This window comes from Myotis myotis, unplaced genomic scaffold, assembly GCF_014108235.1.
Source record: "Myotis myotis isolate mMyoMyo1 unplaced genomic scaffold, mMyoMyo1.p scaffold_m19_p_5, whole genome shotgun sequence".
Lineage (NCBI taxonomy): Eukaryota > Metazoa > Chordata > Mammalia > Chiroptera > Vespertilionidae > Myotis > Myotis myotis.
This window is the reverse complement of record NW_023416357.1, coordinates 91,732,602-91,803,181: the sequence shown is the minus strand read 5'-3', so window position 1 is coordinate 91,803,181 and position 70,580 is coordinate 91,732,602. Positions and strand designations below refer to the sequence as shown.

Sequence of the window (70,580 nt, the reverse complement as noted above, 5' to 3'; positions counted from 1 at the left end):
CTGTTTGCCTACATACCTGCCTGGCGGGCTGTGGACGTTTTTAACGTCTCCGTATACCCTACCAGCATCACTGGTGCCAGGCGGCCAAGACACATGCAGCAGAATGCTCTGTGTAGCAAAAAAGCTGCAGACAACCCAAGGCCTAACTCCCAGAAACTGATTAAATCAATTTCGATAAAGCCACTCACTAGAAAACCATGCAGCTACCAAAGAGCATAAAGGTAACATGCTCATGCACAATATCATATTACAGTATATACTGCTACTAGTATATGTATAATTTACTATACAATATTGTATTATTCACATTAACGAATAGAATGGAATTATATTTCATAATATATGCTATGATTTATTGTGATTATATTGTATTATGCACTACAAGCCATTGTATGTTAACGCATCAGACATTAATTCATGAAAAATCAGAGTGCACAGAGCTGTGAAATCATCCCATTTGGCTGAAAGTAAAGGGGCACGTTTGAAAGCATAAACAGAAACATGCTTGGGACTCAGCCTCGCGCGAACCCAAGTTGCTGGGCTGCAGGTCCGGGTGAGCGGGAGAAAGCGCGCTTCCAACGAGCCGCCAGGTGATGCTGCGGGTCCCAGGCCACACTGGCAACCTGGGGGTAGGGGAGTTTGGGCTTTCAATTTCAGAAGCTTTCATTCCATTAGCAACACGGCAGCGCGCCTGCTCGGTGCAGGGCGGACGGACCAGGGGGCGTAGTAAGAGCTGCCACCATACCTCCGCCTCCGGGGTGCTCGCCCTGGCGGGGAAACTGAGGCTCCGAGGCCGGTCGTCCGAGGTCGCGGAGAGACTGCCGGAGCTGAGTTTCGAACCCCAGGCTCTGCGACGCCGGCGAGCGTCCCGCCTGCTCCGAGTTCCAGACACGCCTCCGGACCAGGCCGTGGGGTCTCCGGAGACGCAGCCCCGGGCGTGCGGGGGACGAGGGACGTCTGGCGGGGGGAACCTCCGGGCTGGGTGGGCGGCCACGAGCCCGCGGGGAGCGGCGGGCGTGGAGTCCCGCTTTATCCCGCCGGCAGCAGCGAGGGGGCGGGGCCCAGACGAGGGGCGGGGCCACGGCGGGCGTGCTCGCGTTCGTCCTGGCGTTCGGGCTCGCGCTCGTGCCCGCGCTCGTGCCCGCGGGGCGAGCTCACAGGAGTGAAGACAGGATAGACGCTCCCCGAGCCGCCATTCCAACGCAGGCGCGGTGGCCAAGTGGTAAGGCGTCGGTCTCGTAAACCGAAGATCACGGGTTCGAACCCCGTCCGTGCCTTGTGTTAAGTCCTCTTTGCGGAAGACTTTTTAGAAGTGGAACTACTTTTCACAGCGCTCGTCGGCAGTCTACACCCGCTGGTGCCGCGTTCAGATCTGTGCCTCTGGGTCCCGACCGGGCCAACCCTTTTCACTCAGTTTGCGTTCAGACTCTCCTCCCGCCCCTACAATCTGGGAGGCCCGCCCAGCCGACGCACAGCACTCTCTCCCCGCCCGGCACTGCGGCCCCTCCATCCCCGGGCCCCGGGAGGCTCGTTCCCTGGGGAAGGTGGGGGGCTCCGGTGGGCGGAGGACACAAACTCCACTGCCCCAGGGGTCACCTGGAAACCATGACCTGCGGGAAGGCTCAACACCCTTCGGGCAAGACACCTACAGTTGATGGCACTTGGCTAAAGAGCCACTAAGCTCTTTTCTGCGCTCTGAAGTCCAATTTTATCCTCTAAAGAGAGAACTGCCGTTGCTTGGCACCGAGCCCACACCCGGAGTCAGCTGGCGTCTGGCTTGCTATTTTACAAAGAAATCCATCGTAGGCTCTGCATCAGAGAGAGGAAATGCTGCCCAGGCTTGCAGCAGCTCTGACATGAAAACTGAACCCTCTCTCTGGGCCTCCGTTTGCCCCTCTGTATAATGGGGTCTCTTTCCAGCGTTGGTGTTGAAGCAGCGGCCAGAGATAGGTTTAAGTAAAAGGAGATGCGGCCATACGGCACCTGTTTGCACCAGGAAAGGATGCACACGAGCCTGCTCGAGTGAGTTTATGGAGATTATGCCACGACCTCCATCAGCCTCCAGAAATTGTATAATCTGAAAAACAGCCTGACCTAAATTGGAGGAACCTGTGTTAGCCCCAGATACCTAATTGAAGAAAGTATTAATGGAGCGCCTGGTGTATGCCTGGTGGAGCTGGATCTGGGTACCTCCCTGATAGACAAAGGGGTGTAGATGTGATGGGGGGCGGGAGCCTGGCAGGAGAGCGGGTAAGAGTCCCCACTTTTCAGCAGTGGTTCCCGCACTTCCTCTCTCACGGAGTTCATCAGCACCCCTGGGGAACTTGTTAAAACACTGATCGCTGTGCCCACCTCCACTGCGTCTGCATTCAGTAATTCTGAGCTGGGACCTGATCTTTTGTATGTCTAACTGCCCCCCAAATAGCGCTGCTGTTGTTAGTGTCCCGAGAGCCATGACCAAAGCCACATAATCAACCCCAGGAGCATGTGTTTGCACACATACAAATATATAAATCAATACATAAGAACAGTGACCAGGCCTGACCGGTTTGGCTCAGTGGATGGAGCGTGGGCCTGAGGACTGGAGGGTCCCAGGTTCGATTCTGGTCAGGAGCATGTACCTTGGTTGCGGGCACATCCCCAGTGGGGGGCGTGCAGGAGGCAGCTGACTGATGTTTCTCTCTCATTGATGTTTTCTGACTCTCTGTCCCTCTCCCTTCTTCTCTGTAAAAATCAATATAATATATTTTTTTAAAAAGTGGAGCCCAAGACTCTGCATTCATTTCTAACCTGTCTGGGCGATGCCGGTGCGCCTGGCCCCCGCCCTCCCTGGGCAGCCAGGGAGAGAAGGATCCAGCCCTGAGTAACAGCTGTTGCCTCTAAGGAGGGAAGGGGCTGTTGAAAGGATTCCTTACTCTGTAAATGTTCACATTGCTTGGAGTTTCTACAAATGTCTCTATTACACGTGTAATTTTTTTTCCAGAATAACCTCCAAAGCCCACAAATACCAAGATAACCTATTAGAAAGCAGGCAAATTAGAAGCATCCAGAATTAAGACATAAATGACTGAGTGTTCTCTTCTCTCCACAGGGCATCCACTTGTCTCTCTTTTTTTAAGAGTGCCACTAAAGAACAATTGTATCCCTCCTCATTAAAAAAATAAAAAGAACCACACTGCCCCCCACAGGTAGGCCAGGATCTGGAGAGCCAGTCCACTCAAATCTTCCTGTGCTCCCCAGAATGAAGCAGCACTCCCTGTGACATTACCCTCAGAAAAGGCCCATTGTCACCCACACCCCCGTCCACCCACTCCACTCTCTGCCCCAGATGAAGAATGGACTTTACAAAAAAGCAGTTTACACCATGTCCTATAGGTACCATTTATGCAAAAATAAAAATAAAAAATTGCCCCCCAGCATCCAAGAGTATATATTCATGTGTGGAGACCTGCTTGCTGTTTATTTGTTTTCTTTTTGAGCCTGGAAGATTACACACGAATCTCAAAACTGTCACCTCTGTTTGAAAGCTGGGGCTCCGCAGAGCTGTAAAACCAATTTGGCACAGGCTGCAGAATCAGAAACTAGTGAGCAAAATCCTGAATTTGGGTCCTGTATACACTTAAATGGGTAAAGCTTATCACGTGTCTGAATAAGCAAGATGTTATATGTTCACTTAAGCCACGTGTGTTCGTGGATATATAAAGCTGTGTTTGGATTTCTATGACTTTTGTAAGAATTTCATGTCTGAAAGTACCTTGAAGTCGGCGGTCTTTGTCCTGTGAGGAATCAGTCTCTGGTCTCCCTTGGATATGTAAAGAGAAGATAAGAAGGTCCCTGCTGCTGTGTTTGGGAGGAGAGGCAGGTGAAACTGAGCCTAGACCAGCGGTTCTCAACCTGTGGGTCGCGACCCCTTTGGGAGTCGAACGGCCCTTTCACAGGGCTCGCCCAAGACCATCGGAAAACACATGTATAATTACATATTGTTTTGTGATTAATCACTATGCTTTAATTATGTTCAATTTGTAACAATGAAATTGGGGGTCACCACAACATGAGGAACTGTATTAAAGGGTCGCGGCATTAGGAAGGTTGAGAACCACTGGTCTAGAGGGATCCTCTCAGACCCCCGTGGGCAAACTTGTCCATTGGAGAGAAAATGGATTTGCATAAGGAGCCCAGGGATTTCTGGGAAAGAAGAAATTGAACTCTTCCAACCCATCTCCCTGTTATTCAAAATTAGGATAGATCATGATGGTCAGTGGCAGGAAAAGGTTTAATTGGGCTTTTGAAACCAAAGAGGGGCGTCCAGAATCCTAGTGTTAGCAAGGAAGGGGGCTGTTTGTCTACAGAGACTGCACGGGAGCAAGTTTTAACAGTGCCTCCTTGTGGCAGCATGAAGCAAGAACATCTGCCACACATCTGCCAGGAACTGGTGGGACCAATCCACCCACTGCTGACCCTCTCTGTGCCTCAGTTTCTCCCGTCCTAACATTGGAATGACACACATTCACTCATAGAGTTCTTCTGACCATAACATTGTAAACACCCACTGGCCAGGGTGTAAATGCCAATCCATCCATCTCATGGCATCACGGGCAGCCATTAAAAAGAATACCCATTAAAAAGAATACCCATTAAAAAGAACGTCACCCCTATAGGCCAAGGTTGTGGGTTTGATCCCGGGTGAGGGCACAGACAAGAGTCAACGAATGAATGCATAAGTAAGTGGAACAACAAATCAATGGTTCTCTCTCCCTTCCTCTTAAGATCATTGATTTATTGATCTGAAAGGGTGATAATGAGATACAACTAAGAAAAGTTGATGTCCTGTGGGGTTTTTTTTGACATTTTATTTTTTATTTATTTTTTTTAATTAAATCTTTATTGTTCAGATTATTACATTTGTTCCTCTTTTTTCCCCAAAAAAACTCCCCTCCTCCCAGTTCCCGCCCCACCCTCCGCCCTCACTCCCCACCCACTGTCCTCATCCATAGGTGCACGATTTTTGTCCAGTCTCTTCCCGCATCTCCCACACCCCTTTCCCCCCCAAGAATAGTCAGTCCATTCCCTTTCTATGTCCCTGATTCTATTATAATCACCAGTTCATTGTGTTCATCAGATTATTTATTCACTTGATTCTTAGATTCACTTGTTGATAGATGCATATTTGTTGTTCATAATTTGTATCTTTACCTTTTTCTTCCTCTTCCTCTTCTTAAAGGATACCTTTCAGCATTTCATATAATACTGGTTTGGTGGTGATGAACTCCTTTAGCTTTTCCTTGTCTGTGAAGCTCTTTATCTGACCTTCAATTCTGAATGATAGCTTTGCTGGATAAAGTAATCTTGGTTGTAGGTTCTTGGTATTCATCACTTTGAATATTTCTTGCCACTCCCTTCTGGCCTGCAAAGTTTCTGTTGAGAAATCAGCTGACAGTCGTATGGGTATTCCCTTGTAGGTAACTGAGTTTCTTTCTCTTGCTGTTTTTAAGATTCTCTCTTTATCTTTTGCTCTTGGCATTTTAATTATGATGTGTCTTGGTGTGGTCCTCTTTGGATTCCTTTTGTTTGGGGTTCTCCGCGCTTCTTGGACCTGTAAGTCCATTTCTTTCACCAGGTGGGGGAAGTTTTCTGTCATTATTTCTTCAAATAGGTTTTCAATATCTTGCTCTCTCTCATCTTCTGGCATCCCTATAATTCTGATGTTGGTACGCTTGAAGCTGTCCCAGAGGCTCCTTACACTATCCTCGCATTTTTGGATTCTTTTTTCATTTTGCTTTTCCGGTTGGGTGTTTTTTGCTTCCTCGCATTTCAAATCATTGACTTGATTCTTGCGCTCCTCTGGTCTGCTGTCGGGAGTCTGTATAATATTCGTTATTTCAGTCCGTGTATGCTTAATTTCTAGTTGGTTCCCCAATATAACATCGAGGGTCTCATTAGTTTTCTTGTAGATCTCATTAAGTTTATCGGCGGCTTCTAAACAGTTCTTGAGAGACTTAAAAGTGTGGTTCTGAACTCTATATCTTCCTTTGACAATTTTGTCCTGTTTCTTTGTCTCCGCATTTTGTTATGCTTCCTTGGTGCACCCCCTAGTGGTCTTTGTGCGCAGCTTATAGTTAAACCTTGATTGTTGTAGCTAATACCAGGGAGGGTTTGACCTCCAGGCCGAGTGGCTATGAGAATCAGCTGTGTCAGCAGTGAGAGAACTTCTGTCCTCTAGGGAGGTGCTAATCTAGCCTTTGCCTGAGGCTATCCGGCCAATGCCTCTGTGCAGGACTTGGGCGGGGCGGGTCGCACAGGATCAACAGGGTGGGCCGGAGAGAGCAGTTATGGCGGCTCTCAGTCCTGTCCCCAGGGGCTCTGCCTCTCTGAGTCCCAGCACCCGCTGCACACCTCGGAGAGAAAGCTGCACTTGCTCTGACCGAAGCCAGACAGTCCCGCTTCTCCCGTTTGAGTCTGGGTCCCTAAAGACTCGCCCGGATCTGGAGCTCAGAGTCTGCGACTCCCTCCCGATTGAAAACGCCAACCGCGCCCTCCGCCGCCAGCCCGCTCCACGCACTCCGCACCTCAGAACTTGACTTCAGCACTGCGCCTCCTCTGAGTGTCCGTATGCGTTTCTCTTTCCTCCTAGTTGTAGGACTTCCACTCAGCCAGCGTTCCTGTGGTTCTGGGTGATGTCCCTTCCGTCTTTTAGTTTCACTTTTGAAGTAGTTGTTCAAAGCAGCAAACTCCGGCGTTAACCTATGCCGCCATCTTGGTTCTCCCCTGTGTTTTTTTTGTGTGTGTTTTTTTACCGCTTTATTGAAGTATACTTGATACAACAAAGAAAAACTGCACATATTCATTGTATATAATTTAGTGAGTTTGGCTACATGCTTACACCTGTGATACCATGACCAGTCAAGGTAACAGACATATCCATCACCTCCAAGTTTCCTGCATCCCTTTGCATATTTTTGCATCTATAATAATAAAAGCATAATATGCTAATTAGACTGGACAGCCAAACGACCTTCGGATGTCATTCCGGACGTCTTTCAGCACTGGGCAGAGGCAGTTAGGGGCAATCAGGCAGGCAGGCAGAGTGGTTAGGGGCGATCAGGTAGGTAGGCAAGCGATTAGGGACAATCAGGCAGGCAGGTAGTCGGACATCCCTTTCACAATCTGGGACCGCTGGCTCCTAACTGCTGGCCTGCCTGCCTGATGCACCTAACTGTTCGCCTGCCTGCCTGATTACCCCTAAACCGGCAATCAGACATTCCCCAAGGGGTCCTGGATTGTGAGAGGGTGCAGGCCAGGCTGAGGGACACCCCCCCCCCTTACCCCCATGCACGAATTTTGTGCACCGGGCCACTAGTATGTGATAAGAACACTTGACAGCTACCCTCTTAACAAATTTGTACTGTTAAGTATGGGCTCTGTTTCTAGAACTTACTCATCTTATACCACAGTGACTTCAGTGGATGCTCTGCTTTTGTAAAAGAAAATAAGCATGCTTATCAACACACATGTGGATGTGTACATTGGTTTCTCAGATTGTAAAGAAGTGCACATCTCACGTGGAAGGTTCCATGTCATGCTATTGACAATGAATACCTTCAGGTGGGGTGAGAGGTGGAGAGAAATGGCACAGGAAGTTACTAATTTCTTTCCTAATATTGTGGCCTTGGAAAGAGAACCTGTGTTACTTTTGGGTTCACTATTTTTGCAGCAAAAGGATATAGTGAACAACAGAAAAGAGAGAAAATGTAAAGAGCGAGCAGATGTCAGGGCTGTGGAGAGCACGGGCGTTAACACAGAGCTGGCACTGCAGGGCCAGACGCCCGGTCTGCAGTGGAAAAGCCGGCTCTTGTCGTCCAAACTGACCCGCTCCAAGGAGAGGCCTCCAGGCCACCGCCCTGGCACGTCTCCCCTCCGGGCTGACCTCAGGCTCTCAGAAAACCTACCTAAAAGAATAAGAAACGGGACTCTTAATAAGGGAGTGAGTGGTTTGTCCTCGCGAGTGAACTGAGAACCACATTTCAGAACCAGAAGCGTATGTCAGGCGCGAGCAGCACTTAACAGAAAATATTGTGGCAGGCCTCTGGCAGCAGCAGACGCTGTTTATGTCACATCAACTTGAGTTTTGCTGAGCAAATCACCAGGCTGGCGCAGGACAAGCGTTTCCTGAGACGGCGGCGTTCCCTGGGCCCCCTCCCTGCCCTTCCAACTCAGGTGAGCGGAGCTGCTACATGACTGACTGTGGGCCCGGCAGGGGGCAAAAATCTCTTCGCAATTCTTGAAACACACCTAGAGAAGGAACCCGCATCTTCCTCTGAGAGGTGTTGGCGGAGAGACTCTGAGGTCGCCCCAGCTGTCCTGGCCTTGGGTAGTCACGCCCTTGGGTAACTCTTTCCTCTGAAGTGGGAGTGGGAGTGGGACTGTGACCTGCTTCCCAGCGAGGGAGTACAGCGAAGGTGCCGTGGTGTCACCTGTCTGTTACATAAGATGGCAACACCCACCTTGCTCACAGACACTCTCTCACTCGTTTGGTGAAACAAGTGGCCATGTTGGGAGGCCCGTGTTGACAAGAAACAGGGCATCTTCTGGCCGACAAGCAGGAAAGAACTGAAGCCCTCAGCCTGACGGGCCACAGGGAACTGGATTCTGTCCACAGCGGCGTGGGCCTGAGAGCAAGGCCTGCCTTGGTTGCTGCGGACTGAATGCTTGTGTCTTCCCAGACTTCATAGGTTGAAGCCGTAATCCCCAGGGAGGTGAGGCCTTTGGGAGGTGATTATGGTTAGATGAGGTCATGAGGGTGGGGACCTCTTGGTAGAATTAAGGCCGTTTGAACAGAGGACAGGACATGAGAGCTCTGTCTCTCTCCCCACAAGGTGAGGACACAGAGAGAAGGCAGCCGCCTGCAAGCCAGGAGGAGGGCTCCCCCCAGACACCCCATCTGCCAGCACCTTGATGTCGGCCTCCCAGCCTCCCCCGAACTGTGAGAAATAGATGTGTGTGTGAGCCACCCAGTCTGTGGCATTTTTATTACAGCGGCCCAAACCGACCAGGACACTGGCTGAGTGTTCAGAAGTGAACCCAGCCAACACCTTAGTGGCAGCCTGGCAGAGGCCCCAGTTAATCTGTGCCTGGACTCCTGGCCCCCAAAACTAGCAGATAATACATGCGTGTTGTCTATTTGTCATGTAAGCTGCTAAGTTGTGGTGATATGGTTATGCAGCGATCGATAACTAACACAGGAGGAGTCTGAGATGGAACAGCAACATCCGATCTTCCATCCAGTCCCGCCACGGGTCCGGGTGACGTCTGTCCGGGCCCAGCTAGAAACCTGGGTTTCATCCCGTGTTCATTTCCTACCGCTGCCTCACCGACTTACCACAACCTTAGCGGCTTAAAACAACGCTTGCAGCACAGTTTCTGTAGGTCAGGAGCCCAGGTTGGCTTGGCTGGATGTTCTGTCCTGGGTTTCCCAAGTTCAGAGTCAAGGTGTTGACCCGCTGGGCTATTATCAGGAGGCTCTGGGAAGGATCCCCGTCCACGCTTACCCGGGTTGTGGGCCAAGTTCAGTTCCATGCCCCTGTAGGACCGAGTTCTCTGCTTCCTTGGCTCCTGGGGGCCTCTCTCCAGTCCTGGCATATCACAGCGCGTCCCTACAGGGGTGGCTCATGTTCCCAGTCTCTCCGACTTCCCTTTCTTTTGCACCTTTCTCAGGCAAGCGAAGAAAGCTCTGTTTTTAAGGGTCTGTGGACTTAGATTGGGTCTACCTAGAGAATCCAGACGAAGCCCCCTATTGAAAGGTCTAACCCCTTACTTACATCTGCAAAGTCCCTTTTGCCACGAAACATAACATGTTCCTAGGTTCCAGGAAGTAGAGTGTGGGCGTGTTTGGGGAAGCATTATTTTGCCTACCCCAACCGTTGACTCACCCCTCCATCCTCACCTGCTCATGCAGTTGGTCTCTACCTAATCCTCTCTCCAAACAGTCCCTTCTCTGCTGCTTCAAGCCTTCACTGTGCCATTTCTTCTTTGATGTCTGGTGTCTGGACTATTGCGGTAGACTCCTAACGAGTGCTCCTTGCATTCAGTCTCCTCTCTTCCACCCCCCCACCCCCCTTCCTCTGTCACCTGACCTCTCGCAAACACAGCAGTGAACATGTCATTCTCATCCTTTGGTCCTTCACACGAGGCCCCCCAAGATAAATCCCACTTCCTCAGCATGGCATTCCAGACCCAACTGTGCTCCCTCCATGCTTCCTCCTGCTCTGGGCACAAGGGCCTTTGTTATTCCTTTACTTCAGTGTGTTCCCTAGTCCTTGGTGTCTGTGCCTATGTTCCCTCTCCCTATAATGTCCTCTCTCCACTCACATCTTCCTGGAAAACTCCTACTCATGCCACAAAACCTTACCTTACTGTTACTAAACTAACTATTCATTGGAATCATTCCTCAACCTCTCAGTCAGTTAGTTGCTACTTCCTCCATGTACCACCAGCACCTTGGGTTTATCACTCTTTTAGCATCTATCACAGGATATTACACTCACTAGCTTACATTCCCATGTTCTCCCCCAGGAGACCAGCGGTGAGAGCGTCAATGCCCCCAGGAGCCAGACAGATCATGTGAACATATACAGACACTTGGGTGTGAGGCAACAGGGACCGGTTGGAGACTGAGGAAAACGTTTAAAAAACAACATGCCAGGCTAAAGCCCACCCCGTTTCTGAAAACCCCATTTGGACAAGACGCAGGAACCCTGCTCTGAGATGTGAACCGTGCGGAAATTCTCCTGTGTGTGCACTGCAGCACTGCGGAGCAGGAAGAGCAAACGGCGCTGTGCTCACAGACTCGAATTCGGTTCGCAGGTCAGATGAGTGAGCTGTAACTACGTCACTCAACATGGAAAAACGTGTTCACGAAACGTGGAACAGCATGAAGGCAGGCCTAGAAAGGCGGTACACCACGAGACCATTTACACAGTCAACGTCATACAAACAGTGCCCTACTCGTGGTTTCTGTCTGCACAGGTAATAACAGCTCCCATACCTGACCCAGAGCGCTAAAATCTAAATTCGGGACGGTGCTCTCAGCGGGATGTCAGAAGATGGCCTGTGCCCTTGCCAGCGTGGCTCAGTGGACTGGAGCATTGTCCCATGCACCGAAAGTTCGAGGGTTCAATTCCCGGTCAGGGCACATATCCAGATTGCAGATTCGATCCCTGCCGGGGGTTGTGAGGGAGGCGGTTGATTGATGTTGTTTCTCTTTCCCATTGATGTTTCTCTCTCTCTCTCCCTCTCTCTCTCTCTCTCTTTCTCTTTCTCTCTCTCTCATCAAAGAAAATATATCCTCAGGTGAGGATTTAAAAAAATGGGCTGAGATGGAGGAAGGGCATTCAAGGGATCTTAGTTGAATATGGATTTGATTTATGTATTAATTAAGCTGACTGGTAGGCACATGGATATCTGTTTGTTGGTTTCTTTATTGGTTGGTTGGCCTGAGATATCTCATAATTAAAAGCATAAACTAAAAATAAAAAAGAGGGTCTACTGTGGTCTACCTCCCGTCTTACCACTCTCTCAGACCCGAGCCGGCACCGAGCCCGGCACGTAAACGACGAGAAAAATACTCCTTTCATTTTCCAAAGGGAATGACTGAAAGAAAGAGCGAGGAGGCACTTCCCCAGGTTCCGGAAGATTTCTTGGTGTTGGCTACGGGCTTGGAGAAGTGTGGGCAAACGTAGAAACGGCCCCCTCCCGGGCCTCCCCAGAAGCAGGCCCCCCCCCCCCCCCCCGGGGCAGACTCAGGCGGGCCTTTGCTGGACATGGCCTCCTCGGGCCACGTCAGCCCAGAATCAGGAAGGAAGTGAGCGGCATTTCCAGCTCCGCTCTGGATTTCCAGAAGATAGCAGAGCGGGTGTGGGTGGGGAGGCGCTCCAATAAGAACACAACTCAATGGCTTTAAAAACACCCCCCGCCCCTCCCCATGGCTGCCCGCCTCAGTAGGAAGCCACCTCTGGCCTCTCTCTGGACTCTGTCCCAACCCAGCGGGGCTGGCTCTCTGCCTGCCCCGCTCTGAACTTGTCACTCAGATGATCTATCTCCTCAAACTGCCCCGTCCCAGTGGGCCTCCCGCCTGCCTGCGTTCCTTCTGACGGCCCTCACCCGTTACTCTCATACCAGGCCTTGTTCACAAGGCTAAGAGAGAATTCTTCTGGGTCTTTGGGGAGAGCCTGTGGGTATTCAAAAGAGACTACTTTCTTGCCTTTCACAAACGACGGCCACCCTCACAGACCTGACCCTCCCGCCTCCCCTGCTCCTCCCGCATCCCCTGTTCAGGATTCATAGGATGACCCACTGCCCCAGTTTTCCTGGGACTGACTTTCCCAGTTTGAACACTGAAAGTCCAATAACCCTGGAAACCCCTCAGTGTCCAGTGGCCCCGATGATGGGTCACCCTACCTATCTTCCTTCCAAAGGAAGCCAGTCGGAATGTCAGCTCAGGGACTCTCTGAAGAGGCTTGGGGACAGGCCTCCGCAGCTCTCATCGCTCCTGTGAGGAAGGACCACCCGGGGGGGCCCTGCCCGCACTGGACCCCCGGACCCTGTGGCTTTCTCCGGGGAGGGCCCAAGCTGAGTCTCTCACACCCCACCTTCCGGGTTTCTGCTATACCTTGTACCACTATATTCCACTAATACTTTTATTTCATTGAACTCGCCTTTATAACCTGGGCAGTTTTACTGCAAAGGAGAATTTTATCTCACTTCCACAAATGGAAAAGAGCAGGTACCTTGCATCTCTCTTCTCTGTCATCACTGTGCTGGCTTCAACCCAAGGCTGGTTCCAGAATGGCTGCTGCAGTTCCAGGCATCACATCCAAATTCATCTTTTCTCATTGGTTGGGATTGTATCACATGACCATTCTTCAGCCAATGCCTGGTGGTTTCCCCTGAGCCAAATGGTTGTGCTGAAGAGGGGAGAGGCAGGACAATGGGAAGAATAGAACTTCCTTGTCCAAGCAGAGAAAGCATGTAGGGCAGCCACTTGAAAGAGAGATACTGGTGCTTTTAAGCCTCTGTGTTCTCCTCCTGCTGGCCCCTGAGCCAGGCACCACATTTCGCAGCCCCCTGGGGTCCCTGTTGGGCCTCATGACTGGTTCCCACCAGTGTGGGACATTTCCGGATGATGTAGTTAAAAGCTGGTCTGCTTTTCCCACAATCTCCTTCACCACCCTCCAGCTCAATGCCTAACAAATTAAGTCGTAGAAGATGTCAGAGCCATAAAATGGAAAGTACCTGAGTTCCTAAAATAACTTGAGGACACCCCTGCTTCCCCCACCCCACCCCACCCCACTTCCGTGGACTGTGATATGAGCAAGAAATAAAATTGTATTGCAGTAAGCCGGTGAAGGCTTGGGGTTGTTCATTACAGCATCTAGCCTTCCCTAACGAATATTCTATTATCCACTGTTCTGCTCCAACCAGCTGTTGCCCTGTGGGAATGCAGGCCCGGAGCTGCCAAATCGTTTGATCATCTGATTTTTTAAAGAGAAGCCAAAAATCTGGGTTTTTTCAAAATGAAATTTCCTGATTTAAAAATGTTGGCAACCAAATAAAATTTATTATTACACTTTTAAATGCTCTGCAGGCCAACGACAACACATCTGTGGGTTCCAGTTCGCCTGTGGGCTGCCAGTTGCAACCTCTGGTCAAAAAACTCAAAGCCAACAGCATTTATTTTCGAGTTGGTATTGGTCTGAGAAGGTGGTGTTAGGGCCATGGTCATGTGGGTTCCAGAGAAAAGTTCTATGCTGATGGACATGTTGATCAACTCTTTCATTTCTCTCTGGGTTGGACGTGTAAAGCAAGAAGCCGACTCCGCATTTCCAGGCGCCCTGGCCCACCCACTCAGACCCCGGGGCCGCTTCCACTTTGGTTCCACTGGGCTGAGGGGCAAGGATGAAACTGATGCCAGGGACGCCAACCACATCGTAAAGGAGAGAAGGAAGAGCCCCTCACCCTTGTAAAGCTATTCACAGCATCCACAGGCCTAGCCACTTCATCGCCTCCCTTGAATAGCTAATGGCAACTGCCAGGACTTATTGAGCACTTAGGATGTGCCAGGCACAGATGAGCACTTGGTGCAAATCATGCAATTTAATCCCTTTTCCACCTCTATTGTTGTCAATGAGGAAACGCAACTCGGAAAGGGTAAGGATCTGCTCCAGATCCAAGCCTGATTTCCGGCTTCATTGCAAAGCCTTTCTCAACCAGCCTTTTGCGGGCCCACGTCACGATCAGCTGAGCAGGTAAGGAGCTTGTTCCCAGCCCACCAGGAACCCAGGCCCCTCCACCTTACCACAGGCCGTTTCTCTTCCTGCCCACCTCGGGCCTGGGGTTCTCCACCTCCTGGGGACCTCGACATCCTCACAGATGGGATGTAGGCTGCCCGTGTTCTCCATTTCATAAGGAAACGCACGGCTGTGGGCCCACAGGGACCTGCGGCTCGGGAGGCCTTATGAAAACTTGGGCTGGCCAGGGGCCTCTCCACCTGGCATCTCAGAGCCTCAGGGCTGGGGTCCCAGAAACTGCGGTTTCCCTGCACTGTCCTTGACCCCAATGTCTGTTGTCTCTTCCAGGGGCCCAGGCAGCACTGTGGCAGGTGAGCAGGGCAAAGTGCGAGGCCTTGGAGTTGCTCCCACCACTCGACATCCTGCCAAGGGTTGGAGGCTAGGGTGGGGTGACCCCTGCTTTTCAGGGTGCCTAACCGGTAAGGACCATTTGCCCTAAATCCTCCTATTCAGAGGGATTTTTCTAGGCTACAGACTTAACATTATCTCCGGAAGACATCACCGGGGTGGTCCTAGCCTCCTTCTGATGGGCTTGGGCAGGAAGACGGCCATCAGGCCACTTCAGATTTGTGTCCATGGGCCCCGCTGTAAACCCTGCCATCATCCCCTGGCTAGCATGACTACATGGCTATGACTGCACTACTACTCGTGTGTGTGTTTGTTTAAACACATACATTTGTTTAATGTAAACATTTAAGACCTAGGGCAGTGATGGCGAACCTTTTGAGCTCGGCGTGTCAGCATTTTGAAAAACCCTAACTTAACTCTGGTGCCGTGTCCCATATAGAAATTTTTTGATATTTGCAACCATAGTAAAACAAAGATTTATATTTTTGATATTTATTTTATATATTTAAATGCCATTTAAGAAAGAAAAATCAACCAAAAAAATGAGTTCGTGTGTCACCTCTGACACGTGTGTCATAGGTTCGCCATCACTGACCTTTGGTACAATAATTTTTGTATGGCTGCTTTGGAAGTTTTTCACTTTTATATTCTGGGAGTCTCGGGAGATGGCAGTGGCTAGTGTAGGCAAACTTGAGAGGCCTGCATCTCTCTCTCTCTCTCTCTCTCTCTCTCTCTCTCTGCCTGGGAGCAGGAGTCCAGGCCTTTCCCACAGGCTGCTCCTGCCTGGTGTGGCCTCTCTGTGCTTCTGGCGGGTCCTGGCATCATCCTCGGGCCAGAAACCTGGGTGCGGGTGCGGCTCCTTCCTGGGAGAAGGCCAGAGCGGCCTCCAGGGCCTCCGGCCCAGAGCGGGTGTTTTCCGGAGTTTGGCGGCGCTTCCGGTGCTTAACTGGATTGCAGGCCTGCCACTAGCTTGAGTCATGAGAAGCCGAGCCAGAAGGGTAAGGGCAGGCCTCAGCGGGATCAGGAGGCATCTTTTGGAGGCTTTTTTACATATATACAATACTAGAGGCCCGGTGCATGAAATTCGTGCACAGGTAAGGTCCCTAGGCCTGGCCGGCTATCAGGGCTGATCTGTGGGGCAACCGGGGGGGGGGGGGGGGGGCACTGGCACTCATCTTGGCTGGACTGGCACCACCCACTTGCCAGCCCAGCTCCCACCACCACCACCACTGCCGGTCGCCACCCTCTGTGGGGTGACTGGCGGGGTGATCAGGGGGCCCCTGCCTTGACTGGCCTGGCACCACCCACTCACCAGCCCTGCCCCGCCTCGCTGCCGGTCCAGGCCTGCCAGCTGGGGGCAGCTCCTGTGTTGAGCATCTGCCCTCTGGTGGTCAGTGCAGGTCATAGCGACTGGTCAATTTGCATATTAGGCTTTTATTATATAGATTTTTCAATCCTCACCCAGGATATGTTCTCACTGATATTTTTTTTTTTTATTTCAGAGAGGAAGGGAGAAGGAGAGAGAGATAGAAACATCAGTGATGAGAGAGAATCATTGATCGGTTGCCTCCTGCATGCCCCACCTGGGGATCAAACCCGCAACCCAGGCATGTGCCCGTGACTGGAACCTGGGACCCTTCAGTCCGCACTCTGACTCTCTATCCACTGAGCCAAACCAGCTAGGGCTTCACTGATTTTTGAGAGAGAGAGAGAGACAGAAAGAGAGAGAGAGAGAGAGAGAGAGACTGATGTGAGAGAGAAACATCAGTCAGATGCCTCCCATAAACACCCTGACTGGAGAATCAAACCTGCATCCTAGGTATGTGCCCTGATTGGGAATCGAGCCCATAACCTTTTTGTGTAGGGACAACACTACAACCAACGGAGCCACCCAACCAGGGCTTGGGGGCTTTCAAAGTGGAAGATAAAGGCAGGGTCCGGGCTGCCTTCAGTGGGGCCTCACCCAGAGTCCCTTGCTGGTCCCACCAGAGCCTTTTTCCTTCTGCACCCAGTCTGACTGGGGTGAGGAGGTAAGCTTCCAGTGCCCGTGCTCAATGCACTCATGCGGGTGGGGCTCAGCTCCTGCGAGACCCTGAGCCAGTGCTGCGCAGGCAGGAGGAGCTATTTCCGCTGCCGGAGAGGCCTGTGCACGTGCTGTACCTGCTGCCTGGACTCCACCCCTCCCACTGGCCCAGTTTTTTTCTCTTTCCAGTGTCAGCTCAGAACCCCACCCCCAAGCCCTCCTCCAGGTAATAATACCAAGAACAACCACCCATCTCCTGAACTCACTCCGACGGCCTTCTTGGTCAGATGTTGTTCAAATTCTAAGAAAAATCAAATTCTGAATTCTGAGCTACCTATGAATTTGGCAAACTGGTTTCCTACCCCAGGAATGAGAACAACAAGAGAAGAAACCCGAAACATAATTCGGAAGCGGCGGGAAGATCAGAACAAGGAGGGGAAGGATGTGTGAAGACACAACAGAAACAGCTTTAGCGGGAGGAACAGAACAAGATGTCAACAGTAGTCAGAGTGACCATTTATGCTGCTTGTCCGAATGGCCTTCAGACACTGAGTGACTCTCTACACTGGGAATAGCTGGAGCGCTCACTACTCAGAGTGATTTGGAAATGTTAACACTTGTATAAATGTCATATAATTAATTTCCAGTGGAGCATGTATTAACTATAAGGCTAAATATGTTAATGAGGCCAAATTTTCCAGCATGTGTAATTATTTTTTTCACTTGCTAGGAATCTTTTGTTATATGTTTTCTGTTCATAGTACTTGAAACTGCAACTTCTAAACACAGAATAAATAAAAAGAAAATATGTACAGGAGGAAATGGGGGAAAAAATTGCCCAAAACCCCCTACTCCAACTTTGTCTCATTTAATCCCCCTAAAGGTCCTATACGGCAGGTATTATAATTTCTACCTTACAGATGAGGAAACTGAGGCCCAGAAAGGCTAAGCGGTGTCCAGCATCACCCAGTTGGTGAGAAGTGGACAAGGGGACAATGAGGACAATGCCGCCTTGATGGAGACAGAACCCAAGTGGGACGGGCAGAGAGGGCCCAGGTGGGACATCCCTGCACTGCCTTGGTCTCTCATGAATCCCTGAGCCATGGCAGCTGGGCTCCAGACCACAGTGGCAGCATGGTAATCACCTACTGACTTGGGTCTCTCCCTGGGACCATGAATTCCTTGAGGGCAGAGATCTGTCCTGTCTGCCACTGTAGCCCCAGCATCAGCTCTGTACCTGGCACATGAAGGGCAAGCAAGCATTAGCTCAGTGAATAACTGACCTCTAAGCCTCAGTCTTCTCATCTGAACAATGGGGTGGGTTTGGAAAGATAGCATACTTCAGGTGCTTAGCACATAGTAGGTCCTCAGGAAAAAATGAGGACTAATAATTATCAGTGATCAATTATCTGTGCCTTAGAGGGGTCTGATCTATTCCCCTGTGGCCACATTTCCTCTCCAAGCTGCTATGAAAGAAACCATCCTCTAGGGGTCCCCCAGCCCAGAGTGAACCCAGAGACCCCCACAGCAGCCATTCTTGCCTCCCCTTGAGCAGGGCCCTCCAGGCTTCTGGAATTAGGGTTCAACCAGGGAGAAGGGACAGGAGCAATGTCCGTGGGTCAACATTTTGTGTAGTGCATGAAAGCCAGGACCACCCCTCCCCTGCCCCATGGGGGAGGGGGAACAGGTAGGAGTGTCACTGGAGCAGAAGAGGTGGGGGATGACTGTCTTACTCTCTGGCTGGGGTCCCTGGGACCATCCTGATGGCATCAGGAGTGCCCACTGGGTTGGGTGATGTGTTTTCTGAGTGTGACACCCATCGGCCAACAGAGGACAGCACATACATTTTTTATGATCTTGGGAAGCTCAGCCCCGTCACGTTCACTTGAAAAGAGGCTGGGCGGTCAAGGGGACAAGTCATGTCTCAGTTGTTTGGATCATCGATAGGCAGGAGGGGACCCTTCTGCCCTGATCTGGAGGTCCCTGGGCAAGGGCTGCAGGTGGGGCAGACTTCAGGAGGTGTCTGAGTGTGTGTGGGGGGAGGGGTGCTTTACTGTTGGAACCTTATGTACTTTTTGGAGGGGGAGTACCTCCTGGGGGAGGAGGCAGCTGTCAGCGCCAGAGGCCAGATCTTTGCCAGGTGGAGAGGGCAACCTCATGCCCCACCCCAAATTTCCCAAGTATCTCTCAGAGCCTGGCGCTGTGAACGGCAGTAAAGCGACATTAGCATGGGGAAGGGGAAGCGCGGCGTTATCTTTGGGCCTGAAGGGGAGTTGGTATTTGGGGGAGTTCTTGGGAACAGGGGATGTCCGTCCTGTTTCAAACCTGAGGCTTCCGGGGGACTCTGGTCTTCCCCAAGTTGGTTAGGGGCCACCAAGGGGTGGGTGGCAGGTGTGGGGACAGTCTGGGTGCTGCTCAACTTCCACTGTTCGTCCATGGGGGGTAGGGGGAGTGTTGAAAATGGGAGGAAGGGCTAAAAGCACCTGCTGGCACTGGCACTGGTGTTCCCGAAAGGAGGAGGCAGCTCTGGGGGCGGGTCTGAATCTTAAGTAGATGTGTCCCCATTCGGGCACCCCTACACCCCCATCTGAAGGGTCCCTGGAGCGCACTTGGAGGAATCCTGCGCACCCCCAGGATGGAGCCCAGCCTGGACTCCCTCCTCCTGCCTCCGCCCAGCCAAGTGGGGAATGTCCCCCCTCTCCCATCGCCCCCCCCCCCCCCCAGTTTGGAGAACCCCAATCTGTCCCCACGGGTCGAGGCTGACGTCGTCCCCTCCGCATTTCTAGGAATGCCCCTGTCCGCTGACTATATTTGGAGAGGGTTTCGAGGAAGGCACCCCGGGTCCCAGCCACAGCCCCCACCCCAGGCAGGGAGCGTGCTCAGCCGCAGGCTCTTGCCCTCTCTCTCCGACCCGGCGGGGAGGAGCCGCCCCGCCGCCAGATCCACTACCGCCGCCTCCCCAGCACGGCCAACCCCGGGCCGGCCCAGCCCCCGCCCCCGCCGGCCATAGGGCGTGGGGGGGGGGGGAGCGGGGAGGGGGCCGGGCCCGGAGGGGGGACGGGGGCGCGGCTTTGTGGCGGCCGCGGACCGCGGAGGCCGGGAGCAGCCCGTCCGCTCCGCGCTCTCTGCAGAGCAGGGTTTCCTAGCCCCCCTCCCCCGCCCCCCATCACTTGGCTTTCGTCTGGGCGGGGAGGGATTTTTTTCTGGAAGTCTGCCCCCCACCCCACGGAGCAGGATTTGAGCCTGGGCTCCAATCTGGGCGGAGGCTGCAGGGCCCGCGGGGCACCCCCACCCCCCACCGCTCCGCGCACGCCTCCCCAGAGCCCCGAAAGGCGCAGCCCCAGGGGGCCTCCTGCACCCCCGGAGGAGGCGGCGGCGGTGAGTCTCCCCTTTTCCCTCCATGGCACCCCTCCCCCGGGCTGGGGCCGCGGCAGGTGGGTGCCCAGGCCCGTGGAGCGAGGAGGGGTGCGGGGCGAACGCCTGGGGGGTGGGTGGGAACCGGAGCGGGGAGGCTGCGGCCGGAGCCTCGCGCGGCTCTCCCGGGACCCGGTGAGACTCTGGTCTGGGCTGCGATCGCCGCCGCCGCCCCCCGAAGCGGCGGGGTGGACGGTCCCCAGCCCCCTCCCCGGCTCCCGAGAGGGGAGTGTTGGGCGGGCGGGGTGGGATGGGGGCGAGGCAGCCCCCCACCTCCCTGGAGCTCGGGCTGGGAAACTAAGGAGGCGGTGGGAAGGGCAGCCACCCCGCCCCCACCCCGGGGAGCCCATCGGGAAACTGACTCGCTGCGTGACCCCGATATCAATGCTGAGCGGAGAGCAGGCCGCCGGCTCGCGGTCCGCGCCCTCCGCGCCCGCCGCTCCACGTGCGCCCGGGGCTGCGCTGGCTCGGATGGGGCCGGCGCCACCCTCCTGGGGACGTCGGGAGAGCCGGGGGGACGGCCCCCCGAGAGTTCCCACCTCCCCGAAGTAAAGTTGGCCGCCCGCTCGCCGCGTCCCTCCCTTCCTCCCCGGAGCGGGCGGCCATAGCACGTTGGCTGTAGCTTTCGCTGGGCAGGAGTCAAAGGAAACTAGGTTCCGGGGTGCGGATCGGGGTGCCGGGGCCCGAGACCAACCGAGTTGCTCCGGCAAAAGTTAGGGGAGAAAGCAGCACAAGACATTCAGATTTGGGGGCGGGGGGAGCAGCGGTTCTGGCTTCTCCCGCTTCCAATCCCCTCCCGAGGAGCAGTGGAATGTGCCGCTCAGATCCTCTGAGGACACATCCATATTTATAATTTATTTTTAGGAGAAGTTGTGGAAAAGGGCGGGGGCTTAAGGTGGGGGAGAAAAGGTGTATGTGCGGGGGTGGCCTTTCAGAACCCAGGGGCTAATTGAGCTATTAAGATGCTGATAATTCCCCCCCAATCTGAGCAAGCAGCAAATTTGACTTTAATGAGAGACAATTAAGGGCACGGATAACTAAACTTTAGCTGGATGGAGGTGGGGGTGGAAGTGTACCAGGCACCACAGGCACTCCCTTTGCGCTTTGCTAAAGGGCATTTTGGCCGCCCAGAGCCTTACCCGGCAAATTTCAGGCCCAACTGTGGATCTGGGGGCAGGAGAAGGGAAAAGATCCCCCTATGGGGTGGGCAGATCCGCCCTCTCCCTACCACGATCCCAGCTTTTCCGCGTGATGAACTGTCATGTCTGCAGGAAAACCCTGTCATGATTCCTTCCCTTATCCAGGATTCTCCTAAATCCTGCCTCCAACACAGCCTGCCCCCGTGCTGTGAGCTGGGGAGGGGTCACTCCTCCAGAAAGGAGATGTTGAAGGCTGTGGTCCCAGAATCGGGGTTTTGAGGGCGAGATGAGTTTATGTTTTATCCAACTGGCCCACAAAGTCCCGCTTTTGGGGTCATTCTCAACAGCGAGGGACTCAGGTCCCCCAGCAGCCCCGGGAGAGTGAGGGAGAAAGCTGACACCCCCAGGCTGCGCCTCTGAAAGTCAGAGGGAAGCGGGGAGGTGTACCACTTGGGGTAAAAGTGAAAGGCTGTGTTGGGGATAGTCGTGTGTGTGTGTGTGTGTGTGTGTGTGTGTGTGTGTGTGTGTCAGTTTGTTGAACCTGCTGTGTTTTCCAGGGCCTCTTTGCTCGGAAGGCCAAAAGGAGATATGTGAAGGCAAAAGTACAACCCCCTCACCCCCCAATGGTTTGATGAGATGTTTTCATGGACAGGATTTGAAGGAAACGAGTGGCACATTGCTTGCTTGACACCCCCAAAATCAAACAGCGCTGAAACCACGAATCATAATTATATTAGATTTGCCTTCAGATCTGTCAGAGGAGCAGCCCTCTGCTTGCTTCCACGTGGAATCACAATATTTCTTTGCAAGTCCTTGCTGCCTCCCTCTAAGTCGTTTTATAAGAAACTCTGCATACAGGGAATTTCCAAAGGCAAGGATGGTGGAGGACAAATGCCCCTCCCAGAACATTAACCTTATTAAGTTGCATTAATTTACACACAACACACACATACACACACCTGACATTTATTTGTAACCTCCGGATATCCACGTACCTTAATTTTATTAAGGGAATAGGAAAGTAAGGTACCTGAAAAGGCTCAGTGCTTAGTGGACAGGGCACATGGACACACAGATGACAGGGGCTGCACTGCCCGGGTTTTAGCAAAAGCACTTCTTGACTTCCAGAGTTCTTGCTCCAGCGAGGCTGGGCGATGGGAAATTGTCACGCTGTAAAAGGGTGCTTGTGCTTTGCTGAATCGTCACTGCCCTCGGAGCTGACTGTCAGATCCTATTTACTCTGCTAAATAAGGATATCTCGCCAAATTAGCCTTTAATGATACTTCTACAAAGAGGGCGCTTTCTGTGAATTACCCAGGCCGGAACACGGAACGTTACGCCAGGATCCTGAGTTATAATCGCGGCGACGAAGCCGTATGTTGAGATTACTGAATTGTTACGTGTGGAAAATCAGGCAGGATTTAGTGCGAAATGGGAATGCCGAGCATTTGCTCAGTACAGTCCCTGCTTAAATTCAGCCCTCTGAAACCGGGCATGTAATTATAGGAATACCTTTAGCAAACTTTCCCCCCACCCCCCACCCCCTGAGTCTGGAAACAGGCAAAGCAGTATGATGAAGAGATTATAAATCAGTACTTTGCAAGTGAGAAGTTGTCATTAATTCGGCAAAGAATCACAGCTTCTTTTCATAGTCTTACCACCACCCCTCCCCCCACCCACCAAGGGAAAAAAAACACCTAAACGTAGGACTGATGTACACACTGATTACCTTTTGCCTTTTCTCCTCTGCGTAAAATTTCATTAAGCAGTTGCTATCCCACTCCCCACAAGAAGTGTGGATTTTAGGGGGCAGGAGGGCGGAAATAGCAACTCTGAATTTCGTTTTTAGCAATACACAAGCCATGGCGAATCTCACAGGGGGGGAAATATTTCGAAGGAAAAGAATATGGTGTAGCCGGGGGTAAAATTTTTAGAGGTGCTGCTGCAGTGAAACGGATACTTCCTTAAAAAATAAGACGTGTGTATGACTCAAACCAATGAAAGCTGGACGAGTCCCCACGAGGGACACTCCCTCTATTTCTTGTTTCCCAGGCCCCCCTCCCGCCTTATATTAAGAACAGAAAGAAGATTCTCGCCAGATAATAAACTTACAGCTTCCTAATAGGTTGGCTCGCCCTCTTTTAATTGGGATTGTAAATACAGCTATTTCAGACGTGAGGATAGAAATTAGTCTGATGGAAAAGTTAGTCGACTCCGTAGTTACAGTCGCTTGCCAGAAAACAGGGGCACCCGCAAAGAAAATAAAACATTGTTGGCTGGAGTTATTGAAGCTGGAAATTTCTGTCTTTCCCAGCGTCCTAAACTCAGGGAAATGTAAAGTCCTTTTTGCTTCTTATTTTTGGAAAGAGGTGAAAATGAACCCTGGAAAAAGACACCTACACAAACATGATGTAAACAACCGTAGACTTGCCAGGCCTAGTAGCTGCGCAGGCTTTTCAGGCCAAAGGGTGGGTGTTGAAGAGAGTTTGCAAGGAGTGGAATTGGGGGTCCCTTCATCACCCCGAGGCCCCGAGCCCTCCTTGTGGTGTCTTTTCAGAGCAGCCAACCATCAGATGCTGCTTTCTCGGCGTCCTCAGCTGTAGGGGGCATGAGCAAATATTTAGAAAGCCTGAACGTTTCTGATTTTACGTCATCTTCCTTATATAAAACCTTTGGGCTTAAGGATCCACAAAGCCAAATTGTTGCTCTGTGTCCTTGAATGGCTGCATCAGCCCATGAGAGGGAGACACACCTAGGAAATGGAAACTCATGCTGGTGTCACCAGAAAGCCATTTAAAAAATGCATTGGGACGTTGGGGGCAGATTCGGCCTCCGCAGCCGGAGGACCTGGCCCCGGCAGGGAAAGGAGTGCGAGGCTGGCCTGAGCCTTCGGGGAGCTGTGCGGCCTGGTGTGAAAGTTTCCTCAGAGGTGTGCTGAAAGCTAGGCTGTCTTGTTGGAATCATGGGTGAGGTCAGTGCCCAGGCCTGTTGGCATCTCTGCCCAAGACAGCCTGGACTGCTGCCAGCGCAGGCCTGAACGTGGCCTCACAGCCACTGCTGGAGCCCAAACAAGCCCCAGGCAGGTGCCCCAGGGTCTCTCCTCCCAGGACCCAGCCTGCAGCATTTCTTGGCCAGAAGTGGGGTGCTGGGCTCCCAGGGCAGCCTCCTCTGAGACGCTACAGGGTTCACTGTCCAGTTACCATGTGGGCTCGGGTGAGGGCAGAACCCACTTTGTGAAATAAGCACAGTCTCCCAAATGCTTGAAGGGAGACGGGGGGGTGGTCCTAAGAGCTCCAAGCAAATCTGCCTCCAGTCTCGAAGGTTCTGGGGCAGAGATGTACTTTTGCAGCCCAGGCTGAGGCTCTCTGCTGTCTAGCAACAGGGCTCCCCAGTGATCCTGCCCTGGGGGCAGGGTGGGGTGGGGGCGAGGGGGTGAGGCCCAGGGGCAGCAACAAAGCACACACACAGCTAAGCCATCTGCAAGCTACCTGTGTGTGTTTGCCCCTGTCTTCTCCGACCAGTGGGCCTCTCATCCACCGGCGCTGAGCCCTCTTATCACGGGGAAACCTGGGAAGGAGGGCAAGGTTGTAGCCCTAGAGTGGGGAGAAGGCTCCGGGGGACCATCGGTGGGCCAGCTGGGCGGATGAGGGGACAGCCATCTGAGGCCCCCTGGGAGGGTGCCCCGAGAGAGAACTGGATGAGCATTCTGGGAGAGAAGCAGCAGGAACCTGCTTGGGGAAGAAAGTTGCATCCAGCTCTGAGTCAGCCATTCCCACGGGACTCCCATTGGCCCCAGTAACTGGACACCAGGCCACCAAAAGGCCTCGTGGGCTCCTGATTGCATCTTAGAATGGCACTAAGAGGTCCAGACTGGGCACTCGCAGGCCAGGCCATATTTAGCCTTAGGTTCACCCAACGAATATTTTAGGTGCTGCTTGAAAGAAGAGATCTGGTTGCTGGCTGTCACATGGCCAGTGTAGACTTGCTCCCTCGCAGGCCTGGCCCAGATGGCCGGCCGGGTGCTCCCTGGCATCTGCAGAGTCCCCGCCAGAGACCCAGAGCCACGCGACAGGTGCCAAGGAGCCAGTGAGCACCCGGGTAGTTGGTTCTGTGTCGGGAAGCTTTTTGCCCCATTTTCATTCTGTTGGCGATAAGGACGCCTCCATTCACAGAACTCACAGAGGCTGTTTTGAGTCCCTCTCTCCTGCTGATGGCCCAGTGTGATGGCCCAGTGTGATAGGCCAGCTTGCTGAGTGAGCAGCCTCCTCCGCCTGGTGTCAGTGACGGTGGGAGGGGTTAACCCTTTCACAGCCGGGGGTGCTGGTGGGCACAGGGGCCCAGCCTGTGGAGACCTCAGGGCCCACATGCCCCATGGGAGCCACTGCCCCGGACTCCTTCCTTAGCCTCAGTTGTTAGTGGTGGGCCCGGAGGGATGGTGCGTGGCCCTGAGCAGTGATTTTCGAGCCTTTTTGCCCCACCAGTGATAACCTCTAGTCTCCCCTAATCAAGTCTTCACCCTTCTGTTGGTTGGACGGCCGTGGAAACCGCTGCTCACTTTCCAGATATTTTCATCCAGGTTTCCCACCTTCCAGGGGAGGAGGTCCTGATGGAGTCCTGGCTCACTTAGATCATTAGCGAGAGTTTGGAATAACCATTGGGGTCTTGGGGAACGTCGCAGGGTCCAGCAAGGGCCTGGCATTGGGGAATGACCCCTGGAACCTGCTCTGAGGTTCCAGATCCTGGTTTTCTGGGCACAGACCTGGTTTTCTGGGCACAGAGGCGGCACATCTGCATTGAAGCCGCTGTGTGGAGACGCGTTTAGCCAAATATCAGCCAATCATGATCAGCCTTTGGGGGCCTGGGTGGAGCCACCGTACACCACGAAAGCCTTGGCTTGTTGCAAGTTTGCTCTAACTTTGTACATTTTTTCCTTTTTAGTTTTGGCTCTTGGTGCTCAGAGAGCCACCACTTCCTGCCCAGCTGGTTCATTACCGCAGGGAAAATGAGGGACTTTTGGGGGCAGATGTGTTTCCATTCCACTATCATAATGCCCCTAAAAATCCTTATTGCTCTTGCAGTATTCCTCGGGGGTCCCTGGGCTGGCCCCGGACGGCTGGGAAGACGGCAGGTCTGAGTTCCTCCGGCAACTAAAGGAAGAGAGGAGATGCCCTCCCCACCCCCACCCCATTCCCTCCTCTGGTCCCTGACAGATCTCCCCTCATGGTGCTCAGATGGTTACCACCATCCACAGATACGGGTGGCTACACATGCTGTCTGCCCTGCAGGCACAGGATGTTGGAGATCAGGCCTGGGAAGAAACGGGGTGGCTATGGCTACTGTCTGCATTTGCGTGGGGTTCCTGGGGGGAGGTGGGGAAAGTGGGAAAGAAACAGGTGCTACCTGTTGGACAAGGTGAATTTCACACTCTGCCTGGTGCCTTCCAGCAGGGCCTCTGGGATCCTCGCCTTGGCAAGGGCCCTGGGCAGTGCTGGCTTGCTCGCCTACAACCTGAGACAGACCACTGTCCCACTCGCTGCCTCGGTTTCCCTATCGGCCAAGGGAGGGGCAACAGCCCCTGCTCTGGTCCCAAAGCGTTCTTGGTTGTTCACAACGTTACAATGAGTTCAAGTTGGTATACCAGCTGCGAAGGCACTTTGGAAATGGGCCGTTAAAGCATCCAGCATGGAAGGTATTAGTGCTAGCATTTAGTTATTGACACGTGCCAAATATGCCAAGACAACTCACGGGAGGGGAGACTGCAGCCTACGGAAGCTCTGGTTTCTGGAATCAGCCACCCCCAGCTCTGTGTCACCCCAGGCAAGTGACTCAATCTCTCTGAGCCCCCATTTCTCATACACGAAACCCACTTTTAGGAATAGAAGCTTCCCAAGTCTGATGTGGCACCTGGCTAAATCATTCTAACAGGTATTTATTTGAAGAGCTCATTTCTATTCGCGGCAACCGATTGGTTTTCAATTTCAGGTAGAGATAGAAGCCCCTCCTCCCCCTTTTTTACATCAGTTTATGTAAGTGAAAAAGGGTGAGTTGCTTGAAAGAAGAATATTAAACAAAGAATACAGGTGGTATGGAGGATGGAGCAGAAGTCAAGATGGTAGCTTGTAAAGTTTCCTAGGTCCACTTACTTTAGAGTCCTTTTTTGCTTTAGGGATTTTCAAGATGACCCCGTGTAGTTGGGGTGGGGAGGGGTGTGCTCCGCCCTGACAAGCAGGGTGTCACATGTCTTCCCTTGATGGAGTGGGCCCACCCCTTCCTTGCTCGCCATCATCAATGAGACCACTCAGACCTCGGCCCCTACACCCACCCATAGCTCTTATTTAGTTCTTATTTCAGGACCATGATGCCCCAGTGCCCTCTTTCCCGGCCAAGGCACCTTCTCAGTGAAATGGGGGGAATAGTAAACCCTCTGTGTCAGAGCAGGGGCTCAATCAGGCAGCTCTGATGGGTCCCAAAGGGCACCAGCAGCCCTGGGATGGGCAGGGGGCACAGCAGTGCCCTCGGCTTGGAGGGGGGCTCCTCAAACAGGCCCCCCTGTGCCTGGCCAGGGCACCAGCTCCCCGCCCACTCATGGGATAGTGGCTTGGAGAGGAAGCAGTAAGCGCTGGGTCCCCGCTGGGCAGGGGCAGACTCCAGTTTCACTTTCTGCTGTGTCATGGGGTGGGGGGTGGCATCGGGGCCCAGCTGGCCAGCTGGGGCGGGTACCTAGACAGCTGCCAGCCCAGCTGCCAGAGCACAACCCACACCCACTCCTGCCCAGCAGCCTGCCAGAATAGGGGCTGGGCCCTCGGGCCACCCCTTAACTGCCTCTCCCCACAAAGTGGGGAGAACCTCAAGTGAGAAAAGCCAGGTGTTGGGGTGAAATGGTTCCTGTTGATTCTGGATGAGAGCTCTCTGACCGGACACCTGCTTCCTGCCTCCCTTTACTGGGCACATGTCTGCTGAGGACCTACTGTGTGCCAAGCTCTGTGACAGGTGCCGGCGGTACACCAGGGAGCAAGACAGACCCTGCCCTCTTGGGGCTCCCAGTTGAGTCGGGGTAGACAGAGGAAAGAGTAAGCAAAGAAAGAAAGAATCCCCTGTTGTGGGGAAAGTTCCACACTGTAGGCTTGGCGTTAGCATCTCAGGGAGGGGCGTGCATACATGCCTGTCTATGCACATGTGCGTGTCAGCAATGTGTCAGCTCCGGGGACACACAGCTAGATGAAGAACACAGACCTGGGGGCCAGATGTCCCCTGTTTGAATCTGGACTCTTTCACTGACGGGTGTGTGAACTCAGGTGACCTCAGGCAAGTCCCCGCTCCCGAGTTCCCCTGTCTGGGTGCTGGATTAAAAGTGTCTCCATGACAGAGCTGCAGTGAGGATGAACTAAGCGAACATCCCTAAAGACTAAGGGCTGTGCCTGGCACCGACCATGTGCTAGGTAACTCTCAGCTCTTATCTAAGAATAATAAATGTGCACTGTTCTTCTAGGAGGCAGTGCGGCTGTCCCCGCAGGCTGAGCGCACTGGTAACATGGTGAGTCCTTCCTCCTCGCTAAGCACTTCCCATGCCTGGTCTCACGGAATGGCCACAACCAACCCGCAGCTGGGCCTGTTCAGGTGAGGAAACTGAGGCACAGGCAGGTGAAGAAATGTGCCCAGTGGTACCCAGCTGGAAAGGCCTTTGACCCCAGGTGCAGGGGGCTTCAGGGTTAGGGGCCCTGCACTTGCTTGAATGCTCTGCTGTTGTCATCTTGAAATTCTTAATAATTTTGGAACCAGGTGCTCCGGGTTTTCGTTTGGCAAATTATGGAGCCAGTCTTGCCCGGATCTGACTTACTCCAAATCTGCCACTCTTAACTCCCACCATCAGGCAGCCAGGCCCAGAGTCGTTTTATCAGATCATCAATACAGTGTTTAGTGTGGGACTGAAATTCTGGGGAGAAAATGAAGATTTATTATGGGGCCGAATTATCCAAGTATGTATTTGTTTGTCTTTTGCCCCTATTAGAACACGGGCAGGGACGTTGCCAAGGTCAAGAACCCCAACTCATTCATTGTTATATCCTCAGGGCCTAGCATGTATTAGCTGCTCAGTTAATAGATGTGATACAATCAATGAATGGGAGGTTGACCAATCTCCGGAACCAAACCTATTTAAAGGACACCTCCCAGGAAAGCAGGTTGTTAGGGTGGTCCCTGGCCACCTCAGCAGGCTTCTGGACAGCCCCTGAAGGGTGTGGAGACACAGGTTTCTTTCCTCTCCCCGACCCAACATGAGTGGTTAAAGGCATGTGGTCCTGGACTCCTGGGCATCTGTTATTGGGGGAAGTGCAGTGTTCAGCTGAAAGAATACTCAGGTTTCTGTTCTGGGCAGGTTCAGGTCCCAGCCAGGGGTCAGGGAGCACAATTTCCTGAACAGCTTATTGAAAGGGGTTGAATTTTTGGATTAAATGTCCTTTTTCCTCTGAAATTCGAGTTCTTACCGTCTCAAAGCTCCAAATTATAAATATTACTGAGAAGCAAAGAATCATTTCAAAAGCCTTTAAGAGATTTATAACAATAATAAACATGCAGACATGTTTTGTTTTGTTTTTGCCAACGATTTGCATAGGCATTGTCTCCATTGCTTCAGCTAAACCTGTGAAGCAGGAGTTACTGTCCTCATTTCCTAAACGTTACAATCACCAGCATATATTGAGTACCAGGCACTTTACACGTATCAAGTCATGTTAGTTGCACAAGCAACATATAAAGGAGGCACTGTTATTATTATCTCTGGCTTTCTGATGAGAAACACGCTTGGAGAGAGGAACTGACACGTCCAAGGTCACACATCCAGCATGTGGTGGGCTGGGCTTCAAGCCCACATCTTCTATCCCAGGGGCCAGCAGCTAAGTATTTTAGGCTCTGCAGCCCACATGGTCTCTGTCCAGCTATTCCACTCTGCCACTGTAACAAGAAACCAGCCATAGATAAACATATGTAAAGGAACAGATGGGTCCGTGCGTTCCCATAAAACTTTATTTACAAAATACAGGAAGTGGGCCACATTTTGCCCACAGACTATAGTTTGCCCACCACGTTCCAGATCCAAAAACCTGCCTTTCTGTTAGGAAGAACCTGGCCCTGGCAACATTCTTTGCCAGCCCCTCTCCCCACCTGTGAGGTGACTAAGTTACATTTCAGAACAAAGACCACTGGCTCTGGAGCGTTCGCATAGGCCTCCCCTTCCTTGAAGGAATTAGGGAGCTCTTGGAATTCACCACTGCTTAGACCCGTGGTCGGCAAACTGCGGCTCGCGAGCCACATGCGGCTTTTTGGCCCCTTGAGTGTGGCTCTTCCTAAGCCTTAGGAGTACCCCCAATTAAGTTAATAACAATGTACCTACCTATATAGTTTAAGTTTAAAAAATTTGGCTCTGAAAAGAAATTTCAATCGTTGTACTGTTGATATTTGGCTCTGTTGACTAATGAGTTTGCTGACCACTGGCTTAGACTTTACTAGTGACTGCTATGATGGAATACCATGGGGATTTTAAATTGTAATTTTATTATCTGTCAACTTTGAAAGGGGAAAGTGTTGTAGTGAAAGGAAAACCCTCAGTAGGGCACTTTGGCTGTGGAACAGTCACCTCTTCAGAGAAGGAAAAATATCTTAAGACACAAAAAAGGTAACCGCAAGTGGATGGCAATTGGGTATGTGGGGGGCAATTTCCCCAACAGGCCAGAGGCTGGAGCTTAAGGATTCCTGTCAAGAGGATGGGGGAGGGCATGATTTTTAAAAACAGTTTTATTGAGATATGGTTCATGAACCACACAGTTCATCCATTGGAAGTATATAATCCAGTGCCTTGGAGTATATTCAGATGTAGGCACCGTTCATGGCAATCAATTTTAGAACATTTTTATCACCTCGAAGAGGAACTCCGTACCCTTTGGCATTGCCCTCACCCCTGAACCTCCAGTGCACCCCCCCCCCACCCTAAGCAAGCACTGATCTATTTTCTGTCTCTGTGGATTTGATACTTCATGTAAATGGAATCATAAGTATGTGATCCTTTGAGACTGGCTGCTTTCACTTAGCACAGTGCTCTCAAGGTTCACCCATGCAACAGTACATATTAGAACGGCATTCCTTTTAATAGCCAAATAACAGCCACGTTTTTATTTATCCATTTGTCAGTTGGTAGACATGTCCATTGTTTTCACTTTTCGGCTTTCCTGAATAATGCAGCTGTGAACATTCCTGTGTAACTTTTCGTGTGGACATCCGTTTTCATTTCTCTTGGGCCTATACCTAGGAGTGGAATTGCAAGGTCATACGGTAACTCCACGTTTAACTTTCTGAGGAACTGTCAGAGGCACGTCTTATATTGCTTTTTCCAATTTTGTATTCTGGAAATTTCCTGTTACTGGAAACAGAGAAAACACTGTGACAAGCACCCCATACTCATCATCCAGGTTCAACAATTATCAACCTTCCGTCAGTCTTGATTCTTCAGCCTGTCCTTCTCCCCTTTGTTTCCCGCTAAGGAGTTGGAAGCCAGTTTAAACACCTCACTTTATGTTGTTAACGGGGCTAAAATGTCTTTTGCCTCAAACCGTTCGGGTCTCCTACGCCCACATCCTTGTGTGGATGGAATTTGTGGAGAACGGAGGAATCAAAAGCAGTCTCCAGTGGATCCGTGTGGGGTGGAAAAGGAATAGCTTCTGAGTGAAACAGGACTGGTGACATCATTTGCAAAATGAAAATGTGGAGCCCTTTATTCAAAAACTAATAATGTGTTTAAAATGACAAGAGCAGAGCATAAAACCAAACGTTGGCCCCATGCAACTGTTCAGGCCACATGCCCATGAGACCAGCAAAAGGCTGCCCAAGCAGAACTGATTCATTGGACACAGGAATTTAGAGCCTTTGGTGCCTGGGAGAGACATACGTACCCGTCACCCCCAATCCCTGGAAAAGTTCCAAGGAAAGTTGGGTCTCCCCTGGTATGTGGGGCAGGGTTCAAACCTATTGCATTTGAGTCTCCAAAAAATTAGCTGACCCCAGCTGACATGTGGGTTATAAGTACTTTAAAAAAATAGCCACTTGTCTTAAGCCTTCTTCCCTAAGAGCCCACAGTTGTTTGACTTGGCCACCCCATTGTGTCCTGGATTCGGAGTGTACTCTGATATCACAGCAAATAATAGGCCTGCAGTCTTCACCACAGAGGCCCGCTGGTCAGCAAACAACCCGGAGCCACAGGGGGACCAGAAATGCCCACTAGAGGCAGGTGGCCTGGCAGACATCGGCAACCAGGCATAGCACCCACCCTCCCAGCTCAGACACAGCTCCATTATCCTTCTCACAGAGTAGCCTCTACCCGCCCATTGAACATTAGTCCCTGCACTTATCTAGATTCTCAGCCCAAGAAGCAGAAGCTCCCAGCCTTTAGTGCACCCAAGGCTGCACTTACACTAACAGCCTTGTCACGACTGGGAAGAGGAAGGAGAGAACAAATAAGGAGGTTGCAGCTCCTCCTCTTCTCTAGGACAGTCAATGAATGTTCATTCATCACACATAAGGGACTGTGTACTGGGCATGAGCAGTGTAGTAACCAAGACAGGCACAGTTCCTCCCCAGAGAGGCAGGAGAGGCCGTCGTAAACCAAAGATGAACAGAACATTGTAAGTGTGATTAAAATAATTACGTAACAATTACAAAAGCAACCACAACCATCAGGTCTGAGTACGTTCTGGCAGCTCTGGGGTTTATAGACAGCCAGCGTGATTCTTAAAGCAAAGCCCGGCCGGCCGAGAGTGACAGCAGCACCGCCAGGAGAAGGCAACAGAGGTAGGTGGTTCTGTTTTCGCTTTTGCTTTTTCCCTGCCAGCACTTTCTCTCCCACTTCCTGTAACAGATGTGACACCCCGTGGGAATGGTGGGAGAAGGCCTGGGAGCACCCATCCCTCAGCTACAGTCACGGTCCAGGTGTGGACACCTGACCCAATACCACTAATCACAGCAGCCCCCTTCTGAGCCAGCCACAGTGCTTGCTTCAGGTGTGGTCATGTGACCCAAGCAGGGCCAATCCACGATTGTCCTAACTGGAGTGGTGGGAAGGTTGCTTTTCCTCCTCTCCAGTATCCAGTGCTACCTGTGCCCCAGATATTGAGGCCAGTGAGCAGAGGGGAGCATAAATGTGAGATGGAATGGAGGAGAGAGGTGGGAGTGGGAGAGAGACTAGTGCTGCATTCTGAGCCCAGAGCCTTCCAGTCCCTGGATCAGCTCAGGCTCTCCCTTCTTCATCATAGCTACCGAGTGAGTAACTCCCCCCGCTCCATTCTACCCCAATACCATCAACTTTGACTTCTGTGTGGCCCAAGGCATCCCAATCCCAGACTTGGGGACTGTTGCCCTCTTCGTGGATTGTGTGGCACTGAAAGGGGTAGGCTATCCTCAGAGCTCATCCTCCCCTAGGTGTGCCTGCTGGACTTGAGAATACAAGAATCCCTAGACACACGTCCACGTGCCCCTCCCAATTAATTTCCCACGGAATCAGAGCTAAAGACTGCCCCCCATTCCTGCTTGTCTCCATCTCCCAGACCCCATCCGCACACACCCCTCTTCTCCACCATGGACAGAGCACGAAGCTTGTCCTGGCCTCCGCTCTGCTGCCCGCCCCGCCCCCGCCCCCCCCCCCCCCCCGTGTTGTATTTGTAATGATTCGTTTATGAGTGCTCCCCCATGAGTGAGAACCGTGAGCATGGGGGCTCGGGTCTCACTCATCTTTGCACCCCCAGCCGCTGGCACACAACAGGCAGGCAGCAAGCATGGGAAGGAGGGAGGCAGAGAAGAAAGATGGAGGGGAGAAAAGGGTGCTCATTCCTATTTATTCTGGTCCAACCAGTGGGTGACTCGGAAAGTCAGTCAAGTTTTGTATTGGTTTCCTCTACTCCAATGTCACCTTCTGGGAAAAGCGCATTCTCCCAGTCCCCTTCCTGGCCCCTTCCCTTTTCTATGTGTTCTTATCCTCTTCAGCACCTTCTACCACTATCAGTTCTTCCCTATGCTCCGTTTATTTTACTTACTACTTCTCACTGAAATGCCACCTCCAGGGGGGCAGGCATCTTTGTTTTGTTCTCTGCTGTATCCTCAGTACGTAGAACTCTACCTGTCACCTAGCAGATGCTCAATAAATGTCTTTGGAACGAATGAATGAATTCTTTGTGTTCACCAAAGCCACGGGTTTAGCAAGCTTGTTTCTTAAAAGAGCCAGGCACGTCATGCATTTTACAGGTGTGGTGTAAGTCGGCGATGTATTCGTTTCCTAGGGCGGCCATAACACCTGACAGCTAAACCTGGTTTGAACGTGGTTTGAACTGCACAGGTCCACTTATACATTTTTTTCCCCAGTAAGTATCTGTACTGTTTTCAATCTGTGGTTGGGCATCCACAGATGCAGAGGGCCGACTGTATGCATTGCTCTACGCCAGTGGTTCTCAACCTTCCTAATGCCGCGAGCCTTTAATACAGTTCCTCATGTTGTGGTGACCCCCAACCATAAAATTATTTTCGATGCTACTTCATAATGGTAACTTTGCTATTGTTATGAATCGTAATGCAAATATCTGACATGCAGGATGTATTTTCATTGTTCGCGACCCACAGGTTGAGAACCACTGCTCTACACCGTTTGATACAAGGAACTTGGACACCTGTAGATTTTGGTATCCATAGGGGGCCCCTGAACCACTGCCCACGGATACTGAGGGACAGCTAAGTTTTGGGGAGTCAAAGTTAAACATGGATTTTTGACTGTGCAGTAGGTCGCACCCCTAACCCCTGCATGGTTCAAGTGTCAATTGTACTACAAACTAAGTGGCTTAAAACAACAGAAGTTTGTTATTTCACAATTCTGAAGGCTAGAAATCCAAAATCTGGCAGGGCTATGCTCTCCCTCCCTACCCCCATGACCCCCACCTCCCACCCAGGTGCTCCGGGAAAATCCGTTCCTTGCCTCGTCTACCTTTGGTGGCTCTGATATTCTTTGAGTTGTGACCACATCACTCCAGTCTCTGCCTCTGTCTTATCCGTTTTCCTCTCTGTGTCTGTCTCTGCTTCTGTCTTACAAGGGTGCGTGTGAGAAGCATTTAGCGCCCATCTGGCTAATACAGGATCAACAACTCCTCTCAAGACCCTTAACTTAGTCACGTCTTTACCATATTACCACAGTAGGTAACATTCACAGGCTCCCGGGATTAGGAAGTGGATATATCTTAGCTCTCTGGGACCACCGTTCAGCCCACTACTGGTTATTTGCACAAAGAGCAGAAAAAGCAAAGATTCCCACCACCACTCCACTGGCCTGACAGACACAGAATGAAAAGAGTATTAATATTGTATTGTGTTGCTCCAATCAGAGTGTGAACATGATTTTTAGAGCACCATTTTGTCTTTTAATTATCCCAATTAAAAGAAATCATAGCAGGCTTATGATAAACATAGTACAGAAGAGTATATGTGGGCAATAAAGGAGCCCCTTTGCAATTTTTCTTGAACTCCAGTTGCATTTTCTCAAAAGTAACCACTGTGGGCAGTTTACATAATCTTCACAAATTTTCTAAGTATATTCAAGTGCACACACTTTTTCTTTTTTAAAATACGTTTTTATTGATTTCAGAAAGGAAGGGAGAGTGAGAGAGAACTATACATCAATGATAAGAGAGAATCATCGATTGGCTGCCTCCTGCACACCCCACACTGGGGATCAAGCCCGCAATCCGGGCATGTGCCCTGACCGGAATCAAACTGTGACCCTCTGGTTCATGGGTCGATGCTCAACCACTCAGCCACACTGGCCAGGCTGCATACACTTATTTGCTCATAACATTAAGATAACCGGGGGTGTTACAATATATTTTGAAGATAGGACAGCCCTCTGACCCACCTCATTCTTTCTAGTGATTTCTAGCATTGCATCTACTTAACTGTCCCACATTGGCCAACATTTTCGTTAACTCCAGGATTTTGTTGTTGAAAACTATATGCTCTTTGGCATGTGTTGAGTGTATTCATAGGATACATTCCCAGAAGTGGATCTCTCTCTCTCTCTCTCTCTCTCTCTCTCTCTCTCTCTCTCTCTTTCTCTCTCTCTCTTTGTTAATCCTCACCAGAGGATATTTTTTCCATTGCTCTTCAGAGAGAGTGGAAGGGGGGGAGGGAGGGAGAGGGAGAGAGAGAGAGAGAGAGAGAGAGACATCAGCTGGCTACCTCCAGCAGGGCCTCCAGCAGGGGACAGGGAGCCAACCCAGGCATGCACCCTTGACCAGGAATTGAACCTGCGACCCTTGGAGCACAGCTGATGCTCTAACCACTGAACCACTGGTCTGGGCAAGAAGTGGAACTTCCCTCAATCAAAGGATATGTGCATTTTAATTTCTACAGCTACGGCCCAGTGCCCTTCAAAAAGCTGGTATCCCCACACCCATAAACAGTATGTGTGAGGATGGCAAGGACCCCGTGTGCCAGGGGAAGCAAATCCAAATCGGGTAAGTACACGTTCCATGCCAGCCTGGATGGGGGTGGACCCAGCCTCTGAGGTCATCCCTGGAGCTTTCTGAGGCAGTAAGTGTTCGAAGTTCTCGCTAGCTTGGGTTTTATAAACAAAGGCAGAGTTTGGGGAGGTGAGCCAGGCCCGTGCAGCGAGAAGCATTGTGTAATCCAGTATTTATATCTTTAGTACAGTTAGAACTTAAATATGGACAAAACATATTTTTCTGTTAATTTACACAAACAAATATGTTCCCGGGCCCAACACCTCTAGTGCCAAGTTTCTAGGGGAAATGAAATTCGACTGTGAGATTATAAACCGCTAGGGAGACGACGAGAATGGAAAAGCCGCGGCAAGTTAGCTTTCCGCATCCAGATCTGGGCTGCTGAGCGGTGTCGCTTTCTGTCTTCGTTGCAGATAAACCTGCCAGTAATTTCAGCGAATGAAACGCGGATCCTGGAAAGGCCAGAAGATGGAAAACGCTCCAGTTTTGATAAAAGGAGGTCTGCTCTGCCTCCAGTCCTCCCTCCTGCTGGTCAGGACGCGCACAGAGGAGCTGATGAATTGAGGGAGAAGAAACGAGGCCGATGTGAGCCGCCTTTCAAGGGCTGTGTTGATATACAAGCCCAACAACCTGACACTGGTCCAAGAGGGGATTAAAGCAACATGCTATTGTGAGTGATTGCTTAATTTATTGAGCTGTGGCAAGATCTGTAATGAAACACAGCCCTTGCAACTGATAACCTCCGGCTGCAATTGAACTTGACAATTAAGGAATATTTTCCAAGGATTTTTCTGGAACAGCTTAGAGTTTTTTGTCTCTGTGGTGGGGTGCTTCTGAGCACTCATTTTGCCAGGCAAGCTTTTTTCTTTTCTTTTTTAGGAATGAAAGGCTGATGTTAATAGGAAATAAGCGTCACTTTATTGACTGCCTTGTGCACACCAGGCACTTATTATACTTTATCTCTAATCCTGACAACGGCCCAACGAAGGAACTCTTATTCGTCCCTATTTTACAGATATGAGGTTTCTAGGTGTTCAGTAACTTCCCCAAGTGACATTGTCCAAGTCTGGAGCTACTAGCCATTGGTGGCTATTTATGCCTAAATTAATTAAAATTTTAAAAATCAAAGAAATTCACTTCCTAGGTTGCACTAGTAGCTAGCGCAGGTGCCCACTCCCCAGGTGTGGCTGGTGGGTACCACACTGGACAGCTCAGATACGGACCATTTCGATGACTATGGAAAGTTCTCGTGATCAGTGCTGTCCCAGAATGTTCACAGGTAGAAGTCCAACCCCTTGCTTCAAAATTCTACTGTTACCCCTTGCTTCTTGCTTCTCTTCCTGGGGCTGAAAAGTAAGGACTAGAGCTGTAAGGCTAAACCCTGGCTTCACATTCACGTTACCTGGGCTGCTTTAAAAAATATTGATGATATGGCCCCAGCCCTGGAGATTCTGACTTTACTGTGATCGGGGGGTGGGGAGGCGGGGAGACAGGCATGAGGGGCTCTATAATTCCCCATGTGTATAGCCAGGATTGAGAGCAGCTAGAAGAGCGGGTCCACACACAGTAAGGTGGGAAGAGCTGGCTCATCTCCCAGCAGAATGGGGTCGCTGTGGGCCCAGACGTGGGCTTCCCCAGGCCTGCATCTGATATGAGGTTTCTAGGTGTTCAGTAACTTTCATCAGACGGCTCGGGGTCCTTCCTGCAGGCAGGGAAGACCTGAGTGCTTTCTCACACGCGTCCTGCTCAGTGGAAACACAGTGAGGAGCTCTGCTTTCAGGAACAGGCCCCGTCACGCCGCCACGGAAGAAAGGAGATGGGATGCAAGACCACAGGGACAAAGTGGGGTCTGCAGCCCCACCTTTGGAGTGGAAGCCTCGGGACGAGCCCATGCTGTAATCTGCCTGACAGAACAAAAGTGTTTCCCAGCTCTGTCAACAAGGACATTGCAAAGGAAGAAAAAGGGAGGGAGAGAGAACCTGCGGATTGAGAGAGACGTAAGAGACACATCAACCAATCCCAATGGAGGGAAAGGGTTAGAAATACTGACCAATCCCGTCGCAGTGAGCACCACCAGCACTCGGATTAGGGTCTCTACGCACCACCTCTGACAAGAAACCGGGGTTCTGTGCAGAGACAGCCGATCCCCGGTCTGAGACAGGACACGTGCAAGAGGAGCCTGGAACGTCCTGTCACCCGGGAGCGTGGAAGCTCTGGGAGACTCTGGATCATGCCCGAAAAGATGAAGGGGACAATGTGATAGGACAGCTGGCCAGATGGGACAGTGGAGCATCAATAAGAACAGTAACTGCACTGGACTGGAATGTGTTAGATATGTCCAATCTAAGAGTTCACAACGATACCTAGAAAAAAAAGCATAAACTCATTTGTCATCTTTGGGCGATGTTGAGAAACCAACTCATCATGTTGAAAATTGTTAAATAAAAGGAAAGAGTCAAGTATTTTTCCTTTCTGGTATGAACCGTACCTTACAGTAACCAAATAGCTGATAAAGGAAGTGTCTTTTTATGGAGGTATTCCAGCTAACACACAAATACAGAAGGGTAGGATTTATTTGCCACTATTTTGCAGCCTCTAATGGGTCCAGACAGTGATCATCGATGCTGCTAACATCACCAGACATTCTGTGCCTTCAAATGGAAATCCAACATAGCCACTAGGAAATCATCATAAACACACACATACACACACAAGCATTAATCTAAGTAGCTTCTAGATCTAATTACTGATTTACAAGAAATATACCGGGGAGAGGAACATGTATAATATCAATATGGTGATGCAATAGGCAAAGTCCAGACTGTAGGACACTCTACAAACAAATCAACCCAGCTTCTCAACAAAGACATTGCAAGGGAAGAAAAAGGGAGGGAGAGAGAACCTGCAGATTGAGAGAGACGCAAGAGACACATCAACCAATCCCAGTGGATGGAACTTGTATGGGTCCCAATTTTATCCAACTGTAAAGAAAACATTTATGAAACAACCAAAGAATTTTGAACACTGAGTAGATATTTGCTGATATTAAAGTATTACTGTTAGTTTTAGTAGGGGCTATGATGGGATAAACCCCACTCCTCTTTTGGAGCCATATATGAAAATATTCGCAAAAGAAATGATTTCTGTCTGGATTTTGCTTCTAAATATCTGAGATGAAAGAGGAGGAGAATGGGTATAGATAAAACAAGACTGGCTGAGAGTTGGTGGTTGTTGAAGCTGGGAGATGGGTAGTTGGGGTTCATTGTACCACATTGCTCTTGTGTATGCTTAAAGTTTTTCATAATAAAAGTAAATTTAAAAGTGAAGAACAGATTTTTCCTTCCCTTCACTCAAGGGTATTAGGCTGGTCTGCCCACCCGCTGGTGGCATCTCTGGGGCAAACCTGGGTAGCAGATTTGAAATAAATCTTAGCACGCATATGTGCGTGCACGCGCACACACACACAGACACCCCCCCCTCCTGTCTCCATGGCAATCAGTTAGGTGAGGCAGCACCATCCCAAAGGTTCCTGTCCTTAGGAGGATCAGGCCAGGCTTCCAGTGTCGTGCCAGGCCCACCATAGCTCCCTTTAGTCCTAGTCAGACCTTCACCAGGGGCACCCCCATCCGATCTGCCTCCTGGCACCCCCTTCCCATTAGCCTTGCCCTCCCTGTGTACCCCCTGAGGAAACAGAGGTCCATTAGTGGAAAGAATAGGACCCCGAATTGAATTTAGCTTCAAATTCTGACTCCCCACTGAAAAGCAGACATTTAACCATCCTGAGCCTCATTTTTCTCATCTGTAAAATCGGCATAATGTGACCTCAACTAACTCAATACATATTATGGGGGGGGGGGGCAAAAAGGACCTAGTCTCCACCACGTGGAACTAGACATTCAGAGGTGAAAGGCAATCTTAACAGACTACAGTATAAGTGCCATGAAAGGCACATGTTATAAAATTTGAGATGTAAGGGTGCTTAGTCACATCCTAATTTTTTGAAAACTGGCAGTCACTACATAGGAAATACCATGTCTCTCAATCATACTTTTCATTAACCAGAGTATCCATACTTCCAACTACTGAGTATCCAGCTATGCAGACACATGGAACAATTTCGCTTCACTTAGTGCGTACATTTCCACGCGGGAGGCACTATTATTCCCATTTTGTGGGGGAGGAAAGGAAGCACAGAGAGGCAAGGACCTTGCCCAAGGCTATCCTGTGGGTACAGGGCCCTGTCTTCTGCGATTGACCCTCTGCATTAAGCTTTGAAACGCAGCCACAGGGGCAGGAAATCAGAAAAGCTAGGAGACCACTAAGCTCTCCGGGTCAAATTCCATTTTACAAATGAGGAAATAGTGGCCCAGAGAGGCCACGCAACTTATCCTGGGCCCCACAGGGAATTAGCCGCTCAGCCTGTATCCAGCCTGCTAGAGGAGAAGGTTGAGGGGAGGCCCCATGCGTGAGGGAAGCTGACTCTCACTGCCCCATTTAACCCTGTCCAAGCTGTCCTGGGACCGGACACTTAGATACTAAAACCAGGGAAGTCCTGGGCTAACCAGGATGAGCTGGTCACGCTGTCTCCTAGTGAGGTGTCTAAATGGACGTTTTCCAGAACGCGGCCCTGGGATGGAGCTGGCTGGGGAGAACCTCTAAGGTCCCGTAAAAGTGCTGGCTCTTCACGCCTGTGGCCCCTGGGGTACCACCCACGTGTCAGCCCAGGGGCCTCTGGAATGGCCCATCAACCAGCATCCTTCCTTACACCTCTCCAATCTGCCCCCCACCACCCCCAACAGCCAGAGTGCTCTTCCTGAACCGTAAACCTCCTGGCCCCGTACCCCAGTCTACAAGTCCAACTAGTGTCTCGTTTCTCCCATGGCTTTAGGACAAACTCTCCCTTTTGCAGGCCTGAGGCCCCCTGGGGGGCTTTGTCCAGTCCCGCTGTGCAGCCTCCCTCTTGAACCCACCCTACCGCTACGATATCCCAAGCAGGACCGGGATAGCCAGAGACCTAACCATACTTCCCCCCTTACACACATACCTTTTCCCACCACCCCACCCTTTCCTCCCACAGGACCAGCACAGTCGTAATCACATAGCTATTTGTATATTTAACGGATTATTAATATCTAGTCTCTCCCACCCCTGGCTAGACTGTCAGCCCACGGGGGCGGGTATGTGATATTCACTTCTGTTTCACAGCCCCTGATTCAGTGGTGACACATGAATGGTGCTCAGTCAACAGTCATCAGGCCTGGCGGGGTGGCTCAGTTGGTTGGAGCATCGTCCTGTACAACAAAAATGGATGTGGGTTCAATTCTTGGTTGGAGCACATACCTAGGTTGCAGGTTTGATCCCCAGTCAGGGCACATATGGGAGGCAATCGATCAATGTTTCTCTCTCACATCAATGTCTCTCTCTCTCCTCTTCCCCCCTTCCTCTCTCTCTAAAATCAATAAAAATATATCCTCAGGTGCAGATTAAAAAAATAAACAGTCATCAGATGGACCAACCAGTGCCATCGTTACCTCCAACCAGGCCTCCAGCTGAAATTACAGAGCTTGTATAGCCACCCTGACCTCCAGCCCCATGCCAGACAGCCTGGGATCCGTCACATGACAGAAAATGATCCCAGAAAAAGACCGGCTAAGGGCTCCCGGAAGGAGCCATGGCAGCCAGGAGCGCCATGCTTTTTCTTTCATTATTTTACCTGTCTATACACTCTTTCTTGGCTCTGTTCACATTCCTACTCCAGCACCAGCTCAGAAAAAAAAAAAAACATTAGCTGCAGGGTTTGAGACAAGATAGCGGGCTGGTTCCTTCTCTGCTTGTAATCAACGCTGAAAATGTTCACGACTTGCTTTGGCCGCAAAGGTAATAAGAAAACGGCGCAGCCTGATTATCTGGCTACTAATTACCTCCTTGATTTTTCTTCCCCTTTCCTGAAATTAATTCCAGAGTTCCCCCACATTTCTCGTTGCTAAGCTATAAAGTTCCAGCTTCCACAGCGCCCATGCCAATTGGCAGGGAGCTCCCGGCATCTCCAATCACAGGCAGATGCTGAAAAGAGCATCCACATCGCAGCTCGCCCCGGGGGGTTCTGGAATGTTCTCGCTGACGTTATGAACCGCAAAGATCTTTGTCTAAGTCTGAAAAACCTGTTTTCTCAGTCTTGTCTGCCTCTCTCTGGATCGCAGGCTGCCCGGGAATGCCAGGGGTCCTGCAAGGTCCCCAGGAATAACAGGGTGTCCCTGGGTTGCCTGGGTGGGGTCAGTGCCAGAGCAGCCCTGGACCCACTCGTGGTTGACCAGACTAGAGCAGGGTGGCCTGCCACGGGCGTGAGGGGCGCCACAGCCCCAGAACTAAGCTTGGTGAAAGGCTGCAGGAGGCTGAGGGAAAGTGGACGCCAAAGAATATGGGGTTGCTGGGGTGGAGGCCACGTTTGCAAAGGACTTTAAAACACGTGGATGGAGGGCCATCCTCATGTCCACCACCAGGATCCTAATGCAAACAGCCACCAGGAACTGAGCACCTGCTATGCACCGGAAACATAATTTTTATTTTTTAGACCACTTTATTGAAGCATAGTTGACTTCCAAAATTGAACATATTTAATGTATACAACTTGATAAATTTGGAGATAAGCCTACACTCGTGAAGCCTTCACCAAAATCTATACCATAAATATCACCTCCAGAAGTTCCCTCCTGCCCTTTTTATTAATCTTACTAGAGGCCCAGTGCACGAAATTTGTGCACAGAGGGCTGGGGGGATCTCTTCAGCCCAGCCTGCACCCTCTCCAATCCAGGACCCCTCAGGGGATGTCTGACTGCTGGTTTAGGTCTGATCCCTGAGATCGGGCCTAAACCGGCAGTCGGACATCCCTCTCACAATTCTGGACTGCTGGCTCCTAATTGCTCATCTGCCTGCTTGTCTGGTTGCCCCTAACTGCGCCCTCCCTGCTGGCCTGGTCACTCCTAACTACCCGCCCCTCCCAGTGGCCTCGTCACCCCTTACTGCCCTCCCCCTGCTGGCCTGGTTGCCCCCAACTGCACCCCCCACCAGCCTGGTCGCCCCTAACTGCCTCCCCTTCTGGCCTGATCGCCCCACACAGCCTGCTTGTTTAGTCGTTTGGTCGTCCCTCACTAACCCCCCTGCCAGCCTAGTTGTAGGCAGCCATTTGTGAGGGTGTGATGGTCAATTTGCATATTGCCGCTTTATTATATAGGATTTTTGTAATGAGAATGTTTGACATTAACTCTACCCTCTTAGCAAAAATGTTAGTGTACGGTAGTACAGTGCTAACTGCCACCACATACTGTACATTAGAGGCCCAGAGCTCACTGGGCATAACTGACACGTGTGCCCCTGGGCCAGTGACTCCCCATTTCTCCCTCCTCCCAGCCCCTGGCAATTCCCCATTTTACTCTCTGGTTCTATGACAGGGACTCTTTTAGGTGCCTCATAATGAGCGGAACCACGCAGTATACTGTCCTGTGTCAGCTTATTTCACTCAGCATGATGTCTTCCAGGCTCATCCATGTGTCCACATAAGTCAGGATTTTCTCCTTTTTATGGCTGGATGATATTCCGTTGTATGCATATACCACATGTTCTTTGTTCACTCATCTGTCATGGGATATTTAGGTTACTTCCACCTCTTGGCTATTGTGCCAGAAACCTTTAGATGCACAGCTCCTGCCACCCAGAAACTCCCATGGGACAGACTGAGAACATGCTGGAGGTTGGCTGGCTTTGTTTGTACTGCTTCCACCTTAGTCACTAAGGGGAGCCAGGCCACAGGGGAAGTCATGAGACCCAAGCCTGGCCACATTGATTGGCTCTGGGGTGGGCACATGACCAAGCTGGGCCAATCAGAATCTTCCTTGAACAGTCTTTATTGCCAGAACTATAGAAAAACACATCCCTCCCACACCCACACCCACCCCACCTGCCAATGGATTTGCTGAGCTGGTAAACCATAGTGGGAGGAAGGTGTCTGAGGGACATGAATCCCCTTGACAATGTTCGAGCCCAAGATGCAGCCAGGGGAAGTCAGATCTACTCCCTAGATTTTCATTACAAACAGTGAATTCCTTGTCTGTTAAAGCCAATTTGTCTTGTGTGTCCCTGTGTGTAACTGACAGAATGTAGTACAGACAGTCACTTCTCCTCATGGTGCCCAGCTCTAGGTTGGGCAAATTGCATGCATTCCCACATAGGATCTTCACAATCACCTGCTGAGGTATTCCATTTTGCAGATAGGAAAAATGAGGCTCAGAGGGGTGAGGGAGTCTTGCCCAGATAATACTGCCAGTATGTGCTCAGGGATTCAAACCTGGGCTAATTCCTAGATGTCTTGGTGGTCCCTCAGATTCAACTTGTCCAAAATGGAATCCAAGAGCCTCCCCTCCATCTCAGAGAAGGCACCCCCTGCAGTCTGGTGGTGCTTGCTAGAAACTAGATGTCCTTCCAGCTCCCTCCCTGACACACCCAAGAGTCAGGAAGTCCTGTCAGATGGGCTCCTCGGCAGCCCTGGAAGCAGTTGGCTTCTTTCCCTGTTCACCTCTCCACCTGCCCAAGTCGCCCTCATCTTCCCAAACCTGGGCCTTTAAGAACTGCCCCCCAGCCCTGGCTGGGTGGCTCAGTCAGTTGGGGTGTCATCCCATATACTGAAAGGTTGTGGGTTTGATTTCCGGCCAGGCCACATATGGGGCACATAAGGGAGACAACCTATCGATGTTTCTCTCTCGATTGATGTTTCTCCTCTCTCTCTCTCTCTCTCTCTCTCTCTCTCTCTCTCTCTCTCTCTCTCTCTTTCCCCCTCCCCCCTTTCTCTCTCTAAAATCAATGAAAACATATCAAGTGAGAATTTTTTTAAAAAAAGAAGGAATTGCTTCCCCTTGGTTCTCCTATATCCATTCTTCCCTTCTCCTCCAGAACGGCTCCTCTGGGCATCCAGAGGAATTTTCTCAAAAATGCCAGTCGTCATATATTCTTGCTGGGGGAGGCTGGCCTCGATCTGATGGTACACATTTGCCTCCGCCATGTTTTGAGAATCACACAATCCTCTGGTCCCACCAGACTTTCGAGCACAAAGTCTGAAGACCCCAAAGCAGGCAGGACACAGCTCCCTGCGTCCATCGATCGATGCCGTCATTCACCCCACAAGCCGCCGCTTGCACTCCCGGGCATGGCTCACTGCGCAGGGCAGCCTCTCGGTGCATGCTGTGCTTCCCATCCAGCCCCGCTCATCCACCAGCAGCACTACGGAGTCTTGGGTGTTATTAATCCCATTTTACAGATGGGAAGAACAAGTCCCCGTTTTCATGGAGTTTATATGCTAGTGAGAGAAGCTGACAAAAAACACACACACACACACACACACACACACACACAATTCAGAGTGATGGGGCAAGGGTGATTCTTGGATTCTGAGTCCAGAGGGTTCTGGATGCCTCCCTCTCAACTCAGCCTGTAACATGTGCAGGGCATAGGGTAAGAATGAAAATGGAGGCCCATGGACTATAAACTAGAGATTTAAACATGATAAGCCTGCTAAGAAGCCTTGTAAATAAACGATGTCCACCCTGACAAACGTACCTTCGCTACAACCTGGAAGGCCAGGTCTGATTACAAAATTCACTCCGAATCGGCTCTAGCCAGTTAGGCTCGGTAGATAGAGCATCGGCCTGCAGACTGAAGGGTCTTGGCTTCAATTCCGGTCAGGGCACATGCCCGGGTTGCAGGCTCGATCCCTGGGGGGTGGGGGGTGGGGGGGGCGGGGAGGGGGAGCATGCAGGAGGCAGCTGATCAATGATTCTCTCTCATTGTTGATGTTTCTATCTCTCTCTCCCTTTCCTTCCTCTCTGAAGTCAATACAAATATATTTTTTTAAAAAATTCTCCCTAATTCCTTGGGCTTATACAGATCACTCCCTCCTCTCCCCACCCTCCTCCATTCTGCACCTGGAAGGGTCTTGTGCGCACACACAGGCATCCAGCCGGAAGTCCAAGTCCTGTCCCGAATCCCCCAAACGGCTGCCCGAACCCCCCTTAGGTTTTAGGGGTGCTCATGCTGGGAAGCCAGTCGCCTTCTGTCCAGCAGATCATGAGGAAGATAAGAGGAGCTCACCCCAGGCTAGGTGGGCTCAGAATCCAGTGACTACTGTCCTCCTGAGAGGAGGAAGGACACAGAGACACGTACAGGGAGATGGCCATGTGGTGGCAGAGGCAGAGATCGGAATGAGGCATCTACAAGCCAAGGAACACCAAGGGGTAAGGGGGCCTCTAGACGCTAGGAAAGGCGAGGAACGTTCTGCCCTAGAGAAGAGCACAGCCCTGCTGACACCTTGATTTCAGACGTCTACCCTCCAGAGCTGTGAGAGGCTAAGTCTGTTGTTTTGTATGCCCAGGGTTTGTGTCATCTGTTGTGGCAGCCCTAGCAAACGAATGCACCTCCCTGCTCCCTCCCCAGCCCTTCCCTCTCCTTGCCAAGCCCACAACCAATGTCAGGCTGGACAGGGAAAATGTCACTAGCAGGTGGCAACATTCCCAACACCTCACAATGCACCTGGCCAACCCCAGAGCCCAAATGCTCTGAAAGGCCATATTTCCCAAGAAGGTCACCTCCACACTTGCCCATGGCAGCCCTCTGGCTCCCAGCCTGTATGCCTGGTCCCCAAAACAGGACCTAGAAGAGGCGGCTCTGCTCCGAAAGGCCAGCTGGGGAGCCCCTCACGGCTGCCCAGCCCAGCCTCACCCAGCCAGCAGCCAGCGCCTGGAGGAATGTGTGTCAACAGACTCTCTGTGCTCCAACCACATGTGGTTTGCTGCTTAGCTTTCCAGTGGGAAGCTGTGTTTGTCACAATTGTTAGTCTTTGGTTACGTTTAACCAAGGCTCTGTGTGTGTGTGTGTGTGTGTGTGTGTGTGTGTGTGAGAGAGAGAGAGAGAGAGAGAGAGAGAGAGCAGTATATCACCTCTTGTGCACAAAGCCTGCAGCAGAATTGCCTGACCACCCCTCCCCCTTCCCAAATACAGATGAGCAAGAGGTCAGGTCTCTTTAGAAATCAGTGTTTGAACTCAACAGCAAAGAGCTGCTGTTTATTCTAGACTCCATGAACTGTGATGACTTTTCCTCATCAGATAAGTCATCAGGACTATATACTATTTGAATGCCAAAAGCCGTTTGTCTGTTAATTCATCCATCCATTCACAGATTCACCCACCTATCCATACATCCGTCCATCCAATAGCTACGTTCCCGCTATAATTACTGTAATAATATTAACAACAACGATAATAACAATGGTTTCTATTCAGTGGGCACTTTCCAAGAGACAGGTTGTGAGCTAAGCACTTCACATGCATCATCTAATTCTCACAAACAATTCTATAAAATAGATGCCAATAGACCCAATTCACAGAGGGGAAAAGTGAGGCACAGAGAGGCTGGATCGCTGGCCTAAGACTTCGTAGCCTACTCTAGTAGATTAAATATCTACTCCAAGAGGTGGAGTTTATTTTTCCAATCCCATAAACCTAGGCTAGCCTAATGACTTGCTTTGACTAATAGAATGTATCAGAAGGGCTGTGCAAGCCACCAGCCCAGGTCTCTAGAACACTGACAGATTCTGCCTTTGCTGATCTGGAATGCTGACCTCGAGTCCCTCCACAAAAGGAAGCAGGTCTCATCTACCAGAAGACAAGAGGCCAACTGAGGCCACCCAGCCAACGACCAGCACCAGCTGCCACCCAGGGAGCAAAGCTCTGGGCCTTCCAGCCCAGCCACCCCTCCAGCTGAGAAAGCCCAGGTGTAACCAGCAGTGGCACCACCCAGCTAACCCCAGAATCATGTGAAAGAACAAATTATTGTAAAGCCGCTACGTTTTGGGAGATGTTTGTCATGCAGCCAAGGCTAACGGAGACACATTATTAGAGGCCAACCCAGGTCTCCCAGTTCTAGAATCGGGGCCTCTCTGAGGCTGAGACTTGACCACTGAGTGGTCACAGACCTGAGTGTGGGGAATTCTGGGAAACAGACCCTCCAAAAAAGGCCTTGCTGGGTCACCCATGAGAAGGCAGGTGTGTCCCAGCGGGTGGGTTCCTGGGACTTTGACTATTGTGTTTCACTTACACAGCAACCAATTGCTGCACACCGACTGAGTGATGTCACTATAGTAGGTGGTGGATATGTGGCCGCAAGCAACAGGCACAGGCTCTGATCTCGAAAAGCTGAACATTTGAGGAAGAAGATGGACAAAAGTAAAGCAGGAACCAAGCAACTACAACTTGCGAAGAGTGTTGTGAAAGAAACCAGAGGCCCCGGGGAAAGAAGAAAACAGGGTGAATCACCTTCGATAAGGTGATCAGGAAAGATCTCTTCAAGAAGGTGATATGGAAGTGGGTCCACCAGAATGACAGACGGGCATGAGCAAAGGTTCCAAGGAAAAGCAGAGACTGGGATTTTGAGGAAAGCAGGAGCAGAGCGGGTCAGGAGAGAGGATGAAGACAAAGACGGAAGGGTGGGCAGGGCAGGTCATGTGGCCACGGAGGCTGGTTTAGCCCATTTGGGCCGCTATAACCAAAACATCACAGACTGGGTGGCTCATAAACAATGAACTGTATTTCTCACAGGTCTACAAGACCAAGGTGCTGGTGAGGACCACTTCCTAGTTCCCAGCCGGCCATGTCTCACTGTGGGCTCACATGCGGAAAGGGAAGGAAACTCTCTGAGGTCTTTCTTATAAGGGCACTGATCCCATTCATGAGGGCCCCACCATCATGACTAAGTTCCCCCTGAAGACCCCACCTCCTTACACCATCCCATTGAGGATTCCATTTCAACATATGGATTTTCAGAGGACACACACATTCAGTCTATGGGCAAGAACTGGAAACTTCTCCACGTCTGCTGGGAAAGCCATGCGAAGTTTTGAGCAGAAGGGGAACATGATTTTACGCAGATTTTAACCTATACCTCTGCTGTGTGGACAACAGATTACAGGAAAGCCATGGAAGGAGGGATAGTGATAAAAATGTCACTGCCATTGCCAGGCGGAGATGTTGGCGGCTTGGACCAGGCTGGTGGCTGTGAGGCTGAGAAAGGAATTTGAGATGTTTATTAAAAGAATTGATGGGACGGAGAGATTGGATTGAGGGTGAAAGCTGATCCAGAAGCTGATCCTGAGACAAGGATTCAAGTGGTGGAATAATCTGGGCAAAGGCCCAGGGGCAGGGATGCGCTTGATGCATTTGAGGGCTGGGAGAAAGCGTGGGTGGGAAGGGGGAGGGGGACAAGAAAGGAAGCAAGTGAGGGCCTGCCAGGAAGCAAGCTGTGTCTGTGGGCAACCGGGGATCTGTCCTGGGGACCCCGGGGACTTGGTGTTGAACACACACCTCAGAACGGATGCATCTGAGAGGTGAGGGAGCTGCGGCACTTGCACACCAGGCCTCCGGCTGAGGGCTTTTCCCGGAGCATGTGACTCCCCCCCCCCCCCCCCCCGCCCCATGCTCCCCTGCCGTGTAAGAGGGCAGAGCAGGCTCCAGCAACCAGAGAACATTCTCAGGCAAAGAAATGCGGTGCTACAGCTGGAAGCCAGGCCAGGGCCCTCAAAGCAGGATGGGCTGATGGGATGTGGGTGGGTCACCAACAGCGCCTGCCACCATCAGCAGCGATTTGCATGTTTCGGGTTTGAACCAGTGGCAGTAAGTTCTAGGCTCGTGTGGTCCACAGATGCTATCGGACACATGGTCTATTGACATCCTTCCCCCACTTCAGTGGCTCTCTCTCGCCCCATTGCAGCCCTGCTGTCACCAGAATCGGATTGCATTATTTCTGACCCAAAACCTGCTCTTCTCCCAGTCAGTCGCTCCTCTGTCCACTCAACACTGTCATTCAGACCGAAAACCCAGGAGTCAGTCACGAAATTCTTCTCTTTCCCGTACCCCAACATCCAAACTTAGTAAGTCAAAATATCCTGAATTCAACCTCTGCCTTCATTGCCACCACCATCATCTAAGCCAGCACCACCTTTTCCCTGGAGCAAGCCCTCAATTCCCCTCCCTGCTTCCACCCTTGGTCTCCTCACTCCCTTCTCTGCAGGGCAGCCAGAGTGGTCGTTTATGGTGACCCAGGTCACGTCCTACCCTGCTTACTACCTTCAGTGGCCCCCACTGGGATAGTCAAATCAAAACTCTTATCTTGGCCCACAGTCCCTTCTCTGCAGAGCAGCCAGGGTGGTCATTTATGATGAACCAAGCCCTGCCCACACCTCCAGCCCCAACCCCCACCACTCTCCTCCAGCTCCCACTGCTCCTGCATGGATGCCCGTCCATTCCCCAGATGCATCGAGCTCATTCCTGCCCCTGGGCCTTTGCATGTGCCATGCCTCCTGCCTGGAATTCCATTTCTCCCAGCTTCTTGCAGAACTGATTCCTTCTCAATGTTTATGTCTCAACTCAGATATTCATGTGGCGTTGTTTGCCTCCCCTCTCATTTCCAGCTTGCCCTCTCTAACTGCCACACCCTCCCCCTCACTGCAGGAAGCTCGGCCCCCAGAACAGCAGCTGACACATAGTAGGCCCACAGTAAATGTGTGTCAGATGGATGAATAAATGAAAAAATGAATGAAGCAGCTACAACTATTAAACAAGAAGGGGTTGCAGCACAGACACACATCGTTGTGGGAAGTGGGAGAGAGGTTCATTAGCAAGGGGGCGTCCACAGAGGCTTCCTGGAGAGTCCAGAACAAGGTGGGGTGGGGAAAGCCCCTGGCACCGAGTGGGCCATGAAGGGCCTGCGCCATCTCCTTTCTGACTCACTCACAGCACATGAGGCGCTGGTGAGCAAATCAAACCAGGGACTCGTCCGGGCAAGACAGGAGAGGAGCCACCGGAGAAGTGGGAAGGTAGGGAGATGGGCAGGGAGGGGACAGCTGCAGGTGTGGGACTGATGTACTTGACCTTGACAGTACAGACCATAATCAGAGCATCGCCACCACCTGGGGCCCCCGGCCACTGAGCACTAACCCTTCGGTGCTGGGCCGTGGGTGCCCCAGGGGTGAGGCCAGGGCGGCTGGGGTGGCCGGGACACTTGAGGAAGTCACTGGGTTGCAGCTCTTGGCCAACAGTCTGGAAGTATTTCAATATTTGAACAAAAGTGACCCAAGTCAGCAGTGTGGCAAGACGGAGCCAGGCGGAGGGACTGCCATGGGCACAGGCATTATGCCAGAGCCTCCAGCTAGCTGGTCACCAGGTCCCGGGGGACACCCAGACCCGCCTCCACCCTGGTCAGAGCTGGGTGCTGACCTTCAAGCTTGCTCCCTGGCACCACCCTGGTAGGGTCTGCTGCCCCCCAACCCGGAAGGTGTATTTTGGGGTGATGGGCAAGAACAGCTGCTGCTGGGGGTTCTGAGACCCTCCAGTGGGGAGGTGACTCTAGGAGTCCCCAGGTGCTCAGAGGGGGTCTCCTGGTGTCCTCTGTCCACCAGGGCGAGGTGGGAAGGAGCCCTCCTGGAGCCTGTGGCTATCCATGTCCCCAAAGCATCCATTGAAGGGACAACTGGTTTGGGAAGCAGGTGGGGGAAGGGGAGGAGACCCAGCCCTCCACCCCGGCCCGGGACAGTGGCCCCACTTCAGAATGAGGCTGGCATTTCCCTGGTGCAGCACTTCTCTGCGGCTGGAGAGGGACAGGCTCTGTGCAACACCCCACAGGCCTGGCACTGGGACGGGGGCCTGGCTGGAGGCCCCGAAGGGGTGGCGCAGTGGGGAGCAGGCTCCCACGTAACAGCCCTGGTGAGCTGGCCTCCAGAGTGGTTTCTCAATAAGCCTGCTTCCCCCAGCCTCCTGGGAGCTCTTCCTAAAGCCCCTCCCCAGGCCGCCAGGCACTCTCCCCTGCCCCCTCAGCTCAGAGCCCAGCCCCTCCGGTCTGCAGGGCCTGGGCCTCCCCTCCCACCTGTCCCCATCCCTGCCCCAGGCCTCAGCCTCTGCCACGCCCCTGCCCGAACCCGCTTCCCAGGCTCCCATGGGGCTAGAGCCCCAGTCCTTCAGGGTGAGGCTCAAACCTGACCTGCTTAGAGGCCTGAGTCAGTCTCTCTCACAGACCCCTCACCCACCATCGGTAGTCACTGTTCACAGCTCTTTGCTCTCTCTGCAAGGACTCTGAAGTGTGTCCTCTAATCCACACCATGGACCACACCCAGTGCCCCGTGGGGAGACTGAGCCTCAGGATTCGGGGACTCGCTGGCCTTTGCACCGCACTGTTCCTGGGCTGGGCATGGCCCCGGGCACACAGTCGGACTCAGCAGGTAGTATAGCCAAAGAGACCCCATCCCACAGCTGGCCGCAGGACGGGCCCAGGCGCTTCGGGCATGACCTCGGAGTCACTGGATGGCCGTGCCCCCACTGCGATGGTGCAACTCCCTTGGCAGTACCTCTCCGAGCAGGGCATTGCCATAGCTTGGTTGCCTCACTGCTCCCGCCCCCACTCACCCCACAGAGGGCAGAGGAGGGCTGACCCTGGGGAAGAGGAGGTGATGGGGTCTAGTGAGGAAAGCAAAGGTCATATGCCCTTTTCCCAGGCAGCCAAAGGCATTCAAGGCCTTTAGGAATGCTGACCCACTGGGAACTGGGCTCTGTCACTTCAGGCCAGCCTCCTGGTGGCCCGGCCCACACCAGGTAGAACTGCAGCCCAGCAAAGTGACTGTCTGGGCCCTGCTCCGGCCAGTCTCCTGCCCTCCCAGTCCTCACACCGGGTGCTCCAATCATGCACGTGCCTCATTCATTCATCAGTTATTTATTGAGCATCTACTATAAGCTGGCAATGTGCTAGGTCAGGAGTATGCAGTGGGATGCAGATGAGGCCCCGCCCTCCCCGCTATCACGGTTGTGACAGACTGAATAATAGTCTCCCAAAGATGTCCCCATCCTCATCCCCAGAACCTGTGCCTATGTTACCTTTGGTCAGTGGTTCTCAACCTTCTGGCCCTTTAAATACAGTTCCTCATGTTATGACCCAACCATAAAATTATTTTCGTTGCTACTTCATAATTATAATGTTGCTACTATTATGAATCGTAATGTAAATATCTGATATGCAGGACTGTCTTAGGCGACCCCTGTGAAAGGGTCGTTCGACCGCCAAAGGGGTCGCGACCCACAGGTTGAGAACCGCTGCCTTTGGTGATCAAGGGGACTTTGCAGAGGGGAATAAAGTAGGGATTTTGAGGTGGGGCAATTCTCCTGGGTTATCTGGGCGGGCACAGCCTGATCACGCATCCTTATTGGAGGGAGGCAGGAGGGTCAGAGTCAGAGAGAGGGGAGCATGGAAGCAGCGATCGGAGAGGAGAGCGGACGCTGACACTGCCAGCTTTGAAGCTGGAGGGAGGGGCCATGAGCCAAGGAACGCAGGCTGCCTGGAGGCTGGAAAAGGCAGGGAACAGATTATCCTCCCCGCACCCAGAGCCTCTGGAGGGAACCAGCCCTGCAGCCCATGTTAGACTGCGGACCTCCAGAACGGTACCATGCTAACGCCTGTGTTGCTTTAGGCTCCTACCTCTGAGGGACTTTGTTAGACCAGCCACAGGAAACTCGGGGAATGGTCTGGCAGGGGGAGACGCTCAGCCCACGAACCCCACCAGGACTGGTGACATAATGGGGGGGGGGGTCCAGTACCAAATGAAAATTCAGTGCCCCGGCTCAGAAATTATTAAGACTTTCAATACAGTGGCATGGGAGCATCAGCGAACTGTGGGGCATGTGTGCTGGGAGGTTTGCGCCCACCCAGCCGGCCCTGCGTCTCGTGTAGAACCAGCTCATTCAGTGAAAGGACAGGGCCCAAGAGCTCTCTGAGGCAGTGACACTAGCTTTGGACCAGATGAAGGGGAGGGGGAAGAGTGCTCCAGGCTGCCTGGCTGGCATGGCTCAGTGGTTGAGCCTTGACCTATGAACCAGAGGTCACGGTTCGATTCCCGGTCTGGGCACATGCTCAGGTTGCAGGCTCGATCCCCAGTGTGGGGCATGCAGCCGATCAATGATTCTCTCTCATCATTGTTTCTATCTCTCTCCCTTTCCTTTCCTCCTTGAGATCAATAAAAATATGTGTAAAAAAATAAGAGAGTGCTCCAGGCCTAGGGAACAGTGACTGCGAAGGCCAGGAGGTGGGGAGGAGCCTGGGTCCAGGCTTCCTCACCTGGAGACAGTGTGCCCGCGAACACCCTTTCTCCTTTTCTCCTCCGACACGACACCCAGCCTTCCCTGGAGTGTGAGGCTGGGTCGTCAGTTCCCATGTGTTACCACCCACCTCCGCCAGGCCCCGTCATGTGAGCCTGTGACAGCCCAGAGCACTGGTGGTGTGAGTTCCCCAGTTTACAGATGAGGCAACCAAGGCCCAGAGATAAGGAATCCTTTGCTCACGGTCACACAGGCTGAGAGCCGCAGGACCAGGACTCCACCCCAGCTCAGCCGGAACTCGGGGCCAGAGACCTTCGTCCCACATCTGAGCGCCTGGATGTGCAGAAGCTCAGAGATCCACAGAGGAGCTGGAGAGAATCTGATGACCGCCCCAGCATCAGCTTTAGGCAAATCCCGCCAGGGCCATGTATATCGTCCCCCAAGGTAAATAAGGGAGTGTGATTTGACTCACAAAGTCTGCACAAATAAGCCGTGTTCAAGGAGGAAAGCCCGGTGCTCTTCCATCCCCGGGGACATTTTCTCCCTTTCCTTCTGACTATCAGGGGTGGGCAAACTTTTTGACTCGAGGGCCACAATGGGTTCTTAAACTGGACCGGAGGGCCGGAACAAAAGCATGGATGGAGTGTTTGTGTGAACTAATATAAATTCAAAGTAAACATCATTACATAAAAGGGTACGGTCTTTTTTTTTTTTTAGTTTTATTCATTTCAAATGGGCCTGATCCGGCCCGGGGGCCATAGTTTGCCCACGGCTGGACTAGATCGAGAGCCTGCCCGCCCACTGCCTCCAGGAGAGTTGCAACTGCAGGGAGGCAACAGGCTTCTAGAGGCCCAGGCCAGGGGCCCCAACTACGCCCCAGGGGCCAAACTCAGCCTGCTGCCCCCTTTATTATTATTATTATTATTATTATTATTATTATTGTAAGAACACTTCACATGAGATCTACCCTGTGAACAAAGTTTTAAGTGTACAATACGTTAATGTTGACTGTAGGCACAGGGTTGCACAGCAGACCTCTAGAGTTTAGGCATCTTGCTCAACTCACACTCCCTGCCTGTTGATTAATAGCTCCCTGTTCCCTCTCCCCAGCCCCGGGGGGAACCACCTTTCCACTCTGTCTCTATGGATTTGACTATTTTCAATTCCTCGTGTAAGTAGACTCATGCATTCTCTGTCCTCTGTGCCTGGCTTATTTCAATTAGCACAGTGTCCTCAAGGTTCCTTTCTCTTTTAAGGCTGAATAATATTCCATTGCATCTTCTTTATCCTTCGTCCATCAGTGGACGCTTTGGTTGTTTCCACGTCTTGGCTATTGTGAATAATGCTGCAATGAACATGGGGGTGCAGATATCTTTTCAAATTAGTGTTTTCTTTCTTTTTTCTCTTTCTTCCAGATATTTACGCAGAAGTGGGATTGCTGGAACATATGGTAGTTCTATCACTAACTTTTTGAGGAACCGCCATACTGTTTTCCAAGCTGATTGCTTCTCTTGCTGAGCTATCTTTGTAAATAAAGTTTTATTGGAATGCAGCCATGCCCAATTATTGACGCATTGCCTAGAGCTGCTTTTGACCTATAATTGCAGAATTGAGTCATTGCTACAGAGACTCTCTAGCCAGCAAAGCTTGAAATATTTACCGACACTTTACAGAAAGTTTGCCAGTCCCTGTCCAGGCCCTCGGGGACTTAAGAGAATTGAGGCCAGGACACCATGCTCAGGCCAGGAACATGTTGGAAACAGAAGGGTAAAGATGGCATTCAACAGGGGGAGAATGGGAGGAAGGGGACAGCCATTCTGATCCTTGAGTGACAGAGACCTCAAGAAGGAAAAGGGATGACCCTGACTGGGGTGTCCTGGCCCAAGCAGCCCCAAACTTCCAGATCTCCAGGGCCCTGTGTCACCTGTCCTGGTCAGGGCCCGCCCGCGGACCAGCATCAACGCTGAGAGGTAGGTCAGCCTGAAATCAGAGACTAAACTTTCCCAGCAGCCTGGCAGGATGGAGGCTTTCACAGAAATTAAATGAATTTATACAAAACTCGAATTCCAACACACCCGCATCTGGAGCGGCGTCTCACACGCCTGCCCGAGTCCACCTCATTTTAATGAGCAAGCACGTGACAGAGTCGTGCTGACTCATATTTCAGGAACATCTGCACTGGGTAAAGGCAGACACACAAACAAGACTGCCGGACCTTCGGCCCCTGTTCCCTCCAAGGTGACTGCCAGCCTCCCCTTGTCCTCAGGGGTACGAGGCAGGAGGGTTATCACCCCATTTCACAGGTGAACAAAGTGAGGTACAGAGACTGTTTACTGAGTAAAACCAGTGCCCAGAGCCACGACGGGTAGAACCTTCTGGAAAAAGGCCTCGCTGGGCAGGCGTTGAGACAGCTTCTGAGCTGAGTGCCGTGGTCTGGCACGCTGTTTGCTCACTGCTTGACTTTGGGCAGCTGGTGCCCCTCTGCTGGTGTCCCTGGTGCAGCACGAGGGCTGGGGACAGTCATGAGGTGTAAGGCCACGGACTACACGCTGGGCTCCCCACTCTTGGGGTTTCAAAGGACCAGATCGGGCAGGAGGCCAGAGCTGCTCCAAGGAGGACTCCCCATTCTGTGTCCTCATAGGAACCAAGCCCAGGCCCCAAACCTGGAGCCCCAGCCACCTGATGTGCACGGGCCTTCCACTCCATCCCTTCCCCCCCAGCTCCCAGCCACACACTCAGGCCTCAAGCCTGGACGTCTCCCCACACTGCCTGCTGCCTTCGCTGAGCCAGGGAACCAGAGGGGGAGACCCCACTGTGCTTTAGCAAGTGGCTGTCATCAGGCCCAGGCCCTGCAGCAGCGGGAAGACACAGACACCAGACGGAGAGGACTCAGAGCAGCTCTGGGGTCCACATCCTGCCGCCTGAGGCCTGTGCTCTCTTTTCAGGAAGCCCACCACCAAGTCGCCCCTGCTGCCTGCCTACTGCCTACCAGGCAGTGAGCACGCTTTAATCCTCCCCTCGCCCACGGTTGGAGCTGTTTTCACCCCCCACTTCATCAGTGGAGGAACTGAAACAGAGAGGCTCAGTAACTTGCCCAACGTCACACAGCTATGAGAGGCCGAAGCAAGACTCCGTGCGACACTGGCGCCCAAGCCGCTGCTTTGTTTAAAACATGCGTTGTTTCAAAGATAGGACATTGTTTCTAATCTGAGATTTTGAAAAGTCCTAAGTTCACGTGGGTCCAAATAAAGAAAAAAGGCAATGAACAAATTGGCATCCTCACCCCTCCCCGTGTCCCCCAAGCACGAAGTTTCACCCCCACTTCCTCAGGTAATATTTAGACGTTCAGCGGGCAGGCACAGTTTCTATATGCAAATACTAGCTCATACGAATCTATATTCTTATCCTGCCCCTTTTCGGCAGACCTATGCTGTTTGAACCTTGCTTTTCTCACCTAATAAAGCTCAGAGCCGGTCCCTCACTGTTCTTCACAACTGTGTGCACCGCGGTCCCCTCTATCGGTTGTGCCAGTTTCTCTAAACCAGACCCCTACTGATGGGGGTTTTCAATCTTCCACCTTCACAAACAGTGCTGGGGAAGAGAGCCTTGTACTTAAACGATGTCCCACAAGCCCCAGTTCATCTGTAGGGTTATTGCTGGGCAGCAGCGCAGCTGGGACAGAGGGTTCCTGCGTTTGTAATTTGGACAGATAGTGCCAAAGGAGACTGAGTTCCAGATGCAGCACAGCCCCAATTCCAAAGCCCTGGGCAAGGGTGGGAACAGCCGGGCGAAGTACCGCCTCCTGGGGGCGTGGTCCGGGCGGGGCCCAGGTCACGGGGCGGGGCCTGCAGGGCAGAAAGAACACTCTCCTCCCTGTCTCCCCCAGTCCAGCCACCACCTCACCATCTCACCCTCCCACCCCACCTGCTTCCTCTAAATCTCCCAGTGATGGCTTACCCGTCCTGGCGGCACAGCGCCTCCCGCGCACACACAGACACACTGGTGGGGGGGACAGTTCCCAGATGCGTTAAAGCCGCCTGGAGAGGGGGACCTCCACCACCCCTGTCGGTCCCCCAGGGATGACCCTAGGCACCAGGGCGCCGTATCATTTCCTGGACTTTCCCCGCCTAGCTGGGCCATTAGACTGGAACGCTGAGACGCCTGGCACGTCCTCCGGCCATTGTCTAATCAGGAGGGTATTTGTGGCAGCCAGTCCCTGTGCCAGGGCCCGGTGCAAGGGGTTTCACGTGCGTTACCCCAACAGCCTCCCAGCCACACATGAGGTCAGCTTTATTATTACCTCCGTCCTCCACGCTGAGGAGGACACAGGTGAGGTAACTGCCAAGCCCACAGAATCACCAGGGCCACAAATCATGAGCAGGACATCGGAAGGCAGTGGGTAATGTGGCTAAAAATACTTCTCTGGGAGGGATTCTCAGGGCAGGTCAAATCCCCATTCAGACCCCCACCTACTGCTACAATAATGTTGGGGACGGGGAAGGCCTGGTGAATAGGATTCTGTCCCAGCTCTGCTTCTATGATATCCGTGGATTTATTATTTAATAAAGGTAACACATCTTATGGCAGAAAATTTGGAACATATTGGAAAATGAAATTAATCCATAAACCCACCACCCAGGGGAAACCTCTATTTATTAACACCACGGTACAGTCGCTGCCGGTCCCTGTGTTCAGCCTGTGTGTACATGTTAGTGTGCTAATTGAAATATAACACGTGTGCGGAAAAGTACACGGGTCGTAAATGCATGGCTTGATGAATTTTCAGCATGAAACTTCTCACAGAATGAGCATCCAGCTAGGGCCGTGAATGTGCATTTTAAACAGAGTGAGGATCCTATGTTGTGGGTTTATTGGTTTCCCACAAAAGACATGCTGAAGTCCTAATGCCAGGTATCTGTGAAGGGGGCCTTATTCAGAAATAGGGTCATTACTGCCCTGGCCGGTTTGGCTCAGTGGATAGAGCATCAGCCTGCGGACTGAAGGGTCCTGGATTTGATTCCAGTCAAGGGCACATACCCGGGTTGTGGGCTCAATCCCCAGTAGGGGGTGTGCAGGAGGCAGCCCATCAATGATTCTCTCTCATCATTGATGTTTCTATCTCTCCCTTCCTCTCTGAAATCAATTTAAAACATTTTTTTTAAAATTAAAAAAAAGAAATAGGGTCATTACTGATGTAATCAAGTCAAGATGAGGTCACACCAGATTAGGGTGGGCTCTGACCTAACGACTGGGGTCCTTATAAGAAGAGACGCAGAAACACACAGGGAGGATGGCTGTGTGTGATGGAGGCAGAAGTGAGATGATGCAGCTACAAAGCCAGGGACACCAAGGACTGCGGGCATCTTCCCGAAGCTACAAGACACAAGGATTCTTCCCTAGAACCTTCCAGAGGGAGCAGGACCCTGCTGACACCTTGACTTCAGCCTCTCAGCCTCCAGAGCTCTCAGCAAACCAATCTCCATTGTTCTGAGCCACCTGCTTGTGGCATTGGTCACAGCCTGAGGAAATGAATGCCTGTGGTGTCTGCCGTTTAATTGTCTTTCTGATTATGAAAGTCATGTGAGTTCGCCTCTCACCTGGACACGTGCTCCAACCCCTGCACTGATCTAAGGAAGTCGCCTCCTGTAGCCCGGTGACCACTGCAGACACACCGGATGGTGTCGCCACCAAAAGCACTTCAGTGGCTCCCCGGTGTCCCCGTGGTCTGCCTCCTGCACCCCCCAACCTCATCTCATACCCTGCTCCCTGTCCAGCCCCACCAGCCACCTTTTGGCCCCTTCTCCTCTCTGTATCAGCTGCCACAGGAGCCCCCACTCTCCCCTGGATATGTGCCCACCTCATCTTCATCCTTCACATCTAAGTCTTCCCTCCCCTCCCCCACCAGGTACCCTTGTAACCCCAGTGACCTCTCCTACGGTGTTTGGGGGAGGGGCTTCCAGGGAAATCTCCCCAGCACACCATCACCAGGGTCTGGTTCTCTTCCCCAGCTCCTGGAATAGACACCTCCTCCTCCATCCACCGCTGGCCATCGGCCCTCGGGGCTCCCTCCAAACCTCGCACATCTCGTTCCTCCTCACCACCATGGCCACCTCTTGGCACTGCAGTAGGTCCCACCTCTCTATTCTCCACACTGGGCTGAAGGCTCTATAAAACACACCCACTTTCTTACTGAAAACCCTTCACCTCTCCTCTCCCCATTGCCATCAGGGTACATTTCTAAGTCCAACTTCCTGGGTCTCCTCGACAAGGCCATTTGGATCCAGCCTCCAGTGCACACTTACTGCATGGGCCCCGCCTCCCCCCGGCCTCAGTTCCCCTGCACCCAATTGCTGGAAACCATCTGGCCTCTGTGTCTTCTCCCTTTGCACCTTCTGTTCCCTTCACCTGGTGAAAAGCTCACTTCATTCTTCACAACCCCCGTGGAGGCGCGTCACCCCCTCCGGGAAGTCCTCCCAATGCCCCCGCCTGTGTTTTCCCTGAGGCAAGAATGGTTTATCTCTGGAACCCCAAAAGTGGGAACACAGTGAGCATTTATCAGACAGATGATAGCCCAAGACAAGACCTGTGGTGACAAAGCCTCAGGTTTTTATTACGTTATCCAAATGATATTGACTCTACCCAGATCCCATCAGCATCCAACTTCACCCAAGCGGCCGACCTGATTTCCCCCTTGCGCCCACGGATGGGGGCCTTCACCAGTCACAGACAGCACCCTGTCCGCAGCCCCCAGGCCCGCCTTCAGAGTACCTCTGAGGCTCAGCTCCCTCCTCTGAGCCCACCTCCCATCTGAAAGGAGGTACAGTGATACCACCCATCCAATACCCAGGCCCACAGTGCCCAGAGCCTGGAGAGGTCACCTGCCCTGAGCCTTCCTTTCCCGAGGCCACAGCCCTGGCCCAGGATGGATTTATTCCTGGCTGGGGGACAGGGCACTCACTCCCTTACAGGAAGCTCCTCCACCCCCCCACTCCCCGCCCACACACAAGGAATGGTTGGGCCCTCCAGCTAAAATGAAGCCCATCACATTGGGCCCCATCGAACTGGGCTCCAGCTAAAACAAAACATTCTCACGTCCTTGGTCACGCAGGCGCCACGAGCACCCATGGGTGGCAGCAACTGTTCCTTCTCACTTGACCTTCACCGCTCAGTCCCACGTCTCTGCACACTTTTCCCCACCACGAAGCCAGATACTGGGGAGCCCACACTTCATCTGAACAAGCAGTTCTGCTGGGCCCAGCCGCCCCTGACAGGCAGGCATGTGGACACAGTGTTGGACGGTCATCCATTTTCAGGAGAAGGCAGGCGGCCATGCTTTACAATTGGACTCCATTTTTTCTAATCTCTAAGTGGCCAGATAGGAGCCGGGTCGCGGGCCGCCAAGCTTAGGGCGCCAGCAGGGTCCACCGTGAGGTGAGTGCGGCTTAGCTTCCCCAGTGCTGCAGGGGGACTTGCTTCCAGTCACACACCTGAAAGGCCACCGTGAGGCTCTGGACCGGCTGGGAATGAGCGATGGAGATGCGCGAAGGGCAGCGTGAACATTTGGAGTTTTGTCTGGAAACCCACAGGCCTGGGTGGGGAGACAAAGCTGGGACTGTGCCCAGCGTTCACAGCCCTAGAAAGGCAGCTGGGGTGGGGTTCTCGGCGGGGCTGGCAGGAGGCCCGCAGCCTGGAGAGCCTGTGGTCTGGGTCGCTCTTCTCACCGTCTGTCTGGGGAGGTAACGTTCTCAAGGGCAGATTGTCAGGGGCAGATTCCCAAGCTGAGAGGTGAGGGCCACCTCCCTCCTAACAAGACCAGGCAGCCCAGGAAGGGGAGGGGCTCCAGGGCGCGTCTGTGCCCGTCCTGGGCTGGGCCTCAGCAGGGAGTGAAGCCAACCTCAGCCCATGTCTGTGTCTGCTCATCACCTGCCCTGCCTCCTCCAGAGAAGACGCTGCCCTGCATGGCCTGGCCATCATCAGCACTCAATAAGGACTTGCTGAAGGAATGACTGGCTGGCTGGCTAGCTGGCTGGCTGGCTGCATAGATGGCTGGAAGGATGCATGGATGAATGGATGGATGAATGGACAAACAAATGGATGGATGGTGGATGGGTGGATAGACAAACACACAGACAAGTGGTCATGCATGGAGGATACATGGACCGATACATGGATGGGTAGACAGATGGGTGAATAGATGAACAGATTGATGGATAGAGTTGTAAATCTTCAAGGATAGAGACAGACACTTTGCAAACCCAAGGCACACACTGGGTAGGATAGAAGCATCTTACGGTAAAGCTCAGCCTCCAGCACAGAGAGCACAGTGCAGGTGGTTTGGGCAACCCCACACCTGGGACACGTGGAGAAGGGGTGTGTGTAACTGCACTCACATACCTCCCGGCCTTGGCCGGGGTGCCATCCTGCCTGGAACACCATCTCCACTTCTTTGCCTGCCCCACTCCCATTCGATCTTTTATGACTCACCTCGGGCTTCTGTGACTCCCAGAAGCCCCCTGAGAGGCCCTCCCCCAGCCTGGCTGGGCTGCGCCCCGCCTGCAGCACCCTCCATGGCTGCACAGACCACCCAGCATCGTGACGGCCTGTTCACTCCAGACTCCCCAGTGGGCAGCGGGCCCCTGGAGGGCAGAGACCAGCCCTGGGTCCCCCGTGTCCCCAGCGCTGAGCCTGGCATTCTGTGGCGCGCAGGAAATGCCCCGAGCCAAGCACAGGAGGAGCGCGTTCTGTTCCCCACCCCACAGTGTACAGATTATGTGGTTTGATCAGAAATACACGCACCCCATCCACTTTCACAAACAAAACCAGAGCATGAAAGAGAAGCAGGCTGAGAAAGGAAGGGGCGGAGCTCCAAGCCTGGGTTTGCTGGGACAGAAAAGCCCCATGTTTATGTCCTGTCTCATGGCTCACAGAGAGCTGTCACATGAGTCCGCTCAGCAAATCCCATCATAATAGCCTCCTTTGCTAAGTGGGAGCAGAGGCCTGCGCCAAAGGGCCACAGTGGGTGTTGGGAGCAGAGCCAGGGCTGAGCTCAGGTGCAGGGACCTCACCTGCCTGTCTGCTTGTCCTCCCTCCAACCACCGGGTGTTCTCAGGGTAGGAATCTGCTGACAGGTAGGTCCTGCCCAAGAGGGGAAAGACTGATTTTCCCACACAGAGGAGACCAGGAAGCTCAGAGAACCCGGGCCACCGCCCTGGCCTCACACAGCAGGGAAGGCAAGGTGTGAGGTACGGGGTGGCCATTTGGAGAGAAGGGCGGAGATTTCATCCCTAGGGCCCCTCCATGACACCTGGACCACCGAGGACCCACAGACAGGCCACCTGTGCCAACTCTAGATCTCTCAGGTCCCAGGGTGCCCCATCCTGGGCATGAAAGACAAAGCCTCCTCCAGCAGAGCTGGGGAGAGAGAGAGACCTTCCTAACTGGCTCAGCTGGGAGACACCCAGGGTTTGGTCAAAGGAACAGTTTCAAACCCCAGCTCTGCCACTTGCGAGCTGGGTGAGCCTCTGAATGCCTCTCTCTGAAGCCACGGAATAGCCCTGCCTGCAGGGTGGTCAAGCCAATCTCATGAAATCACATATTCAAGCGCCAGCCGCAGTGCCCAACAAATGGTAGGTTTATCGTCCTCGCCGCCAGTAGCACCATCATGACACCAAAGCACAGCCAGGAGGTGAGGCCCAGAGCTGCTACAGGGAAGGATGAAGAGCAAACGATGACTTTTCCGGGCAGTACGCACGGCTTAGGCTGAGAGGGCAGGATTGGAGGTTCCAGGTGCACACGGGGTTTTTCTCGTGCTAAGAACTTTTAAAATCTACTCTCTTAACTTTCAAACATGCAATACAGCGTTATTAACTATAGTCGCCATGCTGCACGTGACAGCCCCGGGACTCATTTTAGAACTGAAGTTTCTACCTTTTATCCCTTCAAAATTAAAAGTTTTTTTTAAAAACGATAGCCCTGAGCTGGTTTGGCTCAGTGGATAAAGCCTCGGCCTGCGGACTGAAAGGTCCCGGGTTCAAGGGCTCATGCCCAGGTTGCAGGCTCGATCCCTAGTAGGGCGCGTGCAGGAGGCAGCTGATCGATGATTCTCTCTCATCATTGATGTTTCTCCCCCCCCCCATTCTTTCCTCTCTGAAATCCATAAAAATATTTTTTTTAAAAAGACACGCATGCTATGATGTCTGCCATTGGCTTTCAAAGCCTCCAGCCAAACCGAGGAGGAAGCAGGAGAGGGAGCTCACAAGGAGATGACAAGGTTGCCAAACACTGCGGATGGCGACGCAGAGGGTGGGGAGGCCAGAATCACTGTCTGGGCCTCTTGATTTTTGTCCATGTTTGAAATTTCCCATAATGCCAATATGGCCCTGGCCAGTGTGATCAGTGGTTAGAGCGCCAGCTCCCCCCACCCCCACTCCACCCCTGCACTAAAGGGTCACGAGTAGGATTCCCCGTCAAGGGCACATACTTGGCTTGCAGGTTCGATCCCTGGCCCCCTGTCAGGGTGCGTGTGGGAGGCAACTAATTGATGTGTGTGTCTCTCACATAGATGTTTCTTCCCCCCCCCCCCCCCCCCGCCCCTTCACTCTCTCTAAAAATCAATGGGAAAAAATATCCCCGGGTGAGGATTAACAACAACAACAAAAATGCTGATGTGCAGGGTGGTTCACATCCTCCCAGACACCTGTGAGCAGGCGTGTGCCCAGAGCGCTGACTCACAGTTCACTACCAGCCCAGGAATTCTCCAGGCAGAAGGCCTGTATCCATGTGCATTAAAGAAGCAGGTAACGCTTACCCACTGCCCTGGAATCCAGCCATGCCGGCCCCACTGCTGGATGGGGCCGAAGGAGGTCCAGGTTCTCTGAACTCCCAGAGAGAACTTTCTGGAAATTGGGTGGGTGGTGGGTGAGGGAGATGGCTCCTAATGAGAGAGGGGTGGGGAGGGGAAGACCCCCAGAAGAGGTGCGATGCACAGTAGTTTCCCCAGGGGGCCCCAAGGTCTGGGAGCTGGGGAGGAGCTGGCTCGAGGCACGGGGGCGTTGGGTGGGCGGCGTGTCACTGTTGGGTGGGGTGGCTTTTCAGTGTGCCTGGGAGACAGCGAGAGCCAACCCGCCTCGCCTGGTCCCCTTAACGGCATAATCACTTCAAGAGACTTTCAAATGATGACTTGACCTGGGGCAAGTCACTTCTTGCTCTGAGCCTCAGCGTCCTCACCTGGAAAATGGGCCCAGTAACAACACAAATCCCACAGGTTGCTGGGAAGGTCACGTGAGACAGCCACAGCCATGCACAGAGCTGACCAGCGCCCGGCCCTGCACCGGGACTTCATGCATATGAAATCCTTCAATATGTGGCCCTGTCACCGCCCCCATTGGCCACAAGAGAAAATAAGGCACAGAGAGGTTGAGAAACATGTCCAGGGTGGAGGGGCTGTGACCCGAACCTGCAGGCAGAGCACTGAGGTGGAGCCCTCGGTGGAGGTGACGATGACGACTTCGTTGTAAAGCATACTCACAGCTGAAGCACTTATTGGGAGGGAAGTACAAGGTCGCTGTCTCTCTGTTCCCACTTAAAGACCAGCCAGTAGCTTGGCCCTCGCTGGAAAGACTGGGGACTGGATGGGCCTGGTAAGCCCAGGCCCCAACTCCAAGCCCCCAGCCTGGGGCAAAGGCCAGCACTCCCACCAGAAGGGCCAGTCCGTTCTATAGGCAGCTAACCACAGTGCCAGCCCTCTCAGTGTCACATGTCACAGGGGGGCCAGGGGATGGCAGCAGGGGCGGACTCCTGGCTGCCCCACTCAGAACCAGAGCCCACTGCGGGGTGGGGCCAAGAGAGGTCCAGGGTCCTCTGAACTCCCATCTCATCAGTGTGTGGCGGAGCCGCAGTTTCCCCCTCTGCACAATGGGCTGGCCAGGCCTACCACGGGTGGCTTTGGGATTTGTTCGGGGCCCACAGCATTCCACAGCCGTCGGTGCGCTTCCTCCTCTCACAGAAGGAGAGAGGCCACACCCGCAAGAGGAAAGGACCCTGTGCAGGCTGATGAGCAGCTAGAAACAGCTGGAAGCGACACCTCCAGCCCCGATGCTGGCAGGGACAAGAACTCCCCTGTCCCCGAGGCCAGGTGGGGACAAGAACACATGTGCTCAGGGTGGGACCCAGACGTGGTCTGACCTCCGCTCGGCTCCCTCCTGTGCCCCCTCCACAGGGGTGCTGGGCAGATGCTGGACTAAAGTCACGTATCAGGCCTGCAGCTCCTTCCACACGGCAGAGGAGCTCTGGTTTCCACAGGCATGCCAGTGCGGATGCTGAGTCACTGAGAACCTTGGTCGGTGGTTTATGACTAAGGGAAACGGGGTGCATCGGGTGTGGAGCAAACACAGGGATAGTGATGCCCGGGGGACCATGCAGAGGCCGCCCTGCCACCCACGCATCAGGAATGAAGGCTCCCACACAAGACAAGCCCCGGAGTCGGGTGGAAACCCTTTAATTACTGCTGATGACAACCTTTCGGCAGGCTTAATTTATGGAGGGTCTGGTCCAGACGTGAAGAGGTTCCTTGTGGGATGAAAGGTCAGCTGGAAGGGCGTGATGGGGCAGGGACGGAGACGGCCTGGGGATAGGACACAAAGCCTCGGTGTGTCATCATGAGAAGCCCAGCAAGGCCAGTCTGGGACAGAGGCTGGCGTGAGCCATCCTTCCATCCCACCCCCACTGCCTGGGGTCAAGAATTGTAGGCACCTGGGGGTGGGGTGACCTCAACACTTTGGGCTCCTGGCACACCTTGTCCCCTCTGAGCCCCCACTCCAGCTGCAATGTCCCAGCCTAATGTGTTGCCCCCAGCAGGAACCATAAACTCACAAGCCCTCAGGAGCCAGCCTGGGGACCAAGGAGTGATGGAGGCTGGTGGGAGACAATAGGGAGCGGTGGAGACTGCGGATTACAGGAGATCACAGGCCTCCAACACTGTCACTCAGCTCCAACCAGTGCTTGTCATGTGGGAATGTGGGTCCAGTGCTGCCAGAGCTTCTCCAAGCAAGTCAGAAAGATGTATTGTTTTTTAATCCTGATTCCTAAACATTGCAACCCCCCCCCCCCCCAATAGAAATCTAGATGCTATATAAGCCACACAACGCTCACGGTGGCCATGTCTGGTCACCCAGCCTCTGGCCACCTCCCCAGGTCCCTCCCTTCTTTCTCCTGCCCAGTAATTTCCAGCTCTCTCTGCTGCCCACAGAAATGTACTCTGATTCCCCAGGGAGCGGGAACTCAGTTCCCTGGGGCCCCCAGGGGACCTCTCCCAAAGCATGTAGCAATGGAGCTGAATTAGTTCTCTTCTCCCTTCTAAGCCAAGGCCTACAGGCCCAGTGCCATACGGCCCTTGTCTCTGAATTTTACCCCTCTCCCCATTTCACTGTGCAATGGCCTCACTGACCTTCTTTCAGGTCCAGAATGTGCTAAGTCCCTCCCACCTCAGGACCTTTGCACATACCATTCTCTCTGCCCAAAATGCTTTCCCAGCAGTTCTTGCCAGGACTTGCATGTGGGGGTGTATTTGTGGGGAGCACACATCTCAGCAGACCCCAATCTTATTTCTCTGTGAAGTGACACCTTCACTGGCATCAAGCCACCCAATCAGGCCATCTCAGGCCACCTCATAACTCAGGCCCTTTGCCCAGGAGGCTCCCGAAGCTGGGGATACCTGCTTCTGCTTTGTCCCACGACCAACTCCCTCTCAGACATTTCCTCTCCCACCTCCAGTAAAATGAACCCCTTTGGGCCAGGCCAGTGTGGCTCAGTGGTTGAGTGCTGACCTATGAACCAAGAGGTCACCAGTTCAATTCCCAGTCAGGGCACATGCCCAGGGTTTGGGCTCGATCCCAGTAGGGGCGTGCAGGAGGCAGCGGATCGATGTTTCTATCTCATTGATGTTTCTATCTCTCTATCCCTCTCCCTTCCTCTCTCTAAAAATCAATAAAAACATATTTTTTAAAAAATTAACCCCTTTGGACGCTGTTCCCATTCTCCCCCTTCAGGGATTAGCTCAAAAGTCACCTCCTTAGAGAGCCTTTCCTCCAAACTCTCCAGGGGCCGGTCACCCCAGGAGCCCTCCCCGTTACTCTCCATTTCTCTGAGTTATTTCATTTCCTTCTGGAATTCAGGGCTCCCTGATGTTCATATGATAACATATTCCTTCCCCTCTATCTCCCCCCATGGATGTGGGCTCCACATAACAGGGGCTTCATCTGTCCTCCGCTCCAGCCCCCATGGGACCCACGAGTGCGCACCTGGCCATCAGTGAGTGCCAATTCATGCACATTATGCCACTGCCCATCAAACAGGCACGCTGTGCCCATCCGGTGTGGCTCAGTGGTTGAGCATCAACCTATGAACTGAGAGGTCAGGGTTTGATTCCCAGTTAGGGCACATGCCTGGGTTTCAGGATCGATCCCCAGTAGGGGGCGTACAGGAGGCAGCTGATCAGTGATTCTCATCATTGATATTTCTTTTTTTAAAAAATATATATATTTTATTGATTTTTTACAGAGAGGAAGGGAGAGGGATAGAGAGTTAGAAACATCGATGAGAGAGAAACATCGATCAGCTGCCTCTTGCATACCCCCGACTGGGGATGTGCCCACAACCAAGGTACATGCCCTTGGCCGGAAACGAACCCGGGACCCTTCAGTCCGCAGGCCGATGCTCTATCCACTGAGCCAAACCGGTCAGGGCTCATCATTGATATTTCTATCTCTCTCTTTCTCTCTGACATCAATAAAAATATTTTTTTAAAAACACACAAAAATAAAACAGGCACGCTATTTGGAAAGCATTCAGATTTTGGAAATGTTCAGATCTAAGAAAAAAAAATATATTGTAGAAGCAAGACAATACTGTGCCTGAAATATGTGCCCCCACGGCACCCCTGCACCCGGCGAGGACACGCCTGTGTTTTTTCCACTGGTGCCCAGAGCCAGGCCTGGCCAGGAGGCATCTCCCTGGCTGCACGCCGTGACCCCAGTCCCCAGGCCATTCCCTCCACAGAGGAAAGAATCTGCCCCAGAGCCAGCTGCCTGGGCCCCCCGTCCAGCTGCATGGGCTCCGGGCAAACACCGCCTCGGCTAACACTTGCAGCGGACTCAGGAGGCAGGCAGTGTTGTCCGCATTTTTAAGCCAGGAATGTAGGCTAAAGGTCTCACGCCCCAAATCACGCAGCTTCCACGGGCAGAGCTGGGACCCCATCTTTTCTGGCAGCTGGATCTAGCCCCCCATCTGCATGGGGCAGAGAAGGGGAGGAGAAAGAACCGGCTGGAAGCCAGGAGCACGCACTCTGCAGCCCCAGCCCAGGCCGGGAGCAGCTTCCGTGAGGCCCTGCGGGTGGCCCACAGGCTGGCGCAGCAGCGCTGTGATCCACACACACAGGCAGCGGGGCAGCAGGGTCTGGCCAGGGGACGGCCAGCCTCTAGAGCAGTGGTTCTCAACCTTCTGGCCCTTTAAATACAGTTCCTCATGTTGTGACCCAACCATAAAATTATTTTCGTTGCTACTTCATAACTGTAATGCTGCTACTGTTATGGATTGTAATGTAAAT

General features: G+C 52.4%; 2 protein-coding genes and 1 non-coding gene across 3 annotated transcripts; 2 read left to right on the top strand and 1 right to left on the bottom strand.

Moving 5' to 3' along the window:
• Positions 1-351: 351 nt before the first annotated feature.
• On the bottom strand, positions 352-1,510 carry LOC118656550 (potassium/sodium hyperpolarization-activated cyclic nucleotide-gated channel 4-like). Its single transcript, XM_036309999.1, has 3 exons — positions 1,474-1,510; positions 746-1,153; positions 352-623 (listed from the first exon to the last, which is right to left on the bottom strand). Exons 1-3 carry the CDS (start codon positions 1,508-1,510, stop codon positions 379-381), a joined length of 690 nt encoding a protein of 229 aa, XP_036165892.1. The 3' UTR covers positions 352-378.
• TRNAT-CGU lies at positions 1,206-1,277 on the top strand. Its single transcript has one exon. It is a non-coding gene; the product is annotated as a tRNA-Thr (tRNA).
• Positions 1,511-19,148: 17,638 nt separating the features above from the next.
• Positions 19,149-40,131, top strand: LOC118656549 (formin-like protein 3). The gene is made up of 5 exons (XM_036309998.1): positions 19,149-19,155; positions 19,766-20,091; positions 28,756-28,800; positions 36,696-36,799; positions 37,219-40,131. The coding sequence occupies exons 1-5, from the start codon at positions 19,149-19,151 to the stop codon at positions 37,220-37,222; spliced, it is 486 nt and encodes a 161-aa protein (XP_036165891.1). The 3' UTR covers positions 37,223-40,131.
• Positions 40,132-70,580: the final 30,449 nt, after the last annotated feature.

Coding starts and splice junctions, on each gene's coding strand:
- LOC118656550 (XM_036309999.1), bottom strand. CDS start 1,510: ATGGAGGGGCCGCAGTGCCGGGCGGGGAGAGAGTGCT. Junction 1,154..1,473: donor CCGGGCGGGGAGAGAGTGCT/GTGCGTCGGCTG, acceptor CACTCCTGTGAG/CTCGCCCCGCGGGCACGAGC. Junction 624..745: donor CGAGCACCCCGGAGGCGGAG/GTATGGTGGCAG, acceptor CCCTACCCCCAG/GTTGCCAGTGTGGCCTGGGA.
- LOC118656549 (XM_036309998.1), top strand. Junction 20,092..28,755: donor CCCCGGAGGAGGCGGCGGCG/GTGAGTCTCCCC, acceptor CTGTTCTTCTAG/GAGGCAGTGCGGCTGTCCCC. Junction 28,801..36,695: donor CTGAGCGCACTGGTAACATG/GTGAGTCCTTCC, acceptor TAATTTCTACAG/CTACGGCCCAGTGCCCTTCA.